Here is a 65286-nt window from a genome sequence, read left to right on the forward strand (position 1 = left end):
CTCTGTGCTCAGCACGGAGCCCAACACTGAACTTCACAGCCCTGGGACCACGACCTGAGCTGAAATCAAGAGTCAGACACTCAACCCCCTGAGCCACCCAGGTGCCGCGTGTTAATTTTAGTTTTTAGAGGAACTACCAAAGTCTCTTCCGGAGCGGGTATGTCACTTGGCACCCCCACCAATAACATACGGGCGATTATTTCTCCACATCTTCACCGGCACATGGTGTCATCACTAGTTTTCGTTTTAGCTATTCTGATTGGGGTGTAACAGCTCAGCTCACTGTCCTTGTTTTCTTATTTTATTGTTTAATGTTTAGGAGAGAGAGACAGCAAGACAAAGCATGAGCAGGGGAGGGGCAGAGAGAGGGAGACACAGAATCCGAAACAGGCTCCAGGCTCTGAGCTGTCGGCACAGGGCCCGACGCGGGGCTCGAACTCACGGACTATGAGATCGTGACCTGGCTGAAGTCGGACGCTTAACCGACTGAGCCACCCAGGCGCCCCAAGCTTTTTATCATTAGTTACTCTCTTCATCACTAGCAATGTCTTTTGCTCTAAAATATGTTTTGTTTTATATTAACACAACCACTCAAGGTTTTCTTTCTTTCTTTTTTTTTTTGACACCATATTTTAGGTCTGTCTCTTAAAACAGCTATCTGAGTTCGTAAAACTGCAATCTGACAATTATTAGACTTTAACCCATCCACCTATGTTGTGATTACCGATGTAGCTCTATCACCTTATTGGGGTTTTTTTGCTTTTTCTTAAAGATCGAACTTTTTTTTCCTGTTCTCACCCTGTCTGCCTGCGCCTCCCTTCTTGGGAAGGTGTCGTCCCTGGCTCTCCCAGTTATTTCAAGACACACTAAATACAATCTAGAGCGGGATCTTGTCCCTTCTTACGAACAACGCAAGCACTGTCGGATGTGCACAGATCATTTGATTCTCTTTCCTTGAAAAGGTGGTGCCTGATTCCCCTCCCACCCCTTTGAGAAAGGACTGGACTGAGGACTGGCTTCTAACGAACAAAGTTAAGTGAAGCGAGGGTGTGACTCGGGACTCCCGAGCCCAGGTCCTCACAGGCACGTGGCTCCCTCACTGTTGCTTCTCCTGGGTCTCCGCTCTGGTGCAGCTGCGGTGATGTGAGGACGCTGGAGGTGACGAGCCCGGAGGTGCTCCGCCAACAGCCCACGAGGGCGCCTTCTTGGAAGCGGGCCCGTCGGAGATGGCGGCCCAGAAGGCTCCAAGCCAGAACTGGCCAGTGCAACTGCCCCTGAGCTCCTCACCCACAGAAATGGCAAGAAAGGAACTATAGATTTGGGGGCGTCAGTTAAGAGTCCGACTCGTGGTTTCAGCTCAGGTCACGATCTCACGGTTCATCGTGAGTTCAAGCCCCGCGTCGGGCTGTGCCTGTGCGCTGGCAGTGCGGGGCCTGCTTGGGCTTCTCTCTCTCCCCCCTTCTCCTCTCATGCTAAGTAAACATTTAGAAAATGACAATAACTCTTGCTTTAAACCACTGAGCTTGAAGCTAATTTGTTCTGCAGCAGGAGAAAACTCATCCTTACTTAGGGTTCCTTCTTGACTTCTGCCTTTTTTCTGAAGTCCTTCCTCCAGATTGCCCTTTAGTGAAGTCCTATCGGTGGTAAACTTTCAACTATTTCTGAAGCGTTTTTATCTTGCCCTCATTCTTGAGTCTCTCTGGGTCTGGCCTTGGAGGGCAGCGAGTCTACGTCTTGGCCATCAAAGCCGCTACCCTCCAACTCTGATGGCACTTCCCCTGGAGGCCACTGGTTTCGTCTCGGCTCCTTCGTGATCTTGTAAGAGCAAACGTGCGTTTCTTCCCATTCAGCCTGGCTGGCAGTTGTTGGGATTTCTGGCCCTGAGGATTGAGGTTTTCAGACAACTCTGGGAAACTTTAAGCTAGTTTATCTTCATATACCGTGCCTCCTCCCTCGTCCTCTCTTAGGCAATGCAACCAGACGGGTGACCCTCTCCCTCCGCCCTCCATTTGTGCTTCCGGTCTGAGTCTCTGGGCTGCGTTCTGGATCATTTCCTAAGCTGGTTTTTCACTAGCATTCTCATCTCAAGGCTAGTCCACTTGAGTTTTAAATCTCAATTTTTATTTTTAAGTTTCTTTTTTTAGGCTTTACTGCTTACCTTTATAGACTATACTTTCACAGAATCAGAAAGTATGACGACTCTTTCTTGTTCATATTTTCAAGAACCCTTTTTATTTCTTTAGACGAATAAAAATTATCTTATATTCTCTGATCGCTCCACTGTCTGAACCGTCTGCAGAATCGGTGGTTTCTGCTGGCTCGTCGTGGAGGCTCCTCACAGTGTTTGCAAAAAAAATCCAACTTGGAGATGCTCGTTTTCCTTGGAACTTGATCTCCGAGACCCCTTGAGACCAAGTGAAGTTAGGGTCTCCTCTGGGACAGGATCCTCAAGCAGGGACAGCGTCTCTACCGCCACCACGCCTTGGCACGTCTTGAGCTATTTTGGTTGTCAGAACCGAGTGCGTGGACAGCAGCCAGGGTGGTCAGCGTCACACAGGAGGGGACAGCCCCTCCCCCGTCAACACTTACTTAGCCCCAAATGTCACCGGTGCTTTGCCGAGCAGGGTTTGGCTTCTGCCAGCAGACTAGGACCGCTTAAAAGTCTCCCCTGAGGCCTCTAGCGCCCCACAGGTAGCCTGACTTCAAACTGCAGAGAGGACCCGTTTGTTCACCCCACACAGAGCCCCAAGGACGAGGGGTTTCTATCCGAGTTGCCTGCCGACTCCACATCTCCCTCAGCTGGAGGGCCATGCTCTGCGGAAGGTCTCCCGCTAGAAGACGCCTGGGGCGGACAATGCGCCACCTCCTGCCCCCCGAGTCACGTGAAGGCAGCACAGGGAACGCAGAACCCCAGGGCGTGGCGGACACCCCAGAGGTCACCGCTGCCGAGCCCGCCCCCCCAGAGGCTGCCACCTTCGCTGTTCCGGCCTCTGGGCGGTCCTTCATTCCTCCATCCTGGAGGGCTGGGTAGGAGCAAGCCGGGTGAAGCAGGGGGAGGGTGTTCCAGGAGACAGAAGAGCATTTGCAAAGACCGGAGGTGGGAGCTGACTGTCCAGCCCCGAATCATGTGGGGTAGGTCCTGGTGGGGGCGCTTGGCCTATGAGGAACCCTGGGGCACATCCGGGAGGCCCATGCGGACATCATTCCCGGGGACAGGGCCCTCCCCAGGACAGGGGCACACCAGAGCAGCCCTGGTGACCACGTCCTGCCCTGGCTGGGGTGTCTGGCGGGCCCAAGGCCCTGAGCCTGGGTCACAGGTCGCTCCGTGGGGCCTAGTTTGGGCAAGGAGGAGTGACAGCTGGCCCGAGTTGTTTTAGGGTCTGGGATCTGTGAGGAGAGGCAAGCAGGCCAGCCTCGGCCCAGGCATGAACTCTGATCACGCTCCCCCAAAACCAGACACAGGCAGACCCCACTCCTAGAAACCACCCCTTTTCTCCTCCACGTGCTCCCGGCTGAAGGACAGCCAGCCCCTAGACCTGGGGCTCCTGCGCCCAATCACCCGTTAGGCCCCCAGGTGTTCCAGCCCCCCTCAGGGACCCTGACTCAGACCCGGGAGGAAACCCCCAGCGGCGGCTCCAAGGCAGCTCTTGGCTACTGTGTGTGAGGCCCCTCTGCTGGCTGTGGTCGGAAGTGCAGGCCAGGGGAAACCGCTGTCTTTTCCCGAGACCCCGGGTCAGAGAGGACAGGCCTGCCACAAAGCCGGGCTGCCCAGGGCTGCCAGAGACCAGGTAAACACGAGGGGGAGTCCCCCGCTGACCACTGACAGCCGCTGGAGCAGCTTCAGGCTGTGACAGCACAATGAAGCCCCACCCCGGTTTGGCCCCCCAGGCCAGGACCGAGTCCGTATCTGGAGCCACAAGACATCCCGGGGCACAGCCTGCCTGCTGGCCCCACCTGGGCTGGGGGTGGGGGTGGGGGGCGCTCTGGGGGAGCCCCGGCTGGAAGAGAGGAAGAAACCCGTGTCCAGGCCAGTCAGGTGATCTTTAGCCTAAGTGGGGCTCAAGGAGGCACCTGCCCAGGCTGACTGCCAGGCCAGGTCCTAAGAGCCCCGCGCCCGCGCCCACGGCTGTGGCTGGCTAGATGAAGGTGGAGTCCAAGGGCCCAGCATCCTGCTGGCCGAGGGCGCGCGCCTCAAACAGCTGCTTGATGAGGGCAGATTTCTCCTGCTCCAGCTGCGTGATGCGCTCACTCTTGTCGGTCACCTCCTGGACGGGCGGGAGGTCGGTCAGGGCACCCCGGGCCTCCAGCCCCCACCCTGCACCCCTCCCCGCACCTCACCTGCGTGAGGAGCCGGTTCTGCTCTTTCAGCATGAGGATGGTCTGCTGCTGCCAGCCCGGGGCTGACGGTGAGGTGGGGGCCAGGGCTGGGCACGGGGCCCCCGAGGACAATGAGGGCAGAGCCTACGGGAGGGCACAGTCAGGCAGGCCTAGCCTCCAGGACAAGGGTGAGGGGTGGCGCCAAGATGGGCACGGGCCCTAGGCGGGCGCTGGGTGGTCTGGGGGGGGCACTCACCCTGCCAGCACAGGCCGCGGCCAACAGTTCCCCCAGGCACCGGGCTACCTCCTGGACCTTGGGCAGCAGCCGGCCCAGCGGGAGGGGGCTCCCCTCAGTCCCAAGGTCCTGAGAGGAAAGCAGAAAAGGGGAAGGTCAGAGCGCAGGACCAGCCACCGTGCCTCGAGAAGAGCCCTCACAGGTGGCACTCTTGTCTCCCCAAATTACTGCTTGAGCAGAGAGGGAGCCTACGGGTGTTGCCGGTGGGGGACATCACGGGGTGTGTGTGTGTGTGTGTGTGTGTGTGTGTGTGTCTGTCGGGGTGGGGGTCCCAGCACCCTGGGAGGAGGGACGGCCGATGTGCCCCGGAATAGGGCATCCCGGGCCTACCTGGGGGTGCCTGGGGTTAGGTGGGTGGTTCCTGCAGGTGCGGGGGGGGTCACCCTGCCTAGGGACGGGGACAGCCCGGTCCCGGGCGGCGTTACTCACGGTGCTGGCCCTGCTCCGGCCCAGGCGGCGCTGGCGCTCCTGCACGCGCTGCAGCTGTTGCTGGTACCAGTCGCGGCCCCGGGCCATCATCTCCAGACCCTGGAGCAGCACCTCCTTTTCCTGCTCCAGCTCCTTCAGCTGCTTCAGCTGCACGTGCGGCAACGCACACGTGTGAATGGCGCGCGCGCGCGCGCGCGCGCACACACACACACACACACACACACACACACACACACACACACACACGGCGCGCGCCCCGCAACTCGGACACGCGCCCGCGCAGGCCAGCCGCGCCAGCACAGCTCTGCCGGCGCACGCGCCTGTACGTGAGTCCTACGCGTGCCCGTGTTGGGAAGCACCGCCCCGTTTGTCCCCTTGCGGGCGGGCTGTCCTCTCTCGGCCCCTCCATGCAGGCTTCCCCCACAGGAACGCAGGCGACACCCCCGAGCTCAGCAGCTTCCTCTGGAGCAAATGGCGAGCACACAGCGGGGGAGCCGGGCTCAGTTTTGGCAAAGGACAGCCTCGTGAAGCCGGCTGGTGCAGGGGCAGTTCTGGGGAGGGGCCGTGCCCACTGCATGGTGCACGGAGGCTGCTTTCTCCCTAAAGGACTTCTTCGTGTGGTCTAGAGCCACGTCTCAAGTGCATTCAAACCCAGACACGGGGACAGATGTTTGTAATTAACTCACATTCCAGCCATAGGTCCCCCAGAACCCAGACTTGACTGCCACCTCCCAGGCAGAGGGGTGGTCCAGGAGACCAAGCGTGGGGGCCAAGTCCTATCCCAGGCAAGGTGGAGAATCCCCCAGAGCCCTCACTCACCAGGTCACAGTCCACGCCGTTGGTGATGGTGTGCCTCCGACGTTCCCCTCGGGCACGGGGGGCCCGATGGGCATCGCCCATGCCTAGCTCCCGGGCCCTGCAGGCCGCTGCACCTGCCGCAGAGGAGCAAGGACCTGGGTCACTTCCAGGCCTGCCTAGTCAAGCTCAACGTCCCCCACCCCAAGCCTGGCGGTGCACAGCCGGGTGTCCAGGCCTACATCTCTCTGGGTTCATGGGCAACTCAGAGCCTCTGCACGGGCCCTCCCCATCTCAACCCATCCTGGGGGCACGGGCAACGGCCCAGCGCAGCACACACCTTGCCTCTGTGCCTGGCTGGCGGCTGGCTCCCCACTCCATCCCCACCAGCTCCCCTCACCCCTCCCTCGGTAAGGGCCATGTGACCGCTGAGGCTGCTTGTCCGTACACACAACACAAATGTGTGCGCCCACACACATGCCCCAGCACGAGCGCCCTGGGGCAGGGGCTTTACCCGGTTCTTCTCAGCACTCCCGCTGCCTAGGGTGCTTCGAGTACACTGCAGGGGCTCATGGGCTGCTAAGTACAGGGGGAGTGAGCAGGCCTCTGGCCGTCCCTGCTTCTCCCTCCGGGTCTGCCGGGGCCTTCAGGGGTGACGGGAGTCCGTGCAGGTGAAGTGTGTGCAGCTGAGTGTGCTTGGGGCTGAAGAGCCATCGGGGCCAGCTGACTTCCCCGGGGGATGGGGAGCACGTGCAGGGCAACCCGCGAGGCAGAGTAAGGTGCGGGTGTGGAGAAGGTCACCCTCCTGGCTCCCGAGCCCTATTCCCCCACACCAGGCTCAGCCTCACAGGCTCTGCCCCCTGCACTGGGGGCGGTGGTGCAAGGAAGAGGAACATGTCCACAGGGCTGGCACCAGGTCTCTGCAGGCCTCCAGCCGGCCCTGGCAGACAGGCTCCGAGCCAGCCCAGAGTTCACGTCCCAACCTGCCCATGCTGCATGGCTGGCACAGAAAATACAGCAGAGGGAGGCTAGAGAGCATGGAACCTCAGAACCCCCGAGCTTGGTGTGGGGGCAGCTCCCAGATTCCCAGATGACAGCACGCTGGATGTTCAGAGGGACCAGCAGGCGGACGCAGCCCTGTCTGTCCCCGTCTGGGCCTGAGCTAGCAGCTTGCGCCAAGGGAGCCAGGGCAGGCCTGGGTGCGCTGAGCTCCAGCAGGGGATAGGGAAGGGGACCCTGGATCTCTGGAGCAGGGGGCTCTGTGAGTACGAGGGCTTTCTCTTCCTGGAAATCTGGGGGAGCTTGGAGTGCCAAGACATGCCATGCCTCTCGTCTGGGTCTCTGCCTGGAAAAGGTGACAGTGAGAGCCTGGCCTGAGACTTAAGCTGTTCTGTGGTGTCAGGCACCAGGACAGAGCAGGACTGCAGGTCTGAGGCCTCCAAACCCCAGTCCCATGGCTGATTTTCAACTACATGCAGCCACAGGGACGGCACTAGCCCTGCACTCAGAAGTGCCCCCTGCCTGCCCACACCACAGGGACAGACTGGTTGGGCAGTGAGGAGCAGGGGGAGCCCCCAGCCTGGGGTGGGCTTCTGGACGGCTGCACCAAGGAGGCCAGGAGCCACTGTGGCTCCAAGCACCAGTCATGGGGCTGGGGGACATGGGCAAGGCTGGGGTGGAGGTCCAATGAAGCTGCCAGAGCAGTGAAGGCATAGAAAGGGCTGGCAGCGGCCATGGGTGGGGGTGGGGGGCGGGAGGCCTGCACCAGGTGGTGCACAGGTGCAGGCTGAATGGGATGAGGGGTCTGGACCCTGCCGCCAGCCACAGTGCAGGTGCTATTTCCAGGGAAGACACTGGTGGTGGGGGGGGGGGGCGGCACAGGGGAGCCATTCAGCCATCTCCCAGCACTGCCAACTGGACCGGAAGCTAGGCAAGCAGCCTGCCGTCCATCCAGAGCGGCTGCGCCTGGGTCTCTCCCTGGTGTCACCCCTGCAGGCTTGAAGATTGGGCTGGAGACTCACCCACCGCTTCGCTCTTCCTGGCAACCAGGCCAGGTCCTTCGGGGCCGACTCAGCCGGCCCTGGCCTCAGTGGTGGAGGCAGCAAGCCCAGCCGTCTGAGCGGAGCTGCGGGACTGAGAACCCAAAAAGGCAGCGAGGGCCCCGCCCAGCCTGGGCCCCTCTCTCCTCTGCACTAGAGGAAAACTCTGCCTAGGCAGTTACCACGGATACGACCGAGGGTCTAAGTGTCCCCAGGTGTGGGGCAGGGGTCCTCGGTGCTCAGCTCAGGCCTGTACAGTGGCTTCCTGGTGGAGTTTGGGAGTCATCCACCAGCCCCTGGGCCCTACGATGGCCTCCCGCTGTGGAGGGGGAGGAGCTGGCCCCTGAGCACACCGGGAACCCAGGAGGCCGCTTTCCCTCCAGGCGCTTACCGGCCCCCGCGGTAGGAGAAGGGCCGCAGCGCCTCTGCGGCTCTGGCCTGAGGCGCCGGTCGCGGGGGTTCGGCGGGGGTTCGGCGGGGGGCGGCTACGAGGCGGGGCTGGGGGCCGCCCCGCACTCACCAGCGTCCGCGCTCGGGCTCCGCTCCAGCGCCGCGCCCTGGGGCCGCTCGGGCTCCGCGGGACCGGGCGCTGCCTCTGCGGGTCCGCACAGCTTCTCTAGGCTCCGGGCCGCGCCGCCGGGGACGGCTGGCGGGGGCCGCGCGCCCAGGGGCAGGGGCTTCCTCTCCAGGACCGTCCGCGGCTCGTCAGCCGGCGCGAACACCAGGCGCGGCGGCGGCGGCGGCTGACCCCCGGGCCGCGCCGGGCAGCCTCCCCGGGCCGGGGCGCGCGCCTGGCCCCGCGGGCCGCCGTCGGCGCTCAGCAGCGAGGTGCGCAGGCCGGCCACGAAGCGCTCGAAGGTCAGGTAGCCGCTGGCCGGGGCCACCTGGCGCAGGCCCTCGAGCACGCCGCGGGGCAGCTCGCGCGCGTCGGCGCCCTGCCAGCGGGACTCGATCTCGCGCAGGTGCACGCAGCCCCGCCGCCGGTCGTCCAGGATGTCGAACAGCGTGCGCAGGCTCTGCAGGAAGGCGCGCGGCAGCCCCTCCGTGCCGGGCGCGGGCGCGGCGGGCGGCCCGTGGCCCGGCTCGGCCATCGCGGCTCCGGCCATGGGCTGCCGCCGCCGGGCTCCGTCCTGGGCTCGGTCCCCGCGGCGTCCGCGCTCCGTCCCCCCGGGGCCCGACGGCGGGGCCCGGCCGGCGCGCGCAACCCGGCGCGACAATAGCTGCGACTTTTTGAATGGACCCTTCTCGTGGCGTCAGCGCTCATTAGCATTCGCGGCAGCCATTGGCCGAAGCCGGCCCGTCTGCTCCCGGATTGGCTGAGAGGCCGCCAGCCCGGTTTGATTTTTCCGCCGAGGGCCCCGCCCCGCCCCGCGCGCTCCCGCCGCCGTGCGGGGCGGGGCCGGGGGGTGCGCCGAGACACGGGTACTAGCCTGGGGGCGGGGTCCCGACTCGGCCTCCTCCGGGCCTCGCGGGTGGCGGGCGGAGCCCCGAGCGGACCCCTTTCTCCTCCCCCTCCCCCTCCCGCGGCGGCTCAGCCCTCTCGGAGGGGCGGGGCCCGGCGCCCTACGAAAACCTGTCCCCAGGTGGCCTCGTGGGGTAAGGATGGGGAGCACACCTCCTCTGGGAGTCACCTTCCCTGTCTGACTCCCCTGGGGACTCTTCGCTGAGGGTCCCCGGGCCCAGGCACCTCGACTCTGGGGCCCATGTGCCAGGAGAGTCCCAAGAGGACTGGGCTCCAGCCAGCAGGACGCTTCCCCTTACAGAGGCCTGTCTGTCCACACTGCTGCCGGCTCCTCCCCTTGTCCCCGGGGATAGCCTGGCCTTTCCTGCCTACTGCAGGACAAAGCCACTTTTTCCTGTGTCCCCAGATCCCCATCTGGTGACCAGCTCTCCTCTGCTCCAGCCTCTTCCCCTGGCCGGACCCTTCCTCCAGCGGTTCCCCAGGCGCTCCCGGCCGGGCAGCCCTGTGTCCCCAGCGGCCCCTGCTTCATTTCCAGCCAGCATCCAGTCATTCTGTCTGGTCAGTCTGGGAGGGGGCCGGGGCTTAGCCTGCGGTCTCGTCCAGAAGAGAACTTCCTCTTGCTAGGGCGGTGAGGTGACTTTCTTCCTGCCCAGGACGTGCGGTTCCCTGGACAGGTGCCCTGTTCACGAGAGCCCCCCGTGTCAGGGCTTCCTGACTCCATTGTAAATGCGGCCTGCCTTTTGACCTTTCACACACCTCAGAGTTGAGGCTCCTTTACGGTAAGGAATTTTGGAAGCACCTAGAAAGCTGTGAGCCTGGAGTTTCCCTGTGGAGCCTAGCTCATCCCAGCCTTCCCCTTCAGGGACAGGACTAGCCAGAATCCCAGAACAGCATTCAGGCCGTTTTTCCTGTAGTTCGCCTCTCCCTCCTTCCAGCACACCCTGCCCCATCCCCCATCCTTAGGGTGCCCAGCATTCTCTCACCTCTGGGCCCTTGCACATGGTAGCTGTCCCGCCAGGAACATGTTTCCCTGTCTGCTCCTGGCCATCACTGTGCGTCCTTTGAAACCCCACTCAGGTACCCGACCCACCCTTGGAAGTCTGGTTAGATGTCCTGACCTTCAAAGCATAAGGCTGCTTTCTCCTAGCTCTTGTGCTTCTCTCCCCATGGGTCCTTCCCTGTGCTTTCTGGAAGCAGGACAGGGCCACCCCAAGGCCTGGCTTCAGCCTGGCCCACAGTGGAGGCTTAGTGGGTGACCAGCACATGGGAAGCCTCATTCTGGAGGTCACAGTGGAAACACCACCCTTGGGTGGGATGGGGAGGCCCGGGGACAGCTCCGTGGTGGTGGTGGTGGTGGTGGGGGTGTTGTGTGGATGTGGAGGCCAGCGGCCAGCGCCAAGCGATGCTGCTACAGCTCAGGACAGCAGGACAGCGTGGCCAGCAGCACCCAGGCCAGGGCCACTGTGAGCCTGAGTCCACCGTGCAGAGAAAGCAAGGCCTGCTCAGAGTATCAGGAGCCATGGGGGAGGAAGTCCCCACTGGCCTTTGGCCTGCCGGCCTCCCGGTGGGCTTCTCTGGCTAGCTCTGGGTGTGGGACTAAGGCGTGGCCCTCGTGTACTTCCCGTCCTGAATTCTGACCGCTTCCTCCTCTCTAGCCTGGCCCGACACTTTCCTAGCTCTGTACCTTTCAGTGTTGCTATCTCCCCCGGAGGGCTTCCCAGAGCCCCGAGCCAGGTGGGTCCCCTGTGGCCCCTGTACTTTTTGAGGGGCCCATCCCCGTTGTGATCATGTTCTCACTGTGCCGGCTTGGAGCTCCTTGGAGGTGGACAGGGGGACTGGGCCCCTTTGTCCCCTGCCTAACGCAGCATGGAGTCAAGGACAGGTAGCTGCCCAGTTCTGGCGATTCTCTGGTCTCTATTCCTGCAGTAACAACCAGGGACCTTGGCCAAAAGCCTGCCTTTTGCAGGTGGTCCAGGAGGCTGTTACTCACCCCTGCCTCCCTGGCACTCCCACCTGTCTGCCCAGGTGGGTCAGCTGTCCTTCTTCTGGCTCTTTAGGTGCCTCTGGCTACACAGCCTCAATTGTCCAAACCCTCCCGATCTCAGCCCCACCCCCACCTTGAAGTGAGATTTGGGGGTCACTCTGACTGAGATGAGCCCTGAGTTCACGTGACACCTGCCTTCAAGGGCACATGTGCAGGGGGTAAGGGTTCCCCTAGACTCTGGCCTGGGTGTGGGACCTACTCCGCTCCTTGGTTCCTTACCTCCCATGCACATCTCCAACATCTGCCCCAAACCATTGGAGCAGACCATTCATTCATTCATTCATTCATTCATTCAGAGAGCACTCCCTGAACACTTGCTGTGGCCCAGTCACCGTGCTAGATGTGGGATTCAACACTCATTCACCCAACAAATATATTTTTTTTTAATATTAAGATCAGCTTACCAATTTCTTTAAAAAAATTTTTTTTCAACGTTTATTTATTTTTGGGACAGAGAGAGACAGAGCATGAACGGGGGAGGGGCAGAGAGAGAGGGAGACACAGAATCGGAAACAGGCTCCAGGCTCCGAGCCATCAGCCCAGAGCCCGACGCGGGGCTCGAACTCCCGGACCGCGAGATCGTGACCTGGCTGAAGTCGGACGCTTAACCGACTGCGCCACCCAGGCGCCCCCCAAACAAACATTTCTTGAGTTCCTCCTGTGTGCTGGGCATTCATCTAGAGTGAGGGGGCACAGCAGTGAACCAGACTACATCCAGCTGTTGTGGAGTTTCCTTTCTGAGGGGAGTCGGGCAGCAAAGAACGCAGAAAGGCAGGAAGGAACAGAGACGGATGGGAAGGTGCTGTCTGAGCCAACACGAGCTGGGATGGTCTCCCCAAGGAGGTGACACAGGAGCAGAGACCTGGCAGAGTGTGGCAGGAAGTCTCCGGGAAAGAGTGGTCCAGGTAGGAGGAACAGTGAGTGCAAAGGTCCTGAGGCAGGCCTAAGGCCATCCCTGAAAAGTCCACCAGAATTTAGAGTGCACCCCCAGGGGGCTGTGAAGCTCTCCTGCCTAACCCAAGAAAGGAACATGTGGGAGTTTCTATGTACAGAACCTGCCTGCACCGAGACACAATTGCCTTGTAAGGGTTAAATTGTAGTGTGGGGCTAACTCTTAGCTTGAAAAATAACAGCCTCATACTCTTGTAAATTAGGCTTCACCAATTAAGGAAACAAAGGTTCAAAGAAAAGAGCGTCAGAGGCAGGGTCAAGGAGATCCACTGGTTGCGACTTAGAGGCAGAAAGTCTAAAATAAACACCTCATTAGGCGACTGTTTCTAACTCATTTGGCAACTGTTTCTCTGTTCTGTTCCCAGGTGATGATAAAACGATGTGACCGGCTATAAAAACTCTGTACCCCGGCTGTTCCTGGCGCACTCTTATCAGGAGTGTTGGTCCCGATCCGTCGGCCTTGCCTCTCGTTGTCATAAACTTTGTTGTGACTGTCACCGGTGCCCGTAGCGTTCTGTTTCACGAGTCGTGTGGATGTAACAGCCTTAACAGGGGTTAGCTGGGGCAGGTCTGGAGGAGAGGTCACTTCTCATTTCGGGTCCCAAAATGCCATTTGAATTTGTTTTACTTTAAGATTTAATAAAAACTTTTTTTTGGAAGCTTTGTCCCCAAACGGCCCAAGCTACTCTCATTATATTTTCACAAGGGAGTTTATAGACATCAAGATCGCTATTTTAATAATAGGAAAATATTTTAAAGTCATAGTTAAGATAATGCGCCAGGGCGAAGGGCGAACCTGAGCGGTTCGGTTACGTGGCAATGCGAAGGACGAAGAAGGGTGTGAAGGAGGAAGCCCCGGCGGGTGCTGGGCGGCCCCCTTGGGAGGCCTTGGCGGCATCCAGACAGCCGACCCTACTGACGATCGGGCTCTATCCTCCCCAGCCCAGACGGCAGGGGTCTTGGTCAAGGCAAACACAGTCTCCACGTCGGGTGCCCTGACCCTCAGGGCTGTGGGGTCCAGAGGGGGGTACGTTAGAACTGAAGTCCGCCCTCACGCGCCGGGATCCGGGGTTTCGGGGCTTCCCGACTCAGGGGGGCCGGGCCCCCACGCCTCGGGCGTCGCTAGCCCTCTGACTCGGCCCCTCAGCGTCCGGCGCCGAGCGGATAGGGGCGGAGTCAGGCGGGAGAGGGAAGGGGGCCCCTGGAGGAGGGGCGGGGCCGGAGGAGGGAGGGGGCACTCGGGGGGCGGGGTCGGGGCGTGGCGCCCCGGCCCCGCCCCTCCGGGGGTCGCCACCTCCCGCCGGGTCCCGTGACGCCGGTAGGAGCGCGCGAGTCACGAGTGCCCGCGCGGCCGACCGCGGCGACATGGCTTCGGAGCGGGACGTGCGCGCCCGGCTGCAGCGCGCGGGCCAGGAACACCTGCTGCGCTTCTGCGCCGAGCTGGCTCCGGGGCCGCGCGCCGCGCTCCTGGCCGAGCTGGAGGCGCTGGAGCCCGAGGCGCTGCGCGAGCACTGCCAGCGCGCGGCTGCGGCCTGCGCGTGCCCCCCGGGCCCGGAGCCCGGCCTGGCCGCGCGCCTGCGGCCCCTGCCCCCTGAGCGCGTGGGCAGCGCGAGCCGGTGCGACCCTGAGACGCGGCGGCTCTGGGAGGAGGAAGGTAGGCGGGGCGGGGGTCCCCGGTCGGGGTGGGCCTGGCCGGCGCAGGGGGCCTTGCCCAAAGTGGGGTGACAGGAGAGCTTGTACTCGGAGGAGTTTGGCGCGCCTCGTTCCTTTGTGGGGTCTCCGTTCACACGCCAGCTGGCGACTCAGGTGTAGGGCTCCAAAAGCTGGGAAGGTGGCAGCCGCCCTCAGGCGGCTTCCCCCTCCAGCGAGTGCTTTGTGCAGGCGCACACCTGGATGGTCAGCTGCCCAGGCCACAAGCCTGCTGACAGCAGGGAACCCCTTGCACATTTGTACACGCTCCGTTTCACAACCGCGCTGGCCCCGGGTGCACTCTTGGCTTCTTGGCCTTACGGGTGAGGCAGGTGCTCCTGGAGGTAAGCTGCCCAGGGCCCCCACCAGACTGCTCTGACCAGTCTGACCTGGTGTTCCCTCTGAAGGACCCAGGCTGGGAATAAGCCCTGGAGGACATCATCAGGACTTCTGATGGGTCTGGACAAGGTCAGCTTTGGATGGGGCCCTGGCCCACATGAGGTCGGAATGTTATTTGGAGATCTCTGTTCTGTGGCTCTCAGAAGTTTTAGAGTCCTGGGCGCACGTCTGGCTTGCTCTGAAGTGAGGGGGTGGTTATATGGCAGGTCCCAGGGGTCCCCTCACGGCACCCTCTGCCCCCAGGTTTCCACCAGATCGCCCTGAGCAAGGTGGCTGTGCTGCTGCTGGCTGGTGGGCAGGGCACACGCCTAGGCGTGACCTACCCCAAGGGCATGTATCAGGTGGGACTGCCCAGCCAGAAGAGCCTGTACCAGCTGCAGGCAGAACGGATTCGGCGGGTGGAGCAGCTGGCCAGCGAGCGCAGCGGGACCCAGTGCGCCATACCCTGGTGTGCCTTTCCCTCCTCACCCTGTCCCCAGAATGATCCCCTGCCCACGCAGCATCAGCCCTGCCCCACACCGAGACTCGAGTCCCAACCCCCAGCCCCAGCCCGGACTCCGAGGCCAGCCCCTATCGGAGCCCTGGATCCCCGAGCGGCCGGGCCCTTCCGAGGGCCTGCTCAGCCCTGCCTCTCCTCGCAGGTACATCATGACGAGTGAGTTCACGCTGGAGCCCACCGCCAGGTTCTTCAAGGAGCACGACTTCTTCCACCTGGACCCCAACAACGTGATCATGTTTGAGCAGCGCATGCTGCCTGCTGTGACCTTTGATGGCAGGGCCATCCTGGAGAAGAAAGACAAGGTTGCCATGGCCCCAGGTATGCCCCGCCCCTGAGTCAGGGAAGCGCTGCCTGGTCTAGAACAAGGAGCTAATCGGAGGTCAGGAGGGCTGCACGCGGCCAGAACGTCATGCTAGAAGGCTGTGTGGTTCTGGGCGACTGGCCTCCTCTCTCTGGGCCTTGATTCCCGTGTGTCGCATGACACAGCCATAGGGCTACTTGGATAGTGACACAGAGCTGCCTCAGGTACAAGGTCCAGCCCCAGGGGCCTCTCCTGCCTCCAGCAGGCTCTGGACTGGATGGCTGAAGCCCCGGGGACTGGTCCCTTTCTCCCTTGGCAGATGGCAACGGAGGGCTGTACCGCGCACTGTCAGACCACCAGATTCTAGAGGACATGGAGCGTCGGGGAGTGGAGTTTGTGCACGTGTACTGTGTGGACAACATTCTCGTGCGGCTGGCTGACCCTGTCTTCGTCGGCTTTTGCGTGCTGCGCGGCGCAGACTGTGGGGCCAAGGTGAGCCTCCCCGCCCACTGCCCGGCTGCCTGCCTCGCCCCGCCCCCGGCCCCGCCCCCGCCAGCCTTTCCTGTCTCTGCCTCCGCTGCAGGTGGTGGAAAAGGCGTCCCCGGAGGAGCCGGTGGGGGTGGTGTGCCAGGTGGACGGAGTCCCTCAGGTGGTGGAGTACAGCGAGATCAGCCCCGAGACCGCACGGCTTCGCGGGCCCGATGGGAGCCTCCTCTACCACCTGGGCAACATCTGCAACCACTTTTTCACTCGAGGCTTCCTCCGGGCTGTCGTCAGGTGTGCTCAGCAGGTGGCCAAGGGTGCTGGCCAGGGAGGCTGGCCTGAGCCCAGCGGGGCTGCGGTCAGGGGCCAGCCTGGGTTGGGGTGCATTTAAGTCGGCCAACGCCACCAGACCTCTAGCAGCTGCTATAAGGCTCTGGGTCCCGGTTGGCCTGCTCTTCTTCCCCACACGGTGGCTGTGGCCTCAGGCCCCACCTCTGCCCTGTGACGTGCCAGCTGCCATTTCACCTGGGCGGCGATGTGGCCAGTGATGCCAGTCTCTCTCGCGGGCTGGGGAGCGTAAGAGAGTGCCTGTGTCCTTCCGGAGACAGGGCTCAGCTCCTGGGGCTCCTGTGCCCTGCGGTGTCCGTCTGTCGGCCCATCCTGCCTGGCCAGGTGTGCAGAGAGGTGGGGAGGGGGCTCCCAGGGGTGTCCCGTCTGAACCGTGTCTTTCCTTCTTTTGTTCTCCTGTCTCCCCCCCCCCCCAAGTGAGTTTGAGCCCTTGCTGAAGCCACACGTGGCTGTGAAGAAGGTCCCGTACGTGGATGAGGAGGGAAATCTGGTAAAGCCGCTAAAACCAAATGGGATAAAGCTGGAGAAGTTTGTGTTTGATGTGTTCCCGTTCGCTAAGTTAGTGGCAAAAGTCGTTTATCTTTTTCTTTCTCTCCTCTCCTTGTTTTGGTGGTGGGTTCTGAGACCTAGTTGGGCTGGGAAGTGGAGGCTTGTGGGGGACAGTGGGGGTGCACCTTTGCAGTGGGGGGCTAGGGGCTGTAGGCGGGCTCCAGAAGGGGGCTCACACTGCCCCTGCAGTGTGAGCATGGTGACATCTGGAGCAGTTGGAGTCTTGGGGGCTGTGCTTTGGGGGCCACCCCTGCCACTCCTGAGCCTTCCGTCTGCTCCTGGCCGGGGTTAGGAGGCTGTTCCCAGGCCGGTGGCTGGGGGACTCCCAGGGGACTTGGCCCTCAATCTGGGGCCTCAGGGTCTGTGGGTTTGGCAGGTGGGAATGGGGTGGGGGGGAATCAGGCAGCCCCAGGGATCTGAGAAACAAAGACACACGCAGTGACTGTGGGGCCTCCTGCGTGGAACAGACCACCATTTAGTCGTTGTGAGCCCGGTGCAGGTTTTGTCTGCCCAGGACCGGGGCCTCTGGGTCAGGACATCTGGTCACCAGCTGCCGTCCGCACAGGAACTTCGTGGCCTTCGAAGTGTCTCGGGAGGAGGAGTTTTCTCCTCTGAAGAATGCTGCCTCGGCGGCTAGCGACAACCCCACCACGACTCGGTGCGCCCTGCTCCTACAGCATTACCGCTGGGCCCTGCAGGCAGGGGCCCACTTTCTGGACGCGTGTGGGGCACGGCTCCCTGAGCTGCCCAGGTGAGTGTGCCCGTCAGCATGCTCCTCAAAGGACAAGGGTGTCAGGGTCCAGCTCCCCACCCCAGGCCCTTGCCGGCTCCACTGCTGTCTGAGCTGTGCTGGGAGCTTGGGCTCCAGCACCACGCTGAGGATGGGTGGCCACACACCCGGGCCAGCCATACAGTGACTGCCTGCAGCTTTGAGCCCAACTCCTCAAGGTCTGCTCAGGGCCTTGGGGAAGGTGGGTGGCTGCCAGCCTTCCTGACTTATCTGTAAGCTCTGAAACCAAGACCTAGGCGTGACGTGTAGAAAAAGCAATGCAGGTCACGTTTCAGGACTGGAAAAGGAAACGACAGAGCCACCACCTAAATCACGCTGCCCAGGGGGACCTGTGCGGGGTACCTGCAGGGCTGAGGGGTGTCTTCCAGCCCAGATCAGAGCTGATCACTCAAGTCAGGGGCAGTTGGCCAAGGGCTCTGGGGGTGCCGTGGAAGGGAGTGGTGCTGAGGAGAGATCTTTGGGAGCTGGGCCAGGCAAGGCCAGCCCCAGGGCACACACCCTGGAGCAGGTGCTGACACATGGGCTCCCACAGCTTGCCCAGCAGCGGAGAGCCTCCTGCCATCTGTGAGATCTCGCCTTTGGTATCATACTCTGGAGAGGTGAGAGTTGACTGGCTCATTCAAGTCTTTTCTGGGGTAGGGATGCATGATCGGGAGGAGGGCTGGGGAGTGGCGGATGCTGGGGCGGAAAGTCACAGCTCTGCCTCACGTTACCGATGAGACAAATAGTTTTTCAAATACAGAGGATCCTCTAGGATGTAGGGTGGGTGAGGCATCAGGAGGCCCCAAGGACCAGGAGAGGCCAGGAGGATATCAGGTGAGGCCAGAGGCTAGGGTTCCAGCCAGGCTTTGTGGGACCCTTGCAAGGAAGGAATGCTGGCGCCGACCCTTTGAGAAGATCTGGGCTCAAGAGGGCCTGGGTCTGCAAGTGGCATCCGACCCTTAGTGCTGGGAGCGAGTCTGGCCATACCCCACACGGGCTCAAGGCAGAATATGGACCCCACCTGGGGACAGAGGTTAACACGTGGACATAATGACATCCTTGTTTCCAGGCTCTGGAGGCGTATCTGCAAGGCCGGGAGTTCCCATCCCCGCTGATCCTGGATGAGAACCGGGCCAGGGCTCTGCAGCCCTGACTTGCTCTCTGGCCTGCCAACCCCGGGGTCCTGAGGGGTGGCGCCGCTCCCGTCATTGTTCCCGGGGACACAAATGACCAAACGAGGCTCTTTGGCCGTGCTCCTGGCTGTGAGGTCTGGGCGAGAGGCAGAGGTGCGGCGTCCTCGGGGAGGGCAGCAGGCCTGCCTCTGTCGGAGCGGAGACGTACGTGAGGACGGCGGCACCTCGAGCCCTACGCGCAGATCCGCCCGGCGGGGAGCACCGGCCACTCCAGCTTTTCTGCAGACCCACGGACAGACGAGGCAAGAGGAGGGGACGGTGTCCGTCCCCCGCAGGGTGACCTACCAAAGGTGCTGCTCCCTCCCTCTCTTGCAGCTGACCAAGTACCTGGCATGGCGGTGGTGGGGGTGTCACGGCCTAGCCCTCCAGCCCCCCAGTGCCCACCACCTACCCCCACCCACCCCCCACGCACAGCCTGCACACCTAAAACTGAATTCTCTCAATCTCCCTTGGAGGCCTTGGCTCCTCGGCCAGGGCTACGGTTGGTTCAGGCTGCTGAATTTTAGGTCTTTTCCCGAACAACCAGTGGGGCCAATTCCAGTGGCCGCACGTGGTGGCTGACTGGTCTGAAATATAAGCAGGCGGGGAGCACCGTCCCCCAACCAGCTTGCCAGTAGCTTCTGACAGATCTTGGTGCTCACGGACCTCCCGCGCTCTCTGGAGGGAGACACAGACGCCACGTACGGGGCCACGGTCCCCACGCCGCACCCCTGCGGCCCCACCGAGGCTGGGGAAGACCCGCTGGCCCCGGCCCCTAGCCCTGCTGCTCCGGGCCCCAGTGCCTGCTGCTCTCCCCTCCGGAAAGCAGCACGGGGCACCTCCCCGCCCGCTGACGCGAAGGGCGGCCTGGAATGCAGCCTGCCGCTCCGCCAGGCCGCCTGCTCCCACACCCTCACACTGCGGCGACACCCCCACGGAAGCCGGTTTCCCCAGGGCGAGGATGTCACCAGGGCGGTGGGTTCAGAGGCCGCTGACTCCTCCAGTGGCTTGTAGTGGACCAGCGGAGGGTGGACGTGTGTCCCCGCACCCGGACCTGGGCGTGGCGGCGGGGTCGGGGCCAGGCCCAAAGCCCAGAGGGGGACTCTGCTCCCACCCGCGCTGTGCCAGTCCCTCGCAGACCTCAGAACGAACCGCGTGCCTTACGACGCCTCTCCCAGCTGCTCCGCTGGCAAGCAGAGGGCCTGGGACAGAGGAGGGCCAGCCAAGGCGGGGGCCCAGGTCCGGGGTCCTGCCCACAGCTGCTGCTCCTCACTGCCACAGCCCAACGACCGTGCAGCCTCTTTCCTACACCAGCTGGGGAAGCTACCGAAACGGCCTGTTTTTAAAGACCCCGTTTACTGTAAAAGAATTACAGCCGCGCGCAAAGTTTCAAACGCGGCCCAGAGATCCGGGGGCACGAGAGCCTTCGGAAAGGCTTTTCCACAGGATTGAAGCACGTCCCCAAACCAGGAACACGGGTGGAGCCCTAGGTCACTGCTCACAGGTGCGCGCTGCTGTGCACACTGCACTCAAGAGGCAGGACGGGCCCCTCAGCACAAAACTGTCCCTCCCCAGACGACCGATGAGGAAGCCACGGACGTCTGAGAGGCTGCCAAACTCTTTGATTTCCCACAGAACGTGGCGGATTCCCAATAAACGCAAGATGCCCTGATTGATCCCTGGCCTGGCCAGCGCAGTTTCTGACCGGCACGGGTGCTGGGAACGGCAACCAGGGGTTCCCAGCTCCGTGCATCCAAGAGAGCAAGAGTCCACACGCTGAGCCCGCACCTGCTCTGGGCGGCCCAGGAGTCCCCTCGAGCTCCCACCCAGCTCTTCGCCAGGGTCTCAGGGAGGCCAGGGACCACCTAGTGAGTCTGACACCCTGCGGGGGGGGGGGCAGAACCACCCCACCACACCCCGGCTAGATCTCCTGGGGTGGGCTCCCGCGCCCTCAGCTGGAGAGCCGGTGATCCACCCTCCAGATACCACCTTCTCCCTGCTGTCGGCATGTGCAGGGACGGACGCACGAGGGCACCGCTGGCACTACCGGCAGAGCCCTGTGTGGGGAAAAGACCCGCAGGGGCCTCGGGGATGACCCCCGCTAGGGAAGGGGTGGGGGACGGAGAGCAGGAGACGCTTTCTGGGGCAGCTTCAGACAAGCCAGGGAGGCGCACACACCCCTAAGTGCGGCGGCCGGGACTGCGGGAGGCGGCGGGCTCACCCGAGGGGGCCGGCAAGGAGCGGGGACGGCCCTCGGCGCTGCGGGGCTCGCTCCGCCCTGCCGCGTGTCTACTGAGGGGAAACGCGCGCACAACTCGCCGCGGCGGTCGTCCGCGCGCCCCCAAGCCCATCGGCTCCAAAGAGCGGACACCGACAGCCGCCCCGCCTCGACTCGGGCTCGCACCGGACGCGCTGTCCTCTCGCTGAGCTGCGGCCCCCACTAGCTCTGGGCCGGGAAGTCCGCCCGGGGCCGGGAGTCGAGCCGCGGAGCGGGGGCGCGGGGCGCCGGACGTCCTGCCAACACCACGGAGCCGGCCGGTCCCGGGGACGCGGCGCCCAGCCGAGTCCCAGGCTCTGCGCCGGCGGGCAAGCGCCTCACGGCGCAGGTGCGGCCGTGCGCCGACGCGGCGGGACGTAAACACGCACGCAGGGGGGCCACGAGGGCGGGCGCAGGCGCGGTGGGGAATAGGAGGGCGCGGCGCAGGCGCATTGGCCGCGCGCGCGATGGGCGGGGCGTGGACGGCGCTGCGATGGCTGCCCGCGGGTGTCGGACCAGCGAAGCCCCCGGCGCCTCTCAGAGCCCGGCCTCCTGACGCCGCCAGTGGGCGGGGTCGCCCGGGCCGCCGCCACCGCTGTCATGTATCCGCCGCCGCCGCCGGCGCCACATCGGGACTTCATCTCGGTGACGCTGAGCCTTGGCCAGAGCTACGACGGCAGCAAAAGCTGGCGGCGGCGCTCGTGCTGGAGGGTGAGGGTCGGCGCCGGGCCGGGGTCCCGCGGCCCGCCCGCCGTCCCCTGTCTGGAGCGCAGGCGCTCGTCCGGGCCCGGGGAGCGGTGGTCGCCGGCCGCAGGCCGTCTTTCCAGCCCGCGCTCGGCGGGGCGGGGTCGGGGAGGGGGAAAGCTGTAGGCTGCCCCTCGGTGCGGTGGGTCAGGAGCCCCGCGGTCTCGGGCTGCAGGGCATCGACACCCCCACATCGGGGCAGATGCGGGGTCCCGCCGGCTGCCTGAGACGGAACACGCGCGTCGCGCGAGCCTTTCCTCACTGCGCCTGCGATAGGACACGTATGGCTTCTGCGTCTGTTGTTTATTTCCGTTCCCCTATGCCGTCTGGAATATCCCCGCGGCTCGTCAGTCTCTGCCGCCGGGGCGCTTCCCCCGGTTCAGAAACCGGACCTTGGGAGTTACCCACTGTCCTCCCCGAATTTGCAGCGGTCGCACGGGTCCCAGCTGTGTTGTTTTCCGTCCCGTAGAAATGGAAGCAGCTGTCGAGATTACAGCGCAACGTGATCCTTTTCTTCCTCACGTTTCTCGTGCTCTGCGGGCTCCTGTCCTACATCAGCGTGGCTGACCAGTGGAGAGGTACCGGCTGCGCGTGCGCCTCAACCCCATGCGTGTGCGTCACTGACTGCGGGTGGCTGGGCAGAAGCGGTCTGGCCGTGCGCCTTCAGCGCCTGGAGCGTCTGCGAATTGGCGAGAAGCGCCGGCGAAAAGGAGCCGAGAGTGTGTTTCGCCACCCTGCTGGAACGTGGCTCGAGTTAATGTGATGTTGCCCGCCTGCTTCCTGGGTGTCCGGTGTAAGGGCCGGCCTCTCCGTTCTCTGTGCCTCACGGAGACGTTCGGGTCCTGAGGTCGCGTGCCCCGTCCAGACACGCTCCCTGAACTTCCTCACACGTGTTACCGTGTGTTCCGAGCGGCCCGGGCAGTCTGGGTGAGGGCGTAGGGAACCCCTGTGGGGGAGGAAAGCTCAGGAGCTGCTGCAGGCGGCTGGAGGCAGCTGCACCTAGGCCAGCGTCCGCGCTTCCTGGGAGGGAAGCCGCTGAGGGGAGGTCCGTGTGGGCTGGGCTGCAGGACAGAAGCTGCCAAGTGCTTTGAGGAAGGTTTGGTTACCCTTGGCCGTTCTTGAGTTGGCTTAAAGGACCTTCCCCAGGTCTCACGGTGTCCTCTCGTGGTGAGGAGCGCCCGCCCGGACGTGTTCCTCCACGCGCTCGCTCGGGCTCTCCTTGGGGCTGCGCGGCACGTTTGGGATAAAATCCGTTCTCTCGTTTAGCCGTGGACGGCGGGTCAGCAGAAGAGCGGAAGGTGAGACCAGCAGATCCGCCCGTCTTGCCGGCTCCTCAGAAGGCAGATGCTAATCCAGAAAACTCGCCGGGGCTTTTACCCCAGGTGTGTTCGGTGAACTGCACGTGGGGTTGCGACCGGGGTCGGTCCCACGGGCGTTTCAGAACCGCGCGTGATGTTCCACACGGACGGGGGAAGCAGTTCTTTCCCTTGTTGTTTGTCTGATGTTCGCGCCCTGCGCCCCTTGTCCTGAGCCGGTAGGATGACGCTTGGGGCGAGGAGGAGGGATATTCTTTCCTTCCTTCCCCTTGGCTACCTGCTGGCGAGCGAAACAGACCCGCCCCTTGTCTGGAGGAGCGGCAGGCCGGCGGGAGCAGGCCGGTGGCCCGTGGTGTCCATCCCGGGAGGAGAACAGCAGTCGCCTCCGGGGACGAGGCTGGGGACGGGACGCTGAACTGCGGTGGGAGACTGGGCAGCCGCTGGCCCTGGGTAGAGTCGGGAGAGCAGGGCTCGAGTCCAGTGACGCTGCCCGAGGCAGGGGGAGCTGGGCTCGTTCAGGGAGCTGCAGTTTCAGAGGGCGTGGGCGGGGAAGGGGGCTGGGGTCGGGCCCCACGGGGAGCGGCCAGGAGGTCTCTCTGCAAACCGCCTTACTCGGAGGCTGTGTGTCAAACAGCTCACGTCCTCCCTCGTGGAGCCGACACGCACGTCTCTCGCTCCTCTTGGCCGCTCTCGTGCACCTGGGCTCTCGTGACGGCGACGGGAGCAGAGCCCGCCTGCACGGTTGCCCGCCGAAAGGCACGCTTCCGTTGCTCGGGAGGCCCGTGATCCCGTCTGTGGTGGCGGCCGGGGTCGGCGTGCACGGCTCCCCGGGTCCGGGCCTCGGGGCGCGGGGCCCCTTGTGGCGGGGCCGCTGGGACCTTTGCTGCTGCTCGGACTCCGGCACTTGTGCCCCAGGCCTGGGTCGGCCCCGGTGCTTTGTGTGCGGCCAGATCCCATTCTCTTGGCCACGGGGGTCCCGGCTCCGTGGCACTGGCGTCTTTCCAACGAGGACCTCTTCACGGGTCCTGTGGGTACTGAGCGGCAGAGATGTGTTCGATCCCTGAGTCGGCCTCCTTGCTGTGTCCTGCGGAGGAGGGGCCTCCTCCTGCCCTCTGCTGACGACGGGCTACGCCTGGGCCCCTGCGCTCCGTCCCTGGACCCGGTGCCCTGGCCACCCGGTTCTGAGCACAAAGGGTGGGAGTCCTGGGGCACAGGCCCGGGACAGTGTTCTTTGCGCCTCCACCCACGGGGACGTGGCTCTGACCCTTTATTGCTACCTTTAGGGTCTGTGACGGCCTGACACCCTCCCGGGCCAGGATGCTAACTCACTGCCCAGGGCTGCGCCAGCCCGTTGGCACAGTCTCCGTCCCGGTTGGTCAGGGCCCAGAGATCGTGAGAAAGGATCTTCTGGCCAAATCTGCATGTTGCCGTGGGAGCGGGAAGGCCCCTCCTCCGGGGGCCGTGCGCCACCAGCCATTCCACGCGGTCCGTGGGGTTGGGTCTGATAGGGAGAGCATCCCAGGTGGAAACGGAGTGGCAGCTCCTGGGCCATCGAACTGTTTTCACGAGTGGCTCTTGTTTCGATCTAGAAGCCTCAGAGGCATTTCCGACGGGGACCGCCCAACCTGCAGATTAGAGCCCCCGACAAAGACTCCAAGGACCGGAGACAGGATGACACGAGGCGGAGGGACGAGGTGGTGGGCGACGCTCGTCAGGAAGAGAGCACACAGAGAACGGTGGTCAGGTACAGGGAGCGTCAGAGACGAGGCAGCACGGGTCGCTAGCTGCGCAGAGGCCGGTCCGCTTGACGTTTCCTGAAAAACAAAGGGATAGGATCGGCGCGCTGTCTGAAGCGGCTTCTCCTCTCAGAGCAGACAGTGGAGAGAGCGGGACCCTGGTGGGGGCGGGGCCCTGCCTTCTCCGCGTCGTGCCGCATGGAGCGGAGGGCCGCCACGGGCCCAGCCAGGCTGTGACCGCGGGCGTTTGCGTCTCTGCCCTCAAGCCGGCTGACTCCTCTTCCTCCTCTCCCTGAAGCTGGAGGGGTGCAGTGATCGAGCCGGAGCAGGGCACCGAACCCCCTTCGAGAAAGGCAGAGGGCCCCCCCGCCAAGCCTTCCTCACAGGCCGCCGGGATTCAGAACCAACCAGGTAAGGCCCCGCCTGCGCCCCGTCGGGCCTCACGCGGACATGGTGACGGAGAGGGCGCGTGGACACCCAGCTGGGCACCCGGGCGGGCCCCAGCTCTCTGTAGAGCCTTGGGGAGGGCATGGGGCTCCACGGCGGCCCGCGGTCCCAGGCCCATCGCGGCAGCCACAGGCCGCCTGTGCGGGAACTGCCCGCGTCCGTGCCAGCGCGGGGCCTGGGGAGAGTGGAGACACGGCCCCGGCTCGGTGGGGTCCTGGGGTCCTGCGTTCTGGCACCTGTAGTGGAGGGCCCTCGGGGCACTGGCGCTTTGTACGCTCCGTGCGGCCTGTCTGCTTTGGTTCTCGTGGCGGCCTTTGAGGTCATCGGTCTGTCGTAGGCCCGTTCCACGGACGGGAGAACCGAGGTTAGGCCGGCAGCGGCCACGGCCATTTGCCTCCCGGAGCGGGGGCTCGCGCCGGGTCAGCTGAGCCTGGGGCCCAGGCTGTGACCCTCCAGTCCTGTCGCTGTTGCCACTGAGGGAAGGAGGAAGAAGGAGCCCAGAGCCGGGACGGGCGGCCCGGGCGTGTGGGGGGAGGCAGAGCGGTCGCGGGGCTCTGAGGACCGATGTCAAAGCCGCAGATGCCAACACGACTGGGCCTCGGGCCACACCGAGAGGACACGTGTCGCGAAGCCGCCGACGCCCACGTTTCTGTCCGCCTGGTGGCCCTGTAACGCGTGCCTGGTCCTCCGACGTGTGGAGGGGAGAAACCTTCTCGGTCGGCGTCGAGGCCACCCTGGAAGGGCCCCGGGGCGGCCTTGGGTGTGTCTGCCACACGCTGTTCCCTCCCCGAAAACACCCATGGCTGCTGAGGCACGCACGACGTGGGCACCTGTGAGATGAGGCGCTCTCGTGGAGGTCACCGGGGCCCCCCCGCCCGCCCGCCCGCCCGCCACGTCTGATGCTCCCCCGGCCGGAATGCACAGCGCGGCTGCCGTGGCGGAGCGGCAGGCACCGGTCTGCTGCCTCAAACACCTCCGCCCGCTGCGCGTCCCCCGCAGCTCCAGAGGGTCGTGCCCGCCGGGCGTCTGGTGGAGGCGGACGGGCGCAGGCCAGGCGGATGAGAGGCCGAGCCGTCGCGTGTGGACCCTGGAGGCCTCGCCACCTTGGCAGCCGCGTCCAGCCGTGCGGCTCCGAGCCCGGCGGCGCCGCGCCCCGACCTTCGGGGTCGTCCGCTGCCGACCTGCGGCCCCGGACGGTGTCCCCCCACCCCACTGAGCGCCCCGCGGCTTGGGGCTGCAGAGGGGCGGTGTCTGAACCCTGGGCGGTTCCGGTCCCCACGACCCGCCGTCTTCCTCCCAGCCTCCCCGAACGAGCGTCAGAGGGCCGTGATAGACGCCTTCCGCCACGCGTGGACCGGCTACCGCAAGTTCGCCTGGGGCCACGACGAGCTGAAACCCGTGTCCAGGTCCTTCAGCGAGTGGTTTGGCCTGGGACTCACGCTGATTGACGCCCTGGACACCATGTGGATTTTGGGTCTGAAAAAAGGTACCCTGCTCGTCCCCGAGCACGCGGCCAAGTTCCCCCGGTGGAACGCTTGGGCGCGCGAGTGAGCGAGCCGTGCCCTGGAGGGTGTAGACGCCACTGTTTCCGTCTGAGGAGCTCTCCCTTCCCCTGGGTGGCAGGCAGTCGCTTTGTCCCCTGATGGCAGGCGTCCCGGGGACGCTCAGGGCAGTCGCCCCCTCGGCTCCCGGCCGAAGGCCTGGGCTGGCGTCCGGGGGCAGTTCCAGCCCGTGCTAGCCGGAAAGGGGCTCCCTGGTGGGAGGCGGCACGTGATCTGACAAGGCCGTCGGCGTCCCAGGTCTCTCCATCACACCCTTCTCAGGCCACGTGGATGGGGTGTGGCTGAGGCTACGGGTCTTTGGGTACTTCCGAATCGGTCTCTCGGAGTCCGTTTCCGGTGTTCCGTAGAGGCCAGAGGCTCCCCCTGAGTTACTCACGTGGCCCTTTGTGCCGTGGCCGTTACCCGTCAGCGTCGGTGCTCACGACGGCACGCTGGCTGCCCGTCCTCCGGGTGCAGGGGGCTCCGCGGTGTGTCCCCTTGCCGCGGGAAGTGATGGCGAGGCCCCTCGGGAGAGAGAGACACGAGGACGCGCGTGGCCCCAGAGCCAGCGAGCGGTCACGGGGGCGCCGGGACCTGTAACCTACTGCCGCTCCCACCCCGTCTCCCGTCGCAGAGTTTGAAGAAGCCCGCAAGTGGGTGTCTAAGAAGCTCCGGTTTCAGAAAGACGTGGACGTCAACCTGTTCGAGAGCACGATCCGGATCCTGGGCGGCCTTCTGAGCGCCTACCACCTGTCCGGGGACGACCTCTTCCTGAGGAAGGCCGTGAGTGTCCGGGCGCCGGCGGAGGTTCCGCGGCTCGAGGGGCCCCCGGGGGTGGGGGCGGGGGTCTGTTCCGGGTCTCCCGTCTCCCCGGTCGTCTGGGTCTCGCTCCCGCGCACGTGCGTGGGAAGGTCCCTGTCACCGTGGCGACCCGCGGGGAAGTGCTCTCGGGGCTCCTCGGTCTCGCCGCTGTTGAGCGCCGAGGCCACGTGAAGCCAGTGAGGTCCCGTGTCCACTTACGGGGGTGAGCACGGGTGGCGGGGTGGCGGGGGTGGGGCGGGAGGGTGGGCGTCGTGGAACGGAGCCGAGGCTGCCGTGTGACGGGAAACCTCGGTCCTCGTCGTGTCGCGTCATCAGGAAGACTTTGGGAATCGGCTGCTGCCTGCGTTCCAGACGCCCTCCAGGATCCCATACTCGGACGTGAACATCGGCACCGGAGCCGCCCACCCGCCCCGCTGGACCTCGGACAGCACGGTGGCCGAGGTCACGAGCATTCAGCTGGAGTTCCGAGAGCTCTCCCGCCTCACGGGGAGTAAGAAGTTTCAGGTACGGGGGGCCGGCCTGCCGGCCGGAGGCGTCACACCAAGCGGAGGCGTGCGTGGACTTGACCCCGGGCCGCAGGACCACCGTCCCGTGTGCTTTCCGGTCCCTCGTTCCTCGCCTTTCCTCAGCTGCGCGGGCGGGAAGGGCGCCGACTGGGGGCTGAGTCCGAGCGCGGGCCCGTGTCCCTGGGGTCCCAACTGCCCCCTGCCTCGTGCTGTGGTGGCCCCCGGCGGTGGTCCGTGCCGGGAGCGAGGCAGGGGCCCACGGTCGTGGGTTTCGGCCTCGCTAGCCCGTCGCTGACGGTCCTCATGGACCTCGCTCCTGACCCTCGCCCCGACCCCGTTGGCCGGGGTCCCTCTCCTTGTGGGTGAGTCTCCAGCACGCGGCGGACCCTCTGGACTTGGCGCTCTGCCTCGTCACTCTTCCTCTTCCTTAAAAACCTGAGCTGCGATTTGAACGTCAGGAAGTTTTGCCTCTTGGCTTGGACGTCGCGCCACGGTCCCACGCGGGCAGCGGCTGCCGCCGTCTGATTCCAGAACCAGGTCCTCGCCTCAGGAAGCAGGCCAGCGCACCCTAGCGCTCCCGCCCGGGCCCCCCGCCTCGGTGGCCGCAAATCCACTTGTCGTGCGTGGCTTTCTCTGTTCGGAATGCTCGGCGTGAGTGAGGTCCTACGTACGGCGTGGGCCGTCTGTGGCCGGTTCTGTCGCCACGCGTGACGTCTTCGTCCGCGCTGGAAGCGTCCGGGAGGAGCGCACCCGTGTCGTAGCACGCGTCCGAAGCATCCCTTTTCGTGGCCCGGCGGTCCGCCATCGTGCGGGCGGACCACGTGCTGTCCGGGCTCTCGTGCGTTGAGGAGCAGCTGGGTTGTTTCCCACGCGGGGGTGGCAAGAGCGGCGCTCCCGGGAGAAGGTTCCAGGCGCACACAGGGCTCCGGCGTTTCCGCGGCAGCCCGCGCTTGTCCCCCGGTCTTTCTCGGTAGCCTTCGCGGTGGGCACGTGAGGGTGCCTCCTCTGGGCTGTGGATTTTGTCCTGATGACGTGTGGCGTTTTCCCAACGCCCACAGGCCCCGTGTTCATCTCCCGGGTGGAGGTGGGCGTCCGGGTGCCTGTCTGCTTGTCGGCGGAGTAGCGGCTTTCCCGTCGTCGGCTCGTACCCCGGAAGCTCAGCGTCTCTCTGCTTGCTCTGAGACGCCGGCCGGGCGCCGTGGCGATGCCGGATCCCTGTAGCTGCTGGAGACCCAAGGGAGATTGAAGCCGCCCCTGCCTCAGAGGACTTTGTAAAAGGGGGCGGGCGTCCGTGGCGGGCGGAGGCCAGGAAGGCACTCCCCAGGCAGGGTCCCGAGCGCCGTGAGCAGACGCGCACAGGGCCGTGGAGCACAGATGCGTGGCGCTGCCCGGGAGGAGCTGAGGTTGGTTGGGTCTCGAAGGATGAACGGGATCGGCGGGCGGGTGTGCCGCGACGACCGCGGGCTCGGAAGCAGACGCGCCTGCCTTCCCTCCAGCGAGCGGGAGCAGACGGCCACGCCTGGGCAGGAGGTCCCGGGGACCGCGGCTGTGGCCTTCAGACACGGTCCCCTGCCAGGAGGAGGAGCCCAGCCCCGTGTTCGGGGCCCTCGGCATCTGCCCGCTCATCGAGGCAGCCGCGTGTGAGGGTGGGGACCTGGTTGCCGCGTGGCCGGGGCCACCCTCAGAAGCCCTTGCCCGGTGCAGCCCGGCAGGGGAGCGCCGTGGGCCGGGACACCGGCCTCTTCCGTCCTCTTCCGGCCTCTTCCGGCCTCCGCTGGGAACGGGCCCGCCTGTCACGGAGGAGGGGTGAGCCGACGAGGCCCGCCTTCCTCGGCTGGCCCGAGGTCCAGCAGCCCCGTCCCCCTGGCTCACCCGCACTCTCCCCTTGTGTGTGTGTGTGTGTGTGTCCCAGGAGGCCGCGGAGGAGGTGACGAGGCGTGTGCACTCCCTGTCGGGGAAGAAGGACGGGCTGGTGCCCATGTTCATCAACACGCACAGCGGCCTCTTCACTCACATGGGAGTGTTCACTCTGGGCGCCAGGGCCGACAGCTACTACGAGTACCTGTTGAAGCAGTGGATCCAGGGCGGAAAGAAGGAGACGCAGTGAGGCCTGTTTCTGCTGCCTCGGGGACGGGGTCCCCGAGGCTCCCCTTGTCCCGAGTTCTCGGTCAGGAGGCAGCGGCCGTGCCGGACCCGGACCCGGCCCCTCCGCGGGGGATGTGTCTCTTCCCGGCACGGCCTTCGTGCCAGAGAGGACGCCTGGCGGGTCACGGAGGTCCCCGGCCCCTCTGCGCCAGGCAGGGCCTGGGGTCTGGGCCCGGCCGAGGGGCCCCCGGCTCACCGGCCGAGCTCTCGTCCTCGGGGTCGTGGAGGCGGCTCTGCTTGTCCGCTCCCCAGCAGAAGGTGGCCAGGGGCCCCTGGGCCTCCCCGCGCTGCCCGGTTGACGCTTCAGACGTGCGCTTTCCCAGACGGCAGTGCCTCGGGGAGCCCCGTCGTGCGGTCGGGAAAACACAGGTCCCTCTAGTGAAGGGACTGGAAATCCTTGAGGTCTCACGCCAGGGGGTGACCACGACCCAGGACCGCTGGGGGTGGGCAGCTCCAGGAGGCCGACCCCTACGGGCAGAGATCAGGGCATCACGCCTGGGGAGCCGGAGTTCCCCACGCCTGAACGTGGGGACGTTGGGAGAACCCTGGTGGGCACGTGGGGTCCCGGGTGGTCCACGGGGGCCGGCTGAGAGGGACGACCCTGTTGGGGGAGCGGCGGGCACAGCCCCGTGTGTGCCCCAGGCCGCCGACTGCCACGAGCCTGCATCCCCAGGCTGGCGTGGTGCCACCCCAGACAGGGCCAGGCCTCCTGGCCACTAGCGTGGGGATGGCAGCTCGTGGCCACGTGCCCGCTCCTGGGTAGCCGGGCGGGGGGTCGGGCCGCGCACCCACCTGGCGTGAGCCCACGGGGCCTGCCGGTTCACAGGTTACTGGAAGACTACCTCGAAGCCGTCGAGGGAATCAAAAGGCACCTGCTGCGCAGGTCTGAGCCCAGGAAGCTCACCTTTGTGGGGGAGCTGGCCCACGGCCGCTTCAGCGCCAAGATGGTGAGCACGGTCGTGATGCAGGTGGGGCGTAGGGGGCGGCACCCACCCGTTTTTCTGGGCCCCCGATGGCTTCGCGAGTCTGGACGTTGGAGAGATGGCTCAGATTCTGGTCGTGGGGCGTGAGCCCTCACAGGTCGACGATGGACTGCGCGGCGGTGTGCGGCAAGGGGGCTGGGGTCCTTGATGGGTCCCCGGCCCCTCCCCCGGGGTGCCGCTCCCGTCCCCTGGGGACCCTGTGCCTTCCCCAGGGCCCCCCCCCCACCCAAGACTCCACTCCCTCCCCCCTCCCCCCTCTCCTGCTCCCCCCTCCCCCCTCTCCTGCTCCCCCCTCCCCCCTCTCCTCCTCCCCCCTCCCCCCTCTCCTCCCCCCCTTTTCCTCCGCCCCTCCCCTCCCCCCTCCCCCCTCCCTTCCCCCCTCCCCTCTCTCCTCCCCCCTGCCCTCTGCCCTCTGCCCTGGGTCTAGTTACTTTTCCCCTGTCCCTGGTACTCCATCAGTGTTTGTGGGGTCAGGGCCAGACCCGGGTCAGCATCCGCTCCCCTGGCAGGCGGGTGTCATCCGCCACCCTCCCCCCTGCCCACGTGGAGCTCCAGGGGCCTGGCCCGTAGTGGAGTCGCTTTCCACGTTCCTGCCCTTGTGGGCCCCGAGGAGTCCCCGTCTGGGCCCGTCGACCCCTGGGGATGCGGGGGGCCTGAGGGAGCGCTGCACCCGGTGCACCCTGCACCCGGCGTGGCCCCCGCCACCGCCCCCGCCCCTGCCCCACGTGGCCACCGACTCACAGTGGTGAGGAAACCGCTCTGGTTTCAGGACCACCTGGTGTGCTTCCTGCCAGGGACGCTGGCTCTGGGCGCCCACCACGGCCTGCCCGCCGACCACATGGAGCTGGCCCGGGCGCTCATGGACACCTGCTACCAGATGAACCGCCAGATGGAGACGGGGCTGAGCCCCGAAATCGTGCACTTCAACCTGTACCCCCAGAGCGACCGCAAGGACGTGCAGGTCAAGGTGAGCCGGGCCGGGGTCTGGGCGTGGGGGCGCCCTGCGGGCTCGGCCTAGCTCCTCCCGTGCCCCCCCACCCCAGCCGGCCGAGCTCAGCCCGCGTCGTGTCCCCCATCCCTCCCGCCCAGCCGGCCGACAGGCACAACTTGCTGCGGCCCGAGACGGTGGAGAGTCTGTTCTACCTGCACCGCCTCACGGGAGAGCGCAAGTACCAGGACTGGGGCTGGGAGATCCTGCAGAGCTTCAACAAGTACACGCGGGTGAGCGCCTGCCCTGCCCAGCCCAGCCCTGAGTCCCTCGCCCCTAGCCGGGGCAGCCAGAGGGGGGCGGGGGCGGGGGCGGGGGCGGTGCGGGCTCGCCGTGGCCTCGGGAGCTCGGCGCCACGCGCCCCAGGCTCTGTGGCCCCGTGTGCACAGGGCGACTCTCCTCCCGGATCCTCCGTGTGGCCCCGGGCAGCCCTTTCCCACCGCAGACGGTGCCGTGACCGTGGCCCCGACACCCGTCTCGCGGTCTGGGCCGGGGCTCGGAGGTCACGCCGTGTCCGGGGCCCGCCACCCACCCCGGCAGAGCGCGAGCGCCAAAACCCGACCCGCGTACGCCCTGTGGCGGCCGGCCGGGCGGTGGGTCCCGGCCGCCTCAGGTGCTCGGGGGCCTTCGGGAGGCCGCCTCCGGGTTCCGGAGCACGGGCTGCACGTCGGGTCACGTGAGGGCGGCTGGCGTCTCTGAGGGGCCGTCTGGAGGAGCTGCGGCTGGGCTCCCGGGGGGGAGGCCGGTCCCCCGGCGGACCTTGGGGTCGTCTGCCTCAGACCCGGCCCTTGGCCACGGGTGCCGCGGTGAGGCGCAGGGGCCCCGGCCGGGGGGCCCTGCGGCCGCCGGCGCCCCCGAGGGCCGAGCCCGGCGTGGGGAGCTGGCTGGGCCTGCGGCCGTGGTGACGCCGCGGTCTCCGCTCTCGTGCAGGTCCCCTCGGGTGGCTATTCTTCCATCAGCAACGTCCAGGATCCCCTCAATCCCCAGCCCCGGGACAAGATGGAGAGCTTCTTTCTGGGGGAGACGCTCAAGTACCTGTACCTGCTCTTCTCCGACGACCCGGCCCTGCTCAGCCTGGACGCCTACGTGTTCAACACTGAGGCTCACCCCTTGCCCATCTGGGCCCCGCCTAGGGTGGGGTGACCCCCCCTGTGGGCACTGCCCGGGGGCCTCACACATCTCGCGTCTGTGGGTACCTGTCCTCGGAACCCTGGCCTTGGGTAGGTTCGCCCTCTTGACCTTGGCCGCAGCGTGTCCCCTCGGCCGACCGTCCGTGCTCCAGGGTCAGGCTGATGACATTCCCCAGGGGGTTACCGAGCCTGACATCTCAGGGTCTCAGAGGTGGTCAGGGCAGCTGGGCGCCCGGTGCTTTGCCGCTGGCTTTGCACTTCTGGCTTGTGGTTCTCATGACGCCGGACGGTGTCGTGAGGTCAGCGCCGTGAATCCCCGAGGCCCCACCTGCTGGGGACCTTCCTGCTTGAATCACGATTTACATTCCTGATCCCCAAACGTCTTCTGTGTGGCCCCAGGGTCTCTGCTTGTCCCCTGGGGCCGCTCTGGGTCTCCTGGACCCACACATGTTCTGAGATGAGCTGAAGGGACAGCCCGACATGCGGTTCAGCCCGGGGTCTCAGAGTCTGTGAATGTGCCCTGACCCGGGAGTCCTGGGGGGGCACTTGTGACCTCCTGCGAATCCGGGCACCTGGCCGGCTGTGGTGTTTACATGTTGGACTCAGGGATCCTCCCCCGGCCCTGCAGGGACGGGGAGGGGCGGGTGGACAAGTTCATCCTGCTCCTGGACCACCCGACAGAACGGACTTTCCAGGCAGCATAAACGTGGATTGTTTCCTTTGTTGGTAAGCAGGTCCTTTACTGTGAAACATCTTTGCGTAGTTGAGAGAAATCCATCGTCGGTTTGGGGCGCTTCTGACTGCAGCGCACAGGGCTGTCAGGTTTCCGGCCCGATAATCCTGCCGTCCTCCATACATAAGTTAGCACAAACGCACCTTACCTGTCGCTGGACGAGGTAACGCATCACGGGGTGGGAGCGGAAGGTGTGCTTCGCGGCCTGTCCCGAACACAGACCCACAGCGAACAGAGCCAGAGAGCGCCACACCCAAGTTCTTTCATCAGCTTCTGTGTATTTCGTGAAAGACAGAAGGTCACAAAATGCAAAATCGGATACCTTGGAAAGGTCAGCGTCGAGAAAAGATTTCTGTAGCGAGGCAGAGCGGCAACATCCACCTCCCATTCTCCCCAGAAACAAAACAGCAGTAGAACCGTCGCGGTCAGTTTTGACAACAGCCAATGAACCATGAGGAAAAAAGGAAGTGTGGCTCCATGAAAGGAACAAAATTAGTTGCTAAAAACTGTCGCTAAAGACAGTCCAGCCTTGAGAATTACTAGAAAAGGACTAATAAAACTAAATTAAACGTTCTCAACTTGAACACGCACATGGAAGTAGCGCACATTGGGGAAATACCACGAGCACACTGAGATTACCAGAGAAATTACCAGAGGGAATAATTATTAAAAATCACCTTCCACCGAAATGTGCAGCGATTGAGAGATTCATCAGCAGAGTTCGGTAGCCACAGCAGCGAGGAGACCGCAGAATGTGAGCCGTGGACAGAGCCGAGGGACAGGTCCCACCCTCCGCAGGCCCCACAAGTCTGCTAGAGTTGGGGTCTCGGGCAAAAGGAGATTTGAGACAGTGCTGAACGCTTGCCAAATGTGATGTTCTAAGAGGTAAGTTACGAATTCAAGAAGGTCAGACACTTCCTAGTAGAATCAACACAAGACGACCTGGGATAAGTGGTGGGAGAGTCTCGACCGCCGTGAGCGGTGACCTGTGACGTGCAGACCCACGGCAAGGCCAGCCGCCCAGTGAGGGAGAAAAAAGGCCAGAAGATGGGAATGGAATGACGCTTTGATGAGAAAAGTTGTCACCCCGGAGTTCCATGTACAGCAAAACTGACTCAGAAATGGAGAATTCTAGGTATTTCCAGGGGAAAGCCGGATAGCTTGTCGCCAGGCGGCCTGACGTGCACGAAATGCTCCGAGGACTCTGGGCGGAACTGCTGCCGGATGGGAACTCGGGGCTCTGTTAAGACGCGGCCGGGATGCGTCAAATCAGTTACGTGTTTGGCTGCCACTCCTGTTTTTATTCTCCAGGATTTAAAAGCTGTTCACGGGAGATAATTACGAGTTTATGTTTTGGGACCCATGGTGTGCAGCGTGAGTTTTGAGAGTAGCTACAGAAGCAGACTGGTCTGAGCCGTCTCAGAGATAGGTCGTGTATGTTAGTGAACACAGTTGCTGTATGTGTGGACCAGATTGTTAGAAATTCGGGACGTCACCCATGATAGCCACGATGAAATTATCAAAAAGATACACGTGGGTGGAAAGGAGAAGAGAGAATGGTTCACTGAAGTTTTTTTTTAAAAAGTCCTTGGAAGAAATGAGGGACGAAAAAGGATTAACGTATAGAAAACACGTGCAGGAAGAAGGAAGTCTTATTGGTAATTACGTAAAATAAAATGGATGAAGCCCTTCGATCAAAACCAGAGCTTGGCAGAATGGACTAAGACACAGTGACCCAAGTACGTACTGTCTAGCAGAGACCGTGCTTCCAAAGATACAGATAGATTGAAGGCAGAAGCATGGGGGGAGACACTCCATGGAAACAGTGACCCAAAGAGAGCTGGGATGGCTGTGAACGCCAGACGAAACAGGCTTTACTTCAAACACGGGGGGTGCCTGGGTGGCTCAGTGGGTCGAGCACCCAACTCTTGATTTCATCTCAGGTCGCGATCCCAGGGTCGTGGGGTGGAGTCCCGCATCGGGCCCCACGCCGAGCATAGTGCCTGCTGGGATTCTCTTTCTACCTCTCTGCCCTCTCCGTTGCTTGCACACGGTGTCTTTCAAATAAAAATTAAAAAAAAAAAAAACTTTTAAGAGGTCAACGTAGATGCAGCTTGCTTTGTTTGTATTCAGTGAAAACAAGATTTTTCCACAGGAAAGAAAAGACAGGGTTATAAAGAAGGTAGAACAGTTGCAAATGCATCGAACAGCAGAGTCAAATGAAACAGCCGGGTCTCCAGTGGCAGTTGGAGACTCCGTTAGTCGCCTTCAAGATGCACAGACCCGCTAGGGGAAGACCAGCGAGGAAACCGAGGACACGAACAGGGCTACAAACTAGGCAGACCCAACAGACGAGAGCGCCCCCGGCAACAGAGTGTCCCTGCTCCTCGAGGGCACATGGAGCAGTCTCCACTGTCTGCGTTAGGCCACGAAACAAGTATTAATGCATTTTATTTAAGTTTTTTTTTTTTTTTTGAGAGCAAGCACAAGCTGGGGAGAGCGGCAGAAGGAGAAGGAAAGAATCTTTAGCAGGGTGCATGCTCAGTGTAGAGCCTGACACTGGGCTCAATCCCACAACCGTGAGATCATGTCCTGAGCTCAAATAGACACTCAACTGACTGAGCCCCCCAGGTGCCCCTGAAGATTTTACTTTTATGTAAACTTTATACCCAACATGGGGCTCGAACCCACAACCCCAGGAGCCAGACTTGCACATTCCATCAACTGAGTCAGGCACCCCAGTGTATTTTAAATGATTGAAAGAGGGGGGGCCTGGCTGGCTCAGTCGGTTGAGCGTCGGACCTCAGCTCAGGTCAAGATCTCACTGCTCGTGGGTTCGATCCCCTCATCGGGCTCCGTGCTGACAGAGCCTGGAGCCTGCTTCCGACTCTGTGTCTCCCTCTCTCTCTGCCCCTCCCCTGCTCATGCTCTGTCTCCCAAATATAAATAAACACAATCAATTGGTCAGTGGAGAAGTCAGAAAGGAAGTTAAACACTTTTGAGACCTAAGAAATTGAAAGCACAAAGTACACAATTTATGGGATGCAGGGAAGGCTGTGCTCAGATCAAAATCCATAGCTTTGAATGCCTACATTAAAAAAAATTAACAATGTACGAGGCGCCCAGCTGGCTTAGTCGGTAGAACACACAGCTCCTTATCGGGGCCGTGAGTTCGAGCCCTATGTTGGGTGTAGAGCCTACTTTAAAAATAATAATATAGAGGCGCCTGGGGGGCTCAGTCGGTTGGGCACCTGATTTCGGCTCAGGTCATGGTCTTGCAGTTTATGGGTTCGAGCCCCGCGTCGGGCTCTGTAGTGACAGCTCAGAGCCTGGAGCCTGCTTCAGATTCTGTGTCTCTCCCTGCCCCTTCCCCGCTCACACTCTGTTTCTCTCTCTCAAAAAATAAACATTAAAAATTTTTTTAAAATAAAAATAAAAGGAAGAAAGATCTCCAGTTAGTACCTAACTACGTACCTTGAAGAACTAGGAAAGGAAGAGCAGACTAAACCCAAAGCTTGCAGTATGAAGGAAATGTGTAGAATGGAGATAAGTAAAATAGAGAATAGAAAAACACCAGAGACGGTCCACAAAACCAAAAGTTGGTTCTTTGAAAGCATCAACAAAATTGAATCTCCGAGCTACACTAACAAGGTGAATGTCCAATAGCTAGAACCAGAAACAGAAGTGGGGGCGTCACCAGTGGTCTTACAGAAAAGTTTCACACCATCAAATCTGACGGTCTTTTTAAGATGGCAAGTTCCCAGACATGCAAGAATGATCTAAACTCAAGATGATCTATAAATTTTCGACAGACCTAGGACAAATAGATGGATCCAATAGTAAAAAAAGAGACAATAACAACAAAACCCTCCCAACAAAGAGAAGCCTGGGGTCATGTGGCTTCTGGGGAATTCAGCCAAACATTTTCAAAGTTGGGGCACTTTGCTGGCTCAGTCTGTGGAGCGTGCAACTCTTGATCTTGGGGTTGAGTTCGAGCCCCACATTGAGTGTAGAGATCACTTAAAAATAAATCTTACACACACACATTTTAAGAGTTAACCCCAGTCCTTCTCAAACTCTCAGAAAATTGGGAGGAGGGAAAACTTCCTAAATCATTCTGTAAACCCAAAATTACCTTGATATCAAAACCAGATACAGACATTTCAGTAAAAGACTACAGGCCAATATTCCTTGTGAATATTAATGCAAAAATCCTTAGCAAGATACAAATCTGGCAGTATGTTTAAAGATTCCACACCATGATCAAGGTGTTTCAATATAAGGAGATCAGTCATCCACACAACACAATACACAGGAATGAGCTGTGGATACAAGCAACAACTTGCATGGACCTCAAGGACATCGTGCTGAATGAAAGAAGGCACACGCCAGGAGGAAAAAGAAACAATAATACACTCCATTCATAAAGCACAGTGGAGAAAATACACGATAACTGCAATTGACATAGAGCACGTGACAAAAGCCAACACTCTTTCATGGTAGAAACACTCATGAAACCGTAGGTAGGAGGGAACTTCCTCAACACAATAAAGGGTAATCATGGAAAGACGCACAGCCAACATCACACTCAACAGTGAAAGACGAAGCTTTTCCTCTAAGACCGGATATAATACAGGACTACCTGCTTCCACCGCCACTAGAAATAAAAGGCATTCAGACTGGAATTGAAGAAGTAAAACTCTATTTGCACATGATATGATCCTGTGTATAGCAAATCCCAAAGAATTCACAAGAACATGACTAGAGCTAATAAATTCAGGAAAGTTGCAAGGCACTAGATCAGCAATCAAAACGTTATGTTCCTGTGCACCTGCAGTGAACAATCTGAAAAGGAAATTAAGAAAGCACTTCCATTGAAAATAACATTAGGGCTGGGACGCTTGGCTGCCTCAGTCTGTGGAGCATTTGGCTCTTGATCTTGGGGTTGTGAGTTCCAGCCCCACGTTGGGCACAGAGCTTATTTTAAAATAAAAACACCATCTAAAAGAATAAATAGGGATAAATTTAAGGATGTAATGTACACCAAAAAGTATAAAACATTGCTAAAATAAAGAAGATCTACATAAGTGGAAACATCCTTTGTTCATGCATAGGAATACTTTATTTTTTATTTTTTCAATGTTTATTTTAGAGAGAGACAGACAGAGCATGAGCGGGGGAGGGGCATAGAGAGAGGGAGACACAGAATCCGAAGCAGGCTCTGGGCCCTGAGCTGTCAGCAGAGCCCAACGCGGGGCTCGAACTCACAAACCGTGAGATCATGACCTAAGCCGAAGTCGGACACTTAACCAACTGAGCCCCCCCAGGCGCCCCAGGAATACTTAATTTTAAGACGTCAATGCTAGACAAAAATGATCTACAGGTTCAGTGCCATCCGTCTTAGAATTCCAACAGCCTTTTTTGCCAAAATGGAAAATGAATTCTCAGATTAATGTGGAATTGCAAGGAGCCGCAAATAGCCAAGATATTCTTGAAAAAGAACAAAGTCGGACAACACGGACTGCCCGATTAAAAAACTTACGACGAAGGCATGGTACTCCGAGCAGTGTGGTGCTGGCGTAGTGACAGACACGTGGTTGTCACTGAAGGGAGAGCCCAGAAACGAACACATACACGGATGGCCGACTGATGTTCTGCGAGGGTACATAGGTTTACTCTGGGGAAAAGAACCTTGTCCTCAACCAATGGTGATGGGAAAACCGGATTTCCACATGCAAAGAATGGAGCTGGACCTTACTTCCCACCACATACAAAACACCAACTAAAAACCGATCAGCAACCCAAAGAGCGAAACCATCTGGCGCCTAGAAACAGCAGCAACAGCAATACGGAGACAGGTCTGCACCCAGCGGGCCTCACAGGGCTTCTCACGCCACAACCCAGAAGCACAAGCACCGGCCCAGTAGGACTTCGTCAAAAGCTGTGCATCAAAGGACGTGGAGTGCACAGAACCAAAGCCCACAGAACGGGAGAAAGTATTTGCAAACAACATAGCTGATAAGGAATTTATATCTAGAATACGTTTTTTTAAATGTCCAGAACAATAAAAAAGTAATGCTCAACAACAGATAAAAGCACCTTTCTGACACGAAAGGGGGCTCAGCGTGTAGCGTGTGTAACTGAGCGTGCACACAAATGTGGCCCCGACCTCACGTGCAGCTCGCTCAGACCCAGATCACGGGCACCTGTGCGGGGTTCCCTCTCGTCCACACCCGCTGCTCTGCTGCTTGCAGCTTCGAGGGCTGAAGGGCAGAGCAGGTGGGGGGAGACAGGGCCTGTCTCCCCAGATTTGTGGGCTGTGGAGGCGGGAATCAAGACCCAGCTTTGGCCCCAAAGCCACTGTCCCCCCTCCCCAGGGAGTCGGAAGAAGGGCTTCTGGGCCCCCAGACGTACCCGCAAGCTCCGGGCCACCAGGTAAGGCAGGACAGTCAGAATCGGAATCCCCTTCTGGGCCTTCCCGGTGCTGCCGGAGGGTTTGGAGGGAAGGATATGCTGGGTCTGCAGCCGGGGTAGGAGGGTCAGGCAGCCGAGCTGAGAGGGGAGGACGAGAGGAGGGCCTGCCTGGGGAGAGGCTGCCATCCAGGGGGAAGGAGCCGTGAGCCCTTCTGTCCTGTCCTGGCTTCTACCCTGCAGAGGCCATGGAGACCCTGCGAGGGCAGCTCTCTACTCAACGCAGGACAGGCAGCCCTGGGTGCGGGTCCCGGGACACAGGAACAGGGACACGGGGAGACGGGGACATGGGAGCTTGGGGGCATAGACACAGGATGGGGACAGGGGGACACAGGGAGAGGGACATGGCACAGGGACACAGGGACTGGGACATGGGATAGGGACACAGGGACGGGGACAGGGGCACAATGATGGGCAAGGGACACGACACAGGGATGTGGGGACACAGGGATGGGGACATGGGGTCCCAGGGACCCAGGGGCAGGGACAGGGGATGGGGCCACAGGGACGGGGACAGGGAAACAATGGTGGGCAAATAGGGCTAGGGACACGGGGACATGAGGGACACAGGGAAAGAGGGACAGAGACACAGGGATGGGGACACAGGGGTATAGGGACAGAGGGACACGGGGATGTGGGAACGCAGGACCACAAGGAGCGGGGCACGGGACAAGGACAGGACATGGGGATGGGGGCACGGGGACAGGGACACAGGGATGTGGGGATCGGGACAGGGACTGTGCAATGATTGTGGTGTGGCATTCGGTGACCATGGGGTGACCACACCCCTGGGGTGGTATGACATGATCAACAGTCATTGTCACCATGCTGGTTGCCACAGTGACAGTCCTGGGACAGTGTGTGGGGCAGCTAACTGGCTGCTCCCCAATCAGCCTGGCTTGGGGCCCCGGGTTCTCAGGCTGCAGCCAGAGCGCGGGACCCCAGCCTTGGCCTGTCCCAGTGCTAGACAGGCCAGACCTGGGCAGAGACGGGTGGTGCTGGCCAGGGACAGTCTTGGCACGGGGACAGGTGGCTCACCTTCCCTTTGTGGCCTTGGGCAGGGGGTGGCTCTGCTGATCTGGCCCCTCACGCATGCCCAGGACTGGATGCCAAGGGAGAGGTGGCCCCCCTGGTGTCTGGGCACTGGGTACCTGCCGCAGCCCCTAGCACTGAGGAGCCGGTGGAGGGAATAGCCTGAGGGGCTGGGGTCAGGGTCCCAGCTCCCAGCAGGGGCCTGGGGCCACCGCCTCCCGACCTGGGCTCTCGGCAGCTGCGTGTCTGCACCGTCCGAGCCCCTGCCTGGGCTCCGAGGCCCCTCCTGCCGCCACAAGGCCTCACACTGTCGCTTGGACAAGCCCCTTCCTCAGAGCTGCTTGCCTTCTGCGTGAGCCCCCTCCTAGCTGCCACCACCCCATCTTCCCGAGGCTCCCCCACTTCTCCTCAGGGGTCAGCCCATGTGGCCTTCGCAGCCCTGCCCTCAAGAGGCCGCCCTCCCCCGCGGGCCTTCACTAGGGGCGCAACGTGGCCCAGGGCATCACCCAGCGGCCCCAGCGGCCCAGAGGCTGGGAGAGGCCTGGGTGTGTCCCGGCTGGGCAGGCGTTGGGGGGGGGGGGGCAGCTGGGACACTGGCAGGTCTCTCCCACCTCCCCGTGACTCAGCAGTGGCCCCTAGAGGACAGGTGGCTGGGTGCACGTCCCCTGCCCCAACACGACGGCCTGGAGCCCTCTCCCGCTTCCTGTGTCTCCAAGGTGACCGTCTCCGTAGCGACACGGTGGGTGGCAGGAACCTGGAGGACCCGGAGAAAAGGCATCACGAGCCCGGTGGGGCGGGGCGGGGGAGGTCGGGCCCAGAGTCCAGCCCCGCCCGGGCTGTCACGTGAGGGTGGCACGCCGGTCATGTGACCGCAGCCCGCGGCAGAGCGGAGATGGGGACCCAGCTCCCGCCGGCCCTTCCCTGGGCCCTGACCCTGCTGCTGGCACTGGGGCTGTGCAGGCCGGATGCTGGGGGTGAGTGCGGGCCCGTGGGCGCCCCCCGCCGCCGTGCCCAATGTCCCCATGCGCTGAGCACCGCGCCTCTCCAGCCCACAGAGTCCCCCAGTGTGACTTCCAGGAGGGCTACTTTGAGCAGCTTCTGGACCACTTCAACTTCGAGAGGTTCGGCAACAAGACCTTCCTCCAGCGGTTCCTGGTGTCAGGTGAGGTGGCCCTGGGGGTCCCGGGGCCCTGAGGTCCCGCCCTGTGCCTCACCTGCCGCCTCCCGCCTCCGCCCGACAGAGAAGTTCTGGAAAAGGGGCGAGGGGCCCATATTCTTCTACACGGGCAATGAGGGCAACGTGTGGTCCTTCGCCAACAACTCGGGGTTCATCCTGGAGCTGGCGGCACAGCAGGGGGCCCTGGTCGTCTTCGCGGAGCACGTGGGTACCCACACTGGTGGCAGGGGAGGGCGGGCGAGGGCGGGCGAGGGCGGGCGGGGCCCGGGCTCAGCGTCTCCTCGGCCACCTGCAGCGGTACTACGGGAAGTCGCTCCCTTTCGGAGAGCGGTCCACACAGCGCGGGCACACGGAGCTGCTGACCGTGGAACAGGCCCTGGCCGACTTCGCGAGGCTGCTCAACGCGCTGCGGCGGGACCTTGGGGCCCAGGACACCCCCGCCATCGTGTTCGGTGGCAGGTGGGTTCTCGCCCGTCTCATTTCTCCCTGAGGCACAAACACGTGGCCGGCCCCAGGGCCAGAATTTCTGGGAGACGCGAAAGTCTCAGGTCCTCCTGGGGCCACCGTGGGCTCCAACAAGGGAGAGCGGAGAGGGGTGTTGGGGAGGCTGTGGCCCCAGGCGCTCTGTGTCCCCGCCCAGCTACGGGGGGATGCTCAGCGCCTACATGAGGATCAAGTACCCGCACCTCGTGGCTGGGGCGCTGGCAGCCAGTGCACCCGTTGTGGCTGTGGCCGGCCTCGGTGACTCCTACCAGTTCTTCCGGGATGTCTCGGCGGTGAGTGAAGGTTCTGGGGCCCACGGGCCGGACCAGGCTGTGGTGGCAGCTGCCACGATCCTCCTTTCTCCAGGACTTTGAAGGCCAGAGTCCCAAGTGTGCCCAGGGCGTGCGGGACGCATTCCGGCAGATCAAGGACTTGTTCATACAGGGAGGTGAGCAGTCCCCCCCACAACCCACTGACCGCCCCTCGCCTCCCTCCTTCCCCCCAGTCCTCACCCAACAGCAGCCTCCGAAGGCCATCGTCCCGCCTTCTTCTGGCAGCTTATGACACGGTCAGCCAGGAGTTCGGCACCTGCCAGCCCCTCTCCGGCCAGAAGGACCTGACCCAGCTCTTCGGGTTTGCCCGCAACGCCTTCACGGTGCTGGCCATGATGGACTATCCGTACCCCACCGACTTCATAGGGCACCTTCCTGCCAACCCGGTCAAGGCAAGGAGACTCTGGCTGGGATCTGTGGACAGAGAGGGGCCCGGCCGCCCCGGGGTGGCCAGTGGTGGCCAGCCCGAGAGCCTTGAAGCCACTCTGGGGCCTGGGACCAACGAAGGGTGAGCTGGGGAGAGGGCTGCAGGCCCAGAGTGTGGGTCTTTGGTTGGCACCCCTAGGTTGGCTGTGACCGGCTCCTGAGCGAGACCCGGAGGATCAAGGGGCTCCGAGCGCTGGCTGGTGCGTCTGCCCCTCGGCCCTGGGCCTGGTGCTGAGCGTGGTGGGGGGGGGGTGTGTGTGGCTTGGGGGGCAAGGGTCACGTGGAGGCCAGGAGCACAGCTGCCCCCGTGCAGTCCCTAGCCCGGTGGGGGCCGGTGGGGGAGGCTCTGCTCCACGGGGTCTCCGACAAGTTCCAGCCTGGCCACCGCCTGGCCACCCTCAGCAGCCGGAGCAGCAGCTGAGAACCCCGCCCCCAGGAGCCCCACGCCTCACGGGCACGTGTCCCCCACCGAGGGGGCAGGGTGGCCGTGCAGGCCCCCGGCCCCAGCGCCCCTCTCACCAGGGCTGGTGTACAACTCCTCGGGCACGGAGCCCTGCTATGACATCTACCGACAGTACCAGGCCTGCGCGGACCCCACAGGCTGCGGCTCGGGCCCTGACGCCAAGGCCTGGGATTACCAGGTCCGGGGGTGCCGCACGGGGGTGCGGGGTGAGGTCGCCCGCCCCGCCGGGCTGACCTCGCTGTGTGGCGTCCCACAGGCCTGCACCGAGATCAACCTGACCTTTTCCAGCAACAACGTGACCGACCTCTTCCCCGACCTGCCGTTCACAGACGGCCTCCGCCAGCAGTACTGCCTGGACACGTGGGGCGTGTGGCCCCGGAGGGACTGGCTGCGGATCAGCTTCGGGGCGGGAGGTGAGGCTCGAGATGGTGGCATCCTTCCCTCTGTGCTGAGCTGACCCCCCCCCCACTCCCTGATCTCCGTGGCTCAGACCTGGGGGGCTGGGCCCACTCTCCACCCCCACATCTGTGCTTTCAGACCTCAAAGCTGCCAGCAACATCATCTTCTCCAACGGTGACCTGGACCCCTGGGCAGGGGGCGGGGTGAGTCTCCTGGGTTCGCCAGACTCCACTCAAGAACCGGCTCTGCCCTCGCCAGGCTGCACACGTGGTTCTGTGGGTTCTGTGCCGCCTTCGCTCTTGTTCCCGCTTTATCCCCTCCTCTCCTTTGCTTTTTTCCCTGACTTCTTTGCGTGAACTGACATCTGGCTCGTTCATCTCCGTCCTTCCCTTTCAATGAGGCCGTTCAAGGCCACGTAGTCTCTTTAAGTCATGGCCTCGGCTGTGCCCCACGGGCTGGGACACGAGGCCCTGGAGCAGGTGGCACCGGGCGGGCAGAGGTGGGGTCGGCCATGGCCCAGAGCACGGCGAGTAGCCGACGGAATGTCCTTTGACTGACACAGATACAGAGAAACCTCAGCACCTCCGTCCTCGCTGTCACCATCCGGGGGGGAGCCCACCACCTAGACCTCAGGTGCAGTCCCGCCCCGGCAGAGGAGCGATGTGGGGCCCCAGGCGGTGGCCGGGTGTGGGCTGAGGTGGGGTGAGGCGAGGCTCGGGCCTGCTGCCCGGCTGAGGCCCCGCGCCTTCTCCTTAGAGCGTCTCACCCACAAGACCCCACGTCTGTCCGGGAGGCTCGCAGGCTCGAGGCCAGGCTCATCGGCGAGTGGGTGGCCGCAGCCAGAAGAGAACAGCGGCTGCAGCTGGCCGAGCGTGGGGGACTTGGGGGGGCTGAGGAGCGCTCCCAGACTCGGGACCGGACAGGCCCGCTGGGGAGCAGCTCAGGGCGCTGGGGGTGAGGGGCTAAGGCCAAGGGAGGGGCCAAAGAAGCATCTGGTGGCCTGGCTGTGCACAGCACAGCGCAAAGCATGGTGTCTGTAGTCCTCATGGGGTGACAGACCGGGCACACTGCCACACCTCTCAAACCAGCCTCGTGTTTAATAAAACAAAGCCCTCAACCTGTGTGTGGTCTCAGGGCAAGGGGTGGGCACTGGGGCCCCCTGTGGCCGGCCCAGGCGTCCTTCTGGGTGGCCCACTGGAGAGGGGGGCCACAAAGCTCTACCCACGACTGCTACCGCAGCTGCACCCCTGGGTGGGCAGCTGCCAACCAGGCCCCTGGGTGCAGAGGGGCAGCCGACAGCCATGAGGGGGTACAGACCCCACTTCTGAGACAGGCCCTGGACACTGTTCCAGGCACAAAACACATGGGACTAGGGGCCAAGAGCAGAAGGCAGCCCCAAGAGCGGCCACCGGCCCCCAGGGCTGCTGGAGCGACAGGAGTATAGAGTGTCTGAGAACTGAGGTCCTGCCCAGCACTGGGAGCGTTGGTCTCGGCAAACGCAGAGAGACTCAAGCTTTTCAGGCAAAGAGGACCTTCCGGAAAGAGTATCATATAGAGAGAGCTGGGCCTGCCACCTGGTTCCAGGAGGCAGGATCCCAAGCAGAAGCTGGGGTTTGTTTCTGGAAAAGCACCCTGAGTCCGTGCTCAAGGAGGGAAGCAGCAGGTGCTGGAGGAGGAGCAGGTACAGGGCATCAGCTCCCACGGGAACCTGGACTCCGTGTCCGCACCGCCTCCTCCCAGCTCTCCAGCCTGATGGTGACCGTGGGAGTGTGACGTATGCCCAACCCACGGCTCAAGGAACACAGGTTCCATCACAGACACGGGAGACACCAGTCAGGGCAAATCCACGTTTATGCTGCCTGGAAAGTCCGTTCTGTCGGGTGGTCCAGGAGCAGGATGAACTTGTCCACCCGCCCCTCCTCGCCCCTGCAGGGCCGGGGGAGGATCCCTGAGTCCAACATGTAAACACCACAGCCGGCCAGGTGCCCGGATTCGCAGGAGGTCACAAGTGCCCCCCCAGGACTCCCGGGTCAGGGCACATTCACAGACTCTGAGACCCCGGGCTGAACCGCATGTCGGGCTGTCCCTTCAGCTCATCTCAGAACATGTGTGGGTCCAGGAGACCCAGAGCGGCCCCAGGGGACAAGCAGAGACCCTGGGGCCACACAGAAGACGTTTGGGGATCAGGAATGTAAGTCGTGATTCAAGCAGGAAGGTCCCCAGCAGGTGGGGCCTCGGGGATTCACGGCGCTGACCTCACGACACCGTCCGGCGTCATGAGAACCACAAGCCAGAAGTGCAAAGCCAGCGGCAAAGCACCGGGCGCCCAGCTGCCCTGACCACCTCTGAGACCCTGAGATGTCAGGCTCGGTAACCCCCTGGGGAATGTCATCAGCCTGACCCTGGAGCACGGACGGTCGGCCGAGGGGACACGCTGCGGCCAAGGTCAAGAGGGCGAACCTACCCAAGGCCAGGGTTCCGAGGACAGGTACCCACAGACGCGAGATGTGTGAGGCCCCCGGGCAGTGCCCACAGGGGGGGTCACCCCACCCTAGGCGGGGCCCAGATGGGCAAGGGGTGAGCCTCAGTGTTGAACACGTAGGCGTCCAGGCTGAGCAGGGCCGGGTCGTCGGAGAAGAGCAGGTACAGGTACTTGAGCGTCTCCCCCAGAAAGAAGCTCTCCATCTTGTCCCGGGGCTGGGGATTGAGGGGATCCTGGACGTTGCTGATGGAAGAATAGCCACCCGAGGGGACCTGCACGAGAGCGGAGACCGCGGCGTCACCACGGCCGCAGGCCCAGCCAGCTCCCCACGCCGGGCTCGGCCCTCGGGGGCGCCGGCGGCCGCAGGGCCCCCCGGCCGGGGCCCCTGCGCCTCACCGCGGCACCCGTGGCCAAGGGCCGGGTCTGAGGCAGACGACCCCAAGGTCCGCCGGGGGACCGGCCTCCCCCCCGGGAGCCCAGCCGCAGCTCCTCCAGACGGCCCCTCAGAGACGCCAGCCGCCCTCACGTGACCCGACGTGCAGCCCGTGCTCCGGAACCCGGAGGCGGCCTCCCGAAGGCCCCCGAGCACCTGAGGCGGCCGGGACCCACCGCCCGGCCGGCCGCCACAGGGCGTACGCGGGTCGGGTTTTGGCGCTCGCGCTCTGCCGGGGTGGGTGGCGGGCCCCGGACACGGCGTGACCTCCGAGCCCCGGCCCAGACCGCGAGACGGGTGTCGGGGCCACGGTCACGGCACCGTCTGCGGTGGGAAAGGGCTGCCCGGGGCCACACGGAGGATCCGGGAGGAGAGTCGCCCTGTGCACACGGGGCCACAGAGCCTGGGGCGCGTGGCGCCGAGCTCCCGAGGCCACGGCGAGCCCGCACCGCCCCCGCCCCCGCCCCCGCCCCCCTCTGGCTGCCCCGGCTAGGGGCGAGGGACTCAGGGCTGGGCTGGGCAGGGCAGGCGCTCACCCGCGTGTACTTGTTGAAGCTCTGCAGGATCTCCCAGCCCCAGTCCTGGTACTTGCGCTCTCCCGTGAGGCGGTGCAGGTAGAACAGACTCTCCACCGTCTCGGGCCGCAGCAAGTTGTGCCTGTCGGCCGGCTGGGCGGGAGGGATGGGGGACACGACGCGGGCTGAGCTCGGCCGGCTGGGGTGGGGGGGCACGGGAGGAGCTAGGCCGAGCCCGCAGGGCGCCCCCACGCCCAGACCCCGGCCCGGCTCACCTTGACCTGCACGTCCTTGCGGTCGCTCTGGGGGTACAGGTTGAAGTGCACGATTTCGGGGCTCAGCCCCGTCTCCATCTGGCGGTTCATCTGGTAGCAGGTGTCCATGAGCGCCCGGGCCAGCTCCATGTGGTCGGCGGGCAGGCCGTGGTGGGCGCCCAGAGCCAGCGTCCCTGGCAGGAAGCACACCAGGTGGTCCTGAAACCAGAGCGGTTTCCTCACCACTGTGAGTCGGTGGCCACGTGGGGCAGGGGCGGGGGCGGTGGCGGGGGCCACGCCGGGTGCAGGGTGCACCGGGTGCAGCGCTCCCTCAGGCCCCCCGCATCCCCAGGGGTCGACGGGCCCAGACGGGGACTCCTCGGGGCCCACAAGGGCAGGAACGTGGAAAGCGACTCCACTACGGGCCAGGCCCCTGGAGCTCCACGTGGGCAGGGGGGAGGGTGGCGGATGACACCCGCCTGCCAGGGGAGCGGATGCTGACCCGGGTCTGGCCCTGACCCCACAAACACTGATGGAGTACCAGGGACAGGGGAAAAGTAACTAGACCCAGGGCAGAGGGCAGAGGGCAGGGGGGAGGAGAGAGGGGAGGGGGGAAGGGAGGGGGGAGGGGGGAGGGGAGGGGCGGAGGAAAAGGGGGGGAGGAGAGGGGGGAGGGGGGAGGAGGAGAGGGGGGAGGGGGGAGCAGGAGAGGGGGGAGGGGGAGCAGGAGAGGGGGGAGGGGGGAGGGAGTGGAGTCTTGGGTGGGGGGGGGCCCTGGGGAAGGCACAGGGTCCCCAGGGGACGGGAGCGGCACCCCGGGGGAGGGGCCGGGGACCCATCAAGGACCCCAGCCCCCTTGCCGCACACCGCCGCGCAGTCCATCGTCGACCTGTGAGGGCTCACGCCCCACGACCAGAATCTGAGCCATCTCTCCAACGTCCAGACTCGCGAAGCCATCGGGGGCCCAGAAAAACGGGTGGGTGCCGCCCCCTACGCCCCACCTGCATCACGACCGTGCTCACCATCTTGGCGCTGAAGCGGCCGTGGGCCAGCTCCCCCACAAAGGTGAGCTTCCTGGGCTCAGACCTGCGCAGCAGGTGCCTTTTGATTCCCTCGACGGCTTCGAGGTAGTCTTCCAGTAACCTGTGAACCGGCAGGCCCCGTGGGCTCACGCCAGGTGGGTGCGCGGCCCGACCCCCCGCCCGGCTACCCAGGAGCGGGCACGTGGCCACGAGCTGCCATCCCCACGCTAGTGGCCAGGAGGCCTGGCCCTGTCTGGGGTGGCACCACGCCAGCCTGGGGATGCAGGCTCGTGGCAGTCGGCGGCCTGGGGCACACACGGGGCTGTGCCCGCCGCTCCCCCAACAGGGTCGTCCCTCTCAGCCGGCCCCCGTGGACCACCCGGGACCCCACGTGCCCACCAGGGTTCTCCCAACGTCCCCACGTTCAGGCGTGGGGAACTCCGGCTCCCCAGGCGTGATGCCCTGATCTCTGCCCGTAGGGGTCGGCCTCCTGGAGCTGCCCACCCCCAGCGGTCCTGGGTCGTGGTCACCCCCTGGCGTGAGACCTCAAGGATTTCCAGTCCCTTCACTAGAGGGACCTGTGTTTTCCCGACCGCACGACGGGGCTCCCCGAGGCACTGCCGTCTGGGAAAGCGCACGTCTGAAGCGTCAACCGGGCAGCGCGGGGAGGCCCAGGGGCCCCTGGCCACCTTCTGCTGGGGAGCGGACAAGCAGAGCCGCCTCCACGACCCCGAGGACGAGAGCTCGGCCGGTGAGCCGGGGGCCCCTCGGCCGGGCCCAGACCCCAGGCCCTGCCTGGCGCAGAGGGGCCGGGGACCTCCGTGACCCGCCAGGCGTCCTCTCTGGCACGAAGGCCGTGCCGGGAAGAGACACATCCCCCGCGGAGGGGCCGGGTCCGGGTCCGGCACGGCCGCTGCCTCCTGACCGAGAACTCGGGACAAGGGGAGCCTCGGGGACCCCGTCCCCGAGGCAGCAGAAACAGGCCTCACTGCGTCTCCTTCTTTCCGCCCTGGATCCACTGCTTCAACAGGTACTCGTAGTAGCTGTCGGCCCTGGCGCCCAGAGTGAACACTCCCATGTGAGTGAAGAGGCCGCTGTGCGTGTTGATGAACATGGGCACCAGCCCGTCCTTCTTCCCCGACAGGGAGTGCACACGCCTCGTCACCTCCTCCGCGGCCTCCTGGGACACACACACACACACACACAAGGGGAGAGTGCGGGTGAGCCAGGGGGACGGGGCTGCTGGACCTCGGGCCAGCCGAGGAAGGCGGGCCTCGTCGGCTCACCCCTCCTCCGTGACAGGCGGGCCCGTTCCCAGCGGAGGCCGGAAGAGGCCGGAAGAGGACGGAAGAGGCCGGTGTCCCGGCCCACGGCGCTCCCCTGCCGGGCTGCACCGGGCAAGGGCTTCTGAGGGTGGCCCCGGCCACGCGGCAACCAGGTCCCCACCCTCACACGCGGCTGCCTCGATGAGCGGGCAGATGCCGAGGGCCCCGAACACGGGGCTGGGCTCCTCCTCCTGGCAGGGGACCGTGTCTGAAGGCCACAGCCGCGGTCCCCGGGACCTCCTGCCCAGGCGTGGCCGTCTGCTCCCGCTCGCTGGAGGGAAGGCAGGCGCGTCTGCTTCCGAGCCCGCGGTCGTCGCGGCACACCCGCCCGCCGATCCCGTTCATCCTTCGAGACCCAACCAACCTCAGCTCCTCCCGGGCAGCGCCACGCATCTGTGCTCCACGGCCCTGTGCGCGTCTGCTCACGGCGCTCGGGACCCTGCCTGGGGAGTGCCTTCCTGGCCTCCGCCCGCCACGGACGCCCGCCCCCTTTTACAAAGTCCTCTGAGGCAGGGGCGGCTTCAATCTCCCTTGGGTCTCCAGCAGCTACAGGGATCCGGCATCGCCACGGCGCCCGGCCGGCGTCTCAGAGCAAGCAGAGAGACGCTGAGCTTCCGGGGTACGAGCCGACGACGGGAAAGCCGCTACTCCGCCGACAAGCAGACAGGCACCCGGACGCCCACCTCCACCCGGGAGATGAACACGGGGCCTGTGGGCGTTGGGAAAACGCCACACGTCATCAGGACAAAATCCACAGCCCAGAGGAGGCACCCTCACGTGCCCACCGCGAAGGCTACCGAGAAAGACCGGGGGACAAGCGCGGGCTGCCGCGGAAACGCCGGAGCCCTGTGTGCGCCTGGAACCTTCTCCCGGGAGCGCCGCTCTTGCCACCCCCGCGTGGGAAACAACCCAGCTGCTCCTCAACGCACGAGAGCCCGGACAGCACGTGGTCCGCCCGCACGATGGCGGACCGCCGGGCCACGAAAAGGGATGCTTCGGACGCGTGCTACGACACGGGTGCGCTCCTCCCGGACGCTTCCAGCGCGGACGAAGACGTCACGCGTGGCGACAGAACCGGCCACAGACGGCCCACGCCGTACGTAGGACCTCACTCACGCCGAGCATTCCGAACAGAGAAAGCCACGCACGACAAGTGGATTTGCGGCCACCGAGGCGGGGGGCCCGGGCGGGAGCGCTAGGGTGCGCTGGCCTGCTTCCTGAGGCGAGGACCTGGTTCTGGAATCAGACGGCGGCAGCCGCTGCCCGCGTGGGACCGTGGCGCGACGTCCAAGCCAAGAGGCAAAACTTCCTGACGTTCAAATCGCAGCTCAGGTTTTTAAGGAAGAGGAAGAGTGACGAGGCAGAGCGCCAAGTCCAGAGGGTCCGCCGCGTGCTGGAGACTCACCCACAAGGAGAGGGACCCCGGCCAACGGGGTCGGGGCGAGGGTCAGGAGCGAGGTCCATGAGGACCGTCAGCGACGGGCTAGCGAGGCCGAAACCCACGACCGTGGGCCCCTGCCTCGCTCCCGGCACGGACCACCGCCGGGGGCCACCACAGCACGAGGCAGGGGGCAGTTGGGACCCCAGGGACACGGGCCCGCGCTCGGACTCAGCCCCCAGTCGGCGCCCTTCCCGCCCGCGCAGCTGAGGAAAGGCGAGGAACGAGGGACCGGAAAGCACACGGGACGGTGGTCCTGCGGCCCGGGGTCAAGTCCACGCACGCCTCCGCTTGGTGTGACGCCTCCGGCCGGCAGGCCGGCCCCCCGTACCTGAAACTTCTTACTCCCCGTGAGGCGGGAGAGCTCTCGGAACTCCAGCTGAATGCTCGTGACCTCGGCCACCGTGCTGTCCGAGGTCCAGCGGGGCGGGTGGGCGGCTCCGGTGCCGATGTTCACGTCCGAGTATGGGATCCTGGAGGGCGTCTGGAACGCAGGCAGCAGCCGATTCCCAAAGTCTTCCTGATGACGCGACACGACGAGGACCGAGGTTTCCCGTCACACGGCAGCCTCGGCTCCGTTCCACGACGCCCACCCTCCCGCCCCACCCCCGCCACCCCGCCACCCGTGCTCACCCCCGTAAGTGGACACGGGACCTCACTGGCTTCACGTGGCCTCGGCGCTCAACAGCGGCGAGACCGAGGAGCCCCGAGAGCACTTCCCCGCGGGTCGCCACGGTGACAGGGACCTTCCCACGCACGTGCGCGGGAGCGAGACCCAGACGACCGGGGAGACGGGAGACCCGGAACAGACCCCCGCCCCCACCCCCGGGGGCCCCTCGAGCCGCGGAACCTCCGCCGGCGCCCGGACACTCACGGCCTTCCTCAGGAAGAGGTCGTCCCCGGACAGGTGGTAGGCGCTCAGAAGGCCGCCCAGGATCCGGATCGTGCTCTCGAACAGGTTGACGTCCACGTCTTTCTGAAACCGGAGCTTCTTAGACACCCACTTGCGGGCTTCTTCAAACTCTGCGACGGGAGACGGGGTGGGAGCGGCAGTAGGTTACAGGTCCCGGCGCCCCCGTGACCGCTCGCTGGCTCTGGGGCCACGCGCGTCCTCGTGTCTCTCTCTCCCGAGGGGCCTCGCCATCACTTCCCGCGGCAAGGGGACACACCGCGGAGCCCCCTGCACCCGGAGGACGGGCAGCCAGCGTGCCGTCGTGAGCACCGACGCTGACGGGTAACGGCCACGGCACAAAGGGCCACGTGAGTAACTCAGGGGGAGCCTCTGGCCTCTACGGAACACCGGAAACGGACTCCGAGAGACCGATTCGGAAGTACCCAAAGACCCGTAGCCTCAGCCACACCCCATCCACGTGGCCTGAGAAGGGTGTGATGGAGAGACCTGGGACGCCGACGGCCTTGTCAGATCACGTGCCGCCTCCCACCAGGGAGCCCCTTTCCGGCTAGCACGGGCTGGAACTGCCCCCGGACGCCAGCCCAGGCCTTCGGCCGGGAGCCGAGGGGGCGACTGCCCTGAGCGTCCCCGGGACGCCTGCCATCAGGGGACAAAGCGACTGCCTGCCACCCAGGGGAAGGGAGAGCTCCTCAGACGGAAACAGTGGCGTCTACACCCTCCAGGGCACGGCTCGCTCACTCGCGCGCCCAAGCGTTCCACCGGGGGAACTTGGCCGCGTGCTCGGGGACGAGCAGGGTACCTTTTTTCAGACCCAAAATCCACATGGTGTCCAGGGCGTCAATCAGCGTGAGTCCCAGGCCAAACCACTCGCTGAAGGACCTGGACACGGGTTTCAGCTCGTCGTGGCCCCAGGCGAACTTGCGGTAGCCGGTCCACGCGTGGCGGAAGGCGTCTATCACGGCCCTCTGACGCTCGTTCGGGGAGGCTGGGAGGAAGACGGCGGGTCGTGGGGACCGGAACCGCCCAGGGTTCAGACACCGCCCCTCTGCAGCCCCAAGCCGCGGGGCGCTCAGTGGGGTGGGGGGACACCGTCCGGGGCCGCAGGTCGGCAGCGGACGACCCCGAAGGTCGGGGCGCGGCGCCGCCGGGCTCGGAGCCGCACGGCTGGACGCGGCTGCCAAGGTGGCGAGGCCTCCAGGGTCCACACGCGACGGCTCGGCCTCTCATCCGCCTGGCCTGCGCCCGTCCGCCTCCACCAGACGCCCGGCGGGCACGACCCTCTGGAGCTGCGGGGGACGCGCAGCGGGCGGAGGTGTTTGAGGCAGCAGACCGGTGCCTGCCGCTCCGCCACGGCAGCCGCGCTGTGCATTCCGGCCGGGGGAGCATCAGACGTGGCGGGCGGGCGGGCGGGCGGGGGGGCCCCGGTGACCTCCACGAGAGCGCCTCATCTCACAGGTGCCCACGTCGTGCGTGCCTCAGCAGCCATGGGTGTTTTCGGGGAGGGAACAGCGTGTGGCAGACACACCCAAGGCCGCCCCGGGGCCCTTCCAGGGTGGCCTCGACGCCGACCGAGAAGGTTTCTCCCCTCCACACGTCGGAGGACCAGGCACGCGTTACAGGGCCACCAGGCGGACAGAAACGTGGGCGTCGGCGGCTTCGCGACACGTGTCCTCTCGGTGTGGCCCGAGGCCCAGTCGTGTTGGCATCTGCGGCTTTGACATCGGTCCTCAGAGCCCCGCGACCGCTCTGCCTCCCCCCACACGCCCGGGCCGCCCGTCCCGGCTCTGGGCTCCTTCTTCCTCCTTCCCTCAGTGGCAACAGCGACAGGACTGGAGGGTCACAGCCTGGGCCCCAGGCTCAGCTGACCCGGCGCGAGCCCCCGCTCCGGGAGGCAAATGGCCGTGGCCGCTGCCGGCCTAACCTCGGTTCTCCCGTCCGTGGAACGGGCCTACGACAGACCGATGACCTCAAAGGCCGCCACGAGAACCAAAGCAGACAGGCCGCACGGAGCGTACAAAGCGCCAGTGCCCCGAGGGCCCTCCACTACAGGTGCCAGAACGCAGGACCCCAGGACCCCACCGAGCCGGGGCCGTGTCTCCACTCTCCCCAGGCCCCGCGCTGGCACGGACGCGGGCAGTTCCCGCACAGGCGGCCTGTGGCTGCCGCGATGGGCCTGGGACCGCGGGCCGCCGTGGAGCCCCATGCCCTCCCCAAGGCTCTACAGAGAGCTGGGGCCCGCCCGGGTGCCCAGCTGGGTGTCCACGCGCCCTCTCCGTCACCATGTCCGCGTGAGGCCCGACGGGGCGCAGGCGGGGCCTTACCTGGTTGGTTCTGAATCCCGGCGGCCTGTGAGGAAGGCTTGGCGGGGGGGCCCTCTGCCTTTCTCGAAGGGGGTTCGGTGCCCTGCTCCGGCTCGATCACTGCACCCCTCCAGCTTCAGGGAGAGGAGGAAGAGGAGTCAGCCGGCTTGAGGGCAGAGACGCAAACGCCCGCGGTCACAGCCTGGCTGGGCCCGTGGCGGCCCTCCGCTCCATGCGGCACGACGCGGAGAAGGCAGGGCCCCGCCCCCACCAGGGTCCCGCTCTCTCCACTGTCTGCTCTGAGAGGAGAAGCCGCTTCAGACAGCGCGCCGATCCTATCCCTTTGTTTTTCAGGAAACGTCAAGCGGACCGGCCTCTGCGCAGCTAGCGACCCGTGCTGCCTCGTCTCTGACGCTCCCTGTACCTGACCACCGTTCTCTGTGTGCTCTCTTCCTGACGAGCGTCGCCCACCACCTCGTCCCTCCGCCTCGTGTCATCCTGTCTCCGGTCCTTGGAGTCTTTGTCGGGGGCTCTAATCTGCAGGTTGGGCGGTCCCCGTCGGAAATGCCTCTGAGGCTTCTAGATCGAAACAAGAGCCACTCGTGAAAACAGTTCGATGGCCCAGGAGCTGCCACTCCGTTTCCACCTGGGATGCTCTCCCTATCAGACCCAACCCCACGGACCGCGTGGAATGGCTGGTGGCGCACGGCCCCCGGAGGAGGGGCCTTCCCGCTCCCACGGCAACATGCAGATTTGGCCAGAAGATCCTTTCTCACGATCTCTGGGCCCTGACCAACCGGGACGGAGACTGTGCCAACGGGCTGGCGCAGCCCTGGGCAGTGAGTTAGCATCCTGGCCCGGGAGGGTGTCAGGCCGTCACAGACCCTAAAGGTAGCAATAAAGGGTCAGAGCCACGTCCCCGTGGGTGGAGGCGCAAAGAACACTGTCCCGGGCCTGTGCCCCAGGACTCCCACCCTTTGTGCTCAGAACCGGGTGGCCAGGGCACCGGGTCCAGGGACGGAGCGCAGGGGCCCAGGCGTAGCCCGTCGTCAGCAGAGGGCAGGAGGAGGCCCCTCCTCCGCAGGACACAGCAAGGAGGCCGACTCAGGGATCGAACACATCTCTGCCGCTCAGTACCCACAGGACCCGTGAAGAGGTCCTCGTTGGAAAGACGCCAGTGCCACGGAGCCGGGACCCCCGTGGCCAAGAGAATGGGATCTGGCCGCACACAAAGCACCGGGGCCGACCCAGGCCTGGGGCACAAGTGCCGGAGTCCGAGCAGCAGCAAAGGTCCCAGCGGCCCCGCCACAAGGGGCCCCGCGCCCCGAGGCCCGGACCCGGGGAGCCGTGCACGCCGACCCCGGCCGCCACCACAGACGGGATCACGGGCCTCCCGAGCAACGGAAGCGTGCCTTTCGGCGGGCAACCGTGCAGGCGGGCTCTGCTCCCGTCGCCGTCACGAGAGCCCAGGTGCACGAGAGCGGCCAAGAGGAGCGAGAGACGTGCGTGTCGGCTCCACGAGGGAGGACGTGAGCTGTTTGACACACAGCCTCCGAGTAAGGCGGTTTGCAGAGAGACCTCCTGGCCGCTCCCCGTGGGGCCCGACCCCAGCCCCCTTCCCCGCCCACGCCCTCTGAAACTGCAGCTCCCTGAACGAGCCCAGCTCCCCCTGCCTCGGGCAGCGTCACTGGACTCGAGCCCTGCTCTCCCGACTCTACCCAGGGCCAGCGGCTGCCCAGTCTCCCACCGCAGTTCAGCGTCCCGTCCCCAGCCTCGTCCCCGGAGGCGACTGCTGTTCTCCTCCCGGGATGGACACCACGGGCCACCGGCCTGCTCCCGCCGGCCTGCCGCTCCTCCAGACAAGGGGCGGGTCTGTTTCGCTCGCCAGCAGGTAGCCAAGGGGAAGGAAGGAAAGAATATCCCTCCTCCTCGCCCCAAGCGTCATCCTACCGGCTCAGGACAAGGGGCGCAGGGCGCGAACATCAGACAAACAACAAGGGAAAGAACTGCTTCCCCCGTCCGTGTGGAACATCACGCGCGGTTCTGAAACGCCCGTGGGACCGACCCCGGTCGCAACCCCACGTGCAGTTCACCGAACACACCTGGGGTAAAAGCCCCGGCGAGTTTTCTGGATTAGCATCTGCCTTCTGAGGAGCCGGCAAGACGGGCGGATCTGCTGGTCTCACCTTCCGCTCTTCTGCTGACCCGCCGTCCACGGCTAAACGAGAGAACGGATTTTATCCCAAACGTGCCGCGCAGCCCCAAGGAGAGCCCGAGCGAGCGCGTGGAGGAACACGTCCGGGCGGGCGCTCCTCACCACGAGAGGACACCGTGAGACCTGGGGAAGGTCCTTTAAGCCAACTCAAGAACGGCCAAGGGTAACCAAACCTTCCTCAAAGCACTTGGCAGCTTCTGTCCTGCAGCCCAGCCCACACGGACCTCCCCTCAGCGGCTTCCCTCCCAGGAAGCGCGGACGCTGGCCTAGGTGCAGCTGCCTCCAGCCGCCTGCAGCAGCTCCTGAGCTTTCCTCCCCCACAGGGGTTCCCTACGCCCTCACCCAGACTGCCCGGGCCGCTCGGAACACACGGTAACACGTGTGAGGAAGTTCAGGGAGCGTGTCTGGACGGGGCACGCGACCTCAGGACCCGAACGTCTCCGTGAGGCACAGAGAACGGAGAGGCCGGCCCTTACACCGGACACCCAGGAAGCAGGCGGGCAACATCACATTAACTCGAGCCACGTTCCAGCAGGGTGGCGAAACACACTCTCGGCTCCTTTTCGCCGGCGCTTCTCGCCAATTCGCAGACGCTCCAGGCGCTGAAGGCGCACGGCCAGACCGCTTCTGCCCAGCCACCCGCAGTCAGTGACGCACACGCATGGGGTTGAGGCGCACGCGCAGCCGGTACCTCTCCACTGGTCAGCCACGCTGATGTAGGACAGGAGCCCGCAGAGCACGAGAAACGTGAGGAAGAAAAGGATCACGTTGCGCTGTAATCTCGACAGCTGCTTCCATTTCTACGGGACGGAAAACAACACAGCTGGGACCCGTGCGACCGCTGCAAATTCGGGGAGGACAGTGGGTAACTCCCAAGGTCCGGTTTCTGAACCGGGGGAAGCGCCCCGGCGGCAGAGACTGACGAGCCGCGGGGATATTCCAGACGGCATAGGGGAACGGAAATAAACAACAGACGCAGAAGCCATACGTGTCCTATCGCAGGCGCAGTGAGGAAAGGCTCGCGCGACGCGCGTGTTCCGTCTCAGGCAGCCGGCGGGACCCCGCATCTGCCCCGATGTGGGGGTGTCGATGCCCTGCAGCCCGAGACCGCGGGGCTCCTGACCCACCGCACCGAGGGGCAGCCTACAGCTTTCCCCCTCCCCGACCCCGCCCCGCCGAGCGCGGGCTGGAAAGACGGCCTGCGGCCGGCGACCACCGCTCCCCGGGCCCGGACGAGCGCCTGCGCTCCAGACAGGGGACGGCGGGCGGGCCGCGGGACCCCGGCCCGGCGCCGACCCTCACCCTCCAGCACGAGCGCCGCCGCCAGCTTTTGCTGCCGTCGTAGCTCTGGCCAAGGCTCAGCGTCACCGAGATGAAGTCCCGATGTGGCGCCGGCGGCGGCGGCGGATACATGACAGCGGTGGCGGCGGCCCGGGCGACCCCGCCCACTGGCGGCGTCAGGAGGCCGGGCTCTGAGAGGCGCCGGGGGCTTCGCTGGTCCGACACCCGCGGGCAGCCATCGCAGCGCCGTCCACGCCCCGCCCATCGCGCGCGCGGCCAATGCGCCTGCGCCGCGCCCTCCTATTCCCCACCGCGCCTGCGCCCGCCCTCGTGGCCCCCCTGCGTGCGTGTTTACGTCCCGCCGCGTCGGCGCACGGCCGCACCTGCGCCGTGAGGCGCTTGCCCGCCGGCGCAGAGCCTGGGACTCGGCTGGGCGCCGCGTCCCCGGGACCGGCCGGCTCCGTGGTGTTGGCAGGACGTCCGGCGCCCCGCGCCCCCGCTCCGCGGCTCGACTCCCGGCCCCGGGCGGACTTCCCGGCCCAGAGCTAGTGGGGGCCGCAGCTCAGCGAGAGGACAGCGCGTCCGGTGCGAGCCCGAGTCGAGGCGGGGCGGCTGTCGGTGTCCGCTCTTTGGAGCCGATGGGCTTGGGGGCGCGCGGACGACCGCCGCGGCGAGTTGTGCGCGCGTTTCCCCTCAGTAGACACGCGGCAGGGCGGAGCGAGCCCCGCAGCGCCGAGGGCCGTCCCCGCTCCTTGCCGGCCCCCTCGGGTGAGCCCGCCGCCTCCCGCAGTCCCGGCCGCCGCACTTAGGGGTGTGTGCGCCTCCCTGGCTTGTCTGAAGCTGCCCCAGAAAGCGTCTCCTGCTCTCCGTCCCCCACCCCTTCCCTAGCGGGGGTCATCCCCGAGGCCCCTGCGGGTCTTTTCCCCACACAGGGCTCTGCCGGTAGTGCCAGCGGTGCCCTCGTGCGTCCGTCCCTGCACATGCCGACAGCAGGGAGAAGGTGGTATCTGGAGGGTGGATCACCGGCTCTCCAGCTGAGGGCGCGGGAGCCCACCCCAGGAGATCTAGCCGGGGTGTGGTGGGGTGGTTCTGCCCCCCCCCCCCGCAGGGTGTCAGACTCACTAGGTGGTCCCTGGCCTCCCTGAGACCCTGGCGAAGAGCTGGGTGGGAGCTCGAGGGGACTCCTGGGCCGCCCAGAGCAGGTGCGGGCTCAGCGTGTGGACTCTTGCTCTCTTGGATGCACGGAGCTGGGAACCCCTGGTTGCCGTTCCCAGCACCCGTGCCGGTCAGAAACTGCGCTGGCCAGGCCAGGGATCAATCAGGGCATCTTGCGTTTATTGGGAATCCGCCACGTTCTGTGGGAAATCAAAGAGTTTGGCAGCCTCTCAGACGTCCGTGGCTTCCTCATCGGTCGTCTGGGGAGGGACAGTTTTGTGCTGAGGGGCCCGTCCTGCCTCTTGAGTGCAGTGTGCACAGCAGCGCGCACCTGTGAGCAGTGACCTAGGGCTCCACCCGTGTTCCTGGTTTGGGGACGTGCTTCAATCCTGTGGAAAAGCCTTTCCGAAGGCTCTCGTGCCCCCGGATCTCTGGGCCGCGTTTGAAACTTTGCGCGCGGCTGTAATTCTTTTACAGTAAACGGGGTCTTTAAAAACAGGCCGTTTCGGTAGCTTCCCCAGCTGGTGTAGGAAAGAGGCTGCACGGTCGTTGGGCTGTGGCAGTGAGGAGCAGCAGCTGTGGGCAGGACCCCGGACCTGGGCCCCCGCCTTGGCTGGCCCTCCTCTGTCCCAGGCCCTCTGCTTGCCAGCGGAGCAGCTGGGAGAGGCGTCGTAAGGCACGCGGTTCGTTCTGAGGTCTGCGAGGGACTGGCACAGCGCGGGTGGGAGCAGAGTCCCCCTCTGGGCTTTGGGCCTGGCCCCGACCCCGCCGCCACGCCCAGGTCCGGGTGCGGGGACACACGTCCACCCTCCGCTGGTCCACTACAAGCCACTGGAGGAGTCAGCGGCCTCTGAACCCACCGCCCTGGTGACATCCTCGCCCTGGGGAAACCGGCTTCCGTGGGGGTGTCGCCGCAGTGTGAGGGTGTGGGAGCAGGCGGCCTGGCGGAGCGGCAGGCTGCATTCCAGGCCGCCCTTCGCGTCAGCGGGCGGGGAGGTGCCCCGTGCTGCTTTCCGGAGGGGAGAGCAGCAGGCACTGGGGCCCGGAGCAGCAGGGCTAGGGGCCGGGGCCAGCGGGTCTTCCCCAGCCTCGGTGGGGCCGCAGGGGTGCGGCGTGGGGACCGTGGCCCCGTACGTGGCGTCTGTGTCTCCCTCCAGAGAGCGCGGGAGGTCCGTGAGCACCAAGATCTGTCAGAAGCTACTGGCAAGCTGGTTGGGGGACGGTGCTCCCCGCCTGCTTATATTTCAGACCAGTCAGCCACCACGTGCGGCCACTGGAATTGGCCCCACTGGTTGTTCGGGAAAAGACCTAAAATTCAGCAGCCTGAACCAACCGTAGCCCTGGCCGAGGAGCCAAGGCCTCCAAGGGAGATTGAGAGAATTCAGTTTTAGGTGTGCAGGCTGTGCGTGGGGGGTGGGTGGGGGTAGGTGGTGGGCACTGGGGGGCTGGAGGGTTAGGCCGCGAGGACCACAAGGAGCGGGGCACGGGACAAGGACAGGACATGGGGATGGGGGCACGGGGACAGGGACACAGGGATGTGGGGATCGGGACAGGGACTGTGCAATGATTGTGGTGTGGCATTCGGTGACCATGGGGTGACCACACCCCTGGGGTGGTATGACATGATCAACAGTCATTGTCACCATGCTGGTTGCCACAGTGACAGTCCTGGGACAGTGTGTGGGGCAGCTAACTGGCTGCTCCCCAATCAGCCTGGCTTGGGGCCCCGGGTTCTCAGGCTGCAGCCAGAGCGCGGGACCCCAGCCTTGGCCTGTCCCAGTGCTAGACAGGCCGGACCTGGGCAGAGACTGGGGTGGTGCTGGCCAGGAACAGTCTTGGCACGGGGACAGGTGGCTCACCTTCCCTTTGTGGCCTTGGGCAGGGGGTGGCTCTGCTGATCTGGCCCCTCACGCATGCCCAGGACTGGATGCCAAGGGAGAGGTGGCCCCCCTGGTGTCTGGGCACTGGGTACCTGCCGCAGCCCCTGGCACTGAGGGGCCGGTGGAGGGAATAGCCTGAGGGGCTGGGGTCACAGTCCCAGCTCCCAGCAGGGGCCTGGTGCCCCCATTCTCTTCTCCTGTCGACAGCTGGAAGCCTGGAGTCCATCATCCTTCCAGAAGCTCTAGGAGTTCCGAAGTGTCCTGACCATTCCTGTCATGAGTGCTGGGGAGCCATGTCTGTCTCTGCTGCGCCTGGTGCTGTTTTCAAGGACACTGGCTTCCCTACTCTTTGCATGGAGGCCTTCCTCATTACAGCCTGTGTGACTCTCCCACGGGGGCCACAAACTCCATGTGGCGTCTTTTCTCACCACCTCCAGGTCGACTAGTCGTGTGGACCCCACTCAGAGCTGCTGGCCCTCACATCCCCAATTCGTGTGTGTGTGTGTGTGTGTGTGTGTGTGTGTGTGTGTGTAGTTTTCCATCCCATCCAACCTCCCAGGTCCCCTGAGCCTCCTTCCCTGTTCTTGCTTGCTTTTTGTTGTGACAATGGTGACCTCTCCACCTCAAGTTTCCTGGCAAGGTCCAGCCACGTCTTAAAGGTCATGGTGAAGGCTCTAATCTGGCCTCTCAGGAGAAAGTTCCCAAATACAGCATCTTCCGTGTCAGGGGACGTTGTAACCCCTCATCAGAGGCTCCAGCATCCACTCCCACAGCCTGGCCCCAGCTCCCCTAATGTCAGCCGGAAGGATCCTGAGGTTCCTCGGGTGGGATCCTTTTCCCCCGGGTGCAAAGCTGGCTGGCCAGGTTCTGCTGGACTCTGCCCAGCAAAGGCCTCATGGTGGGGAGGGGAGATTGCTCAGGTATGATCTCGGGAGGAAGCTAAGTGTCTGCCTTTTCTTCCTCGGGGCGGGTGGGGACCGTGTCTGCAGGCTCAGAAAGGTTAGGAGAGTCTGTGTCAAAGCTTTTGGGGCATTTCCACCCCAAGTGTGCAGCCCCAGGCTCCCAGCTAGGCTTCTGACCCTGGCTCATTGGGCCTGCCTTGGCTGCAGCCGTCCTTGAGATCCAGCTGTCCTGAGTGTGAAGGCTTGGGCTCTTTCCAGCACCCTTGAAGGGGATGAGAACTTCTCTACTAGTGACCGGAGGCCCCACCTGGCATTCAGTGGCTGTCCCCCAGCACCCAGGTGTTCATTGTCTTCCTGTCAAACAGGAAAGGGCTTAGCGCCAGCCATCTGGGTGCCCCATCTCTACACAATCGTTGGCGGCTGGACAGACGCCTCAGACCAGGGGCTGTCAGCTCCACTGCCCATCAGCGCAAGAGTCGCTGCCAGCGGGGTGGGCCTGACTCAGACTGCCAGGCCCATCTTACTGCCCACCTTCTCAGACCAGTCCGGGAACAGCTGTGCCAGCTGGAGTTCTCTGGAAGCAGACGCTGAGGTGGAGTTTGGGACGCAGGACAGCTGTCGGGGTTCAACACTGGATAGGGCAGGGGAGGGGGCGCTCAGCTGGCAGTGACAACCTGCCAGGCCTCGGTCAGCCTTTTGGACCTTCATCCGGCTCATCACCGGTGTCCGGGAGGGTGTGGCTTTGTGTGATGTGACTCTCTTCAGGCAAGGCGGGCCCCAAAGGGGCTGACGGCTAAGGCTGCCTGTTGACCACACTCCCCGAGGCTGGGCAGCAAGCCTTTCCTGGCAGTGAATCTCCGTTTCCACCACGTCCCTTCACCCTGCATTTAGGGACTGCCCAGCCTAAGGCCTCTCCGCCTGCTGCCAAGATCTGCAGCCTTTAGAGTTGGGGGAGGGACTGGTGGGTAAACAACAAAAAGCTGCACAGCAGCCTCCTGGAAAAGCCTCAGCCACCTTTTCTGAACCAGGAGCATTCAACCATGGCTGATTCAGGGCTGAAGGAAACCAGCTGCTGGAAGAGAGAGATCCACATTAGCAAGGAGAACAGTGCCCCTGAAAGCAGAATCCAGGATCAATGGGGTTTAAACACCGTGACAGATTCTAGGAGGCATCGCATCTATTAAATAAGAATCGTTTTGGGGCGCCTGGGTGGCGCAGTCGGTTAAGCGTCCGGCTTCAGCCAGGTCACCATCTCGCGGTCGGCGAGTTTGAGCCCCGCGTCGGGCTCTGGGCTGATGGCTCAGAGCCTGGATCCTGTTTCTGATTCTGTGTCTCCCTCTCTCTCTGCCCCTCCCCCGTTCATGCTCTGTCTCTCTCTGTCCCAAAAATAAATAAAGGTTGAAAAAAAAAATTTAAAAAAAAAAATAAGAATTGTTTACCATAAAAGAAAACGAACACGAGAAATTAAAAACATAGGGGCGCCTGGGTGGCTTTGCCTGTTGAGCGTCCGACTTTGGCTCAGGTCATGATCTCACAGTTTATGGGTTTGGGCCCCGTGTCGGGCTCTGTGCTAACAGCTCAGAGCCAGGAGCCTGCTTCGGATTCTGTGTCTCCCTCTCTCTTTGCCCCTCCGCTGCTCGCGCTCTGTCTCTGTCTCTCAAAAATAAGTAAACAGCAAGAAAAATTTTTAAAAATATTGCTGCTGAAAAAATCCTCCATAACTATTCTGGAAGACAGCATAGTGGAAATCTGCTAGAATATGAAATAAAACCCTAAAAGGGGTGTGGTGGTAGCAAAGAGATACCATGAAAGAAAAGATTAGAGGTCGGCCCCAGTGCTGCTCAGATCTTTTTGTGCAGACAAACCACATGCAGATCTCTTTTTAAAAGTAGGCTTCAGGCTCAGCACGGAGCCCGTAACCAACTAAGCCGCCCAGATGCCCCCTGCAGGTCTTAAAATGCATATTGTGGCTCTGGGGTTCTGGGGTAAAGCCTGAGGCTCTGAATCTCCTAAGTCTTACCAGGGGATGCTGCTGCTACAGCTGGTCCAACAGACTATACTTAGAATCCCTCTGGGTTAATTAGGCAAGGAGAACAAGAGGGAAATAGAACGGAGAAAATTGTCGGAGCCTAATAAGAAATTTGGTAGCTGAAAACCTTCCCGTTTCAAGACAGGATGGATGAACAAAACCCAGTGCTAGACACACCCTTGTGAAGTTTTAGACTTCCAAGGATCAGTGAAGGTCTCAGAATAATTCAGAGAGAAAAAGCAGGCCAGCCATAGCCATCATTACTCTGATCCCAGAAAGGAAAGGCACACCTTCAAAATTCTGAGGGTGGTGGTGAACTTTTTGTCTCTAGTAACATTGTTTTGTCTTAAAGTCAATTTCCTCTGATATGAGTATAAACACTCCAGTTCACTTATGGTTGTTTTGATAGTATATCATTGTCCAGTATAACAATTAAACATGTATGCGCCTAACAACAGAGCTCTAAA

The 65286-nt window shown here is 63.8% G+C and overlaps 5 protein-coding genes across 12 annotated transcripts; 3 read left to right on the plus strand and 2 right to left on the minus strand.

The window, feature by feature from the left end:
- Window positions 1-2209: 2209 nt before the first annotated feature.
- On the minus strand, window positions 2210-9056 carry SAPCD2 (suppressor APC domain containing 2). The gene is made up of 6 exons (XM_043566809.1): window positions 8396-9056; window positions 5861-5973; window positions 5042-5188; window positions 4574-4681; window positions 4339-4461; window positions 2210-4265 (listed from the first exon to the last, which is right to left on the minus strand). The coding sequence occupies exons 1-6, from the start codon at window positions 8979-8981 to the stop codon at window positions 4137-4139; spliced, it is 1206 nt and encodes a 401-aa protein (XP_043422744.1). The 5' UTR covers window positions 8982-9056; the 3' UTR covers window positions 2210-4136.
- Window positions 9057-13652: 4596 nt separating this feature from the next.
- Window positions 13653-20220, plus strand: UAP1L1 (UDP-N-acetylglucosamine pyrophosphorylase 1 like 1). The gene is made up of 9 exons (XM_043565874.1): window positions 13653-13986; window positions 14664-14868; window positions 15062-15237; window positions 15540-15712; window positions 15804-15997; window positions 16469-16609; window positions 17166-17351; window positions 17923-17989; window positions 18442-20220. The coding sequence occupies exons 1-9, from the start codon at window positions 13698-13700 to the stop codon at window positions 18523-18525; spliced, it is 1515 nt and encodes a 504-aa protein (XP_043421809.1). The 5' UTR covers window positions 13653-13697; the 3' UTR covers window positions 18526-20220.
- Window positions 20221-21280: 1060 nt separating this feature from the next.
- Window positions 21281-35468, plus strand: LOC122474766 (endoplasmic reticulum mannosyl-oligosaccharide 1,2-alpha-mannosidase-like). Of its 2 annotated transcripts, none has more exons than XM_043565867.1 (13): window positions 21281-21512; window positions 22015-22123; window positions 22812-22927; window positions 24451-24605; window positions 24896-25008; window positions 26345-26530; window positions 27220-27368; window positions 27723-27911; window positions 29826-30016; window positions 30885-31005; window positions 31811-32008; window positions 32131-32262; window positions 32960-35468. In XM_043565867.1, the coding sequence occupies exons 1-13, from the start codon at window positions 21402-21404 to the stop codon at window positions 33170-33172; spliced, it is 1983 nt and encodes a 660-aa protein (XP_043421802.1). In that variant the 5' UTR covers window positions 21281-21401; the 3' UTR covers window positions 33173-35468. The 2 variants fall into 2 exon arrangements, with proteins under 2 accessions (XP_043421802.1, XP_043421801.1); XM_043565866.1 differs by having other exon boundaries at window positions 21286-21512; window positions 27759-27911.
- Window positions 35469-42036: 6568 nt separating this feature from the next.
- DPP7 (dipeptidyl peptidase 7) lies at window positions 42037-45792 on the plus strand. 6 transcript variants are annotated; one of them, XR_006295007.1, is made up of 13 exons: window positions 42037-42369; window positions 42444-42557; window positions 42637-42776; window positions 42868-43031; window positions 43213-43348; window positions 43422-43503; window positions 43613-43779; window positions 43953-44013; window positions 44219-44454; window positions 44565-44689; window positions 44814-44878; window positions 45238-45308; window positions 45432-45473. XR_006295007.1 is itself a non-coding variant. In XM_043565869.1 (13 exons), exons 1-13 carry the CDS (start codon window positions 42288-42290, stop codon window positions 45631-45633), a joined length of 1677 nt encoding a protein of 558 aa, XP_043421804.1. In that variant the 5' UTR covers window positions 42050-42287; the 3' UTR covers window positions 45634-45792. The 6 variants fall into 6 exon arrangements, 5 of the variants coding, with proteins under 5 accessions (XP_043421803.1, XP_043421807.1, XP_043421804.1 ...); XM_043565869.1 differs by having other exon boundaries at window positions 42050-42369; window positions 44533-44689; window positions 45432-45792; XM_043565873.1 differs by having other exon boundaries at window positions 42061-42369; window positions 44336-44454; window positions 44533-44689; window positions 45432-45792.
- Window positions 45793-46508: 716 nt separating this feature from the next.
- LOC122475133 (endoplasmic reticulum mannosyl-oligosaccharide 1,2-alpha-mannosidase-like) lies at window positions 46509-59126 on the minus strand. Of its 2 annotated transcripts, none has more exons than XM_043566840.1 (13): window positions 58875-59126; window positions 58264-58372; window positions 57460-57575; window positions 55782-55936; window positions 55379-55491; window positions 53857-54042; window positions 53019-53167; window positions 52476-52664; window positions 50371-50561; window positions 49382-49502; window positions 48381-48578; window positions 48127-48258; window positions 46509-47429 (listed from the first exon to the last, which is right to left on the minus strand). In XM_043566840.1, exons 1-13 carry the CDS (start codon window positions 58983-58985, stop codon window positions 47217-47219), a joined length of 1983 nt encoding a protein of 660 aa, XP_043422775.1. In that variant the 5' UTR covers window positions 58986-59126; the 3' UTR covers window positions 46509-47216. The 2 variants fall into 2 exon arrangements, with proteins under 2 accessions (XP_043422775.1, XP_043422776.1); XM_043566841.1 differs by having other exon boundaries at window positions 52476-52628; window positions 58875-59123.
- Window positions 59127-65286: the final 6160 nt, after the last annotated feature.

Source organism: Prionailurus bengalensis, chromosome D4, assembly GCF_016509475.1.
Source record: "Prionailurus bengalensis isolate Pbe53 chromosome D4, Fcat_Pben_1.1_paternal_pri, whole genome shotgun sequence".
Taxonomy (NCBI): domain Eukaryota; kingdom Metazoa; phylum Chordata; class Mammalia; order Carnivora; family Felidae; genus Prionailurus; species Prionailurus bengalensis.

Excerpts from the sequence above, each read along its gene's own strand:
- LOC122474766 (XM_043565867.1), top strand. The coding sequence starts at position 21,402 with ATGTATCCGCCGCCGCCGCCGGCGCCACATCGGGACTTCATCTCGGTG. Across the intron at positions 21,513-22,014 it reads GGCGGCGCTCGTGCTGGAGG|AAATGGAAGCAGCTGTCGAG; the intron begins GTGAGGGTCGGC and ends TCCGTCCCGTAG. Across the intron at positions 32,263-32,959 it reads GCTTCAACAAGTACACGCGG|GTCCCCTCGGGTGGCTATTC; the intron begins GTGAGCGCCTGC and ends GCTCTCGTGCAG.
- SAPCD2 (XM_043566809.1), bottom strand. The coding sequence starts at position 8,981 with ATGGCCGGAGCCGCGATGGCCGAGCCGGGCCACGGGCCGCCCGCCGCG. Across the intron at positions 5,189-5,860 it reads ACGGCGTGGACTGTGACCTG|CTGAAGCAGCTGAAGGAGCT; the intron begins GTGAGTGAGGGC and ends CCGCACGTGCAG. Across the intron at positions 4,682-5,041 it reads GCCGGAGCAGGGCCAGCACC|GACCTTGGGACTGAGGGGAG; the intron begins GTGAGTAACGCC and ends CTTTCCTCTCAG.
- LOC122475133 (XM_043566840.1), bottom strand. The coding sequence starts at position 58,985 with ATGTATCCGCCGCCGCCGCCGGCGCCACATCGGGACTTCATCTCGGTG. Across the intron at positions 58,373-58,874 it reads GGCGGCGCTCGTGCTGGAGG|AAATGGAAGCAGCTGTCGAG; the intron begins GTGAGGGTCGGC and ends TCCGTCCCGTAG. Across the intron at positions 48,579-49,381 it reads GCCGCTTCAGCGCCAAGATG|GACCACCTGGTGTGCTTCCT; the intron begins GTGAGCACGGTC and ends CTCTGGTTTCAG.
- DPP7 (XM_043565868.1), top strand. Across the intron at positions 44,455-44,532 it reads CCAAGGCCTGGGATTACCAG|GCCTGCACCGAGATCAACCT; the intron begins GTCCGGGGGTGC and ends GGCGTCCCACAG. Across the intron at positions 44,690-44,813 it reads GATCAGCTTCGGGGCGGGAG|ACCTCAAAGCTGCCAGCAAC; the intron begins GTGAGGCTCGAG and ends CTGTGCTTTCAG.
- UAP1L1 (XM_043565874.1), top strand. The coding sequence starts at position 13,698 with ATGGCTTCGGAGCGGGACGTGCGCGCCCGGCTGCAGCGCGCGGGCCAG. Across the intron at positions 16,610-17,165 it reads GATGTGTTCCCGTTCGCTAA|GAACTTCGTGGCCTTCGAAG; the intron begins GTTAGTGGCAAA and ends CCGTCCGCACAG. Across the intron at positions 17,352-17,922 it reads CGGCTCCCTGAGCTGCCCAG|CTTGCCCAGCAGCGGAGAGC; the intron begins GTGAGTGTGCCC and ends GGGCTCCCACAG.